The following is a 72,089-nucleotide window of genomic DNA, read 5'->3' as shown; positions in this document are numbered from 1 at the left end:
TGAAGCAGCTGAACAAAATACTGTCGAGATAGCTTTAAAACAACAAAAACTACACTCTTAAATATTGAAATAAAATGATGTAAAATAAAAGTATTGGTTCATAAATAATGTGATCTCAACTGAGTTTGCCCTGTACCTGATCCTTGGTAAGATTCTGCTAGCATCAATAAAAGTTACGATTTCAAAAAAACTTGACTCGCAATCTGAGATAAGCAGAGTCTGTAATGAGTCAATCCATAGGTCTCAGATTCGCAAAACTAATAAAATAATAATTTTCAGAAGAGATGTTAAACGGCCGGGCTCTTTGACAATGTTAAACACGGGCACGTCAAGCACCAAGCCCTAACTGTTTAAGTCCCTTATAACATGATTGAACTACTCTCACTCGTTTATGTCCCTTTATTTTTGTGTGATGTTTTCATTTAAGAAATTTTAGACTTTAATAGATAGAAATTATGTTTATGATAATCACTGTAAACATTTTTTTATTAATCGAAATGAAATTTAAGTATGATGTTGAGGCTACTTAAGCCTGTTAAGCTTAAGAAATTAGGGCCAAGCTAGTAACTGGAACCTTGTGTTATAAGCACAATTTTCCATATGACAAACAGGTCAAAGGCTCTACGACTACCTTTTTGGATTGTAAATATTGCATACTAATCGGAGTTTAAGATTTTAGGCGTGAAAACAAGACTAAAACTCCCACTGGGGCTGACGACAATGGCATCGTATTTTAGACATACACTCCCCACCCCCACTAGCTCAACACTGGCATTGTTAAACATTTGATTTCATATAATGTAAAAGGTACCTGGCAACTTTAAAATGTAGTTGTAAAGGTGGTATCACATTTCACTGAAAATTGTGTCTTATATATTTTTAAAAGTATTTAATTAATAGCCTTTTTTAATTGTTAACTATAATGCAGCTCATAATAAAACTAGGTTGCGGTGACGATAAATTTGAAAGATGCCAAATAATACAAAAGTAGATTATATACAGCGTATAAAATATGTATTAGATTATTGCCAATGATTAAAATTATCAACCATATTCGTTTTGTTAAATGTAATCTTTATGACAAGAACCCATAAGATACCTTGTGAGTTTGCGCTTTCTCATGTACTTAAATCAGTCACAGTTAATTAACAATAAAAAGCCCTGACATGTACATATAGTATGATTTATTGGTACTTTATTTCATTTGGGAAAGTCAGTGATTTGAAATAATTCTCTGAAAAATCCGTTCCAATGCATTAGCCAAACGAGGATTTAAATAAGCAGAACGACGAAGTAATGTAAATACACTGTTACGCGTGGGGAAATGAGGTCATTTGTTACTTCGCATGACATATGTGCACTATTCTTCTTAAATTTATTAAATTATTAATTTCATGTTCAACTGAAATGAAACCTTTTTATGAATAACTTTAAGATTGTGTAAATACGTGAGATATCAAAAACAGAAATAAAGATTCAAAGATCCAGTAAACCGAACAAAGAAATATGCCAGAGTCAGATATACTCATAAAATTCTGTTGATAACATTACATAAATGTCCTGAATATGTACGCCTGTATATTCAAATTTGAATCTAATTGATTTGAAGAGGATCTAAAGAAGCAATTCATAAGCATATAAATCTCGTAAATCTATAAAAAAAAATGACAACTTTCTGGTGATTATATTTGACTGTATTCACAATTGTGTGTTCTTGTATGTTTTGCTTTACCTACAGGCCTCAATTCCTCGAATATGTTTAAGCTAAACAAACCTAAATAGTGAATTTCCTTAAGGCAAAATTATTTTTTATTCTATATAATACTAAATAAAAATCATTGTATTGTGATAATCATAAAAACAACAATATCAATCCCAAAACTCTGATATTATTTTACACAAATTATACCGAAACAAAATGGTGATCCTGCTATAAGGGATGTAACCAGTCAACAAATGAGAATTAAGTATGCATTTTAGTTGCATTGAAATCAAATATTAAATAATCGTTAATCACAAGAAAATCACACTTACATTTGCTAATTTCCGTCATATCCTGTCCTTATAGGCAAAACTGTAACATAAAACGTGATAAATACGTTCCTTGTTTTCAGTTCATCAGACGACCTACGTTGGTGTAATTTATCACTAGTCAGATTAATTTCCTTTCAATCAAGCGATACTTGGAACATTTTCTATCACCCGTCGTGTCTGACTGCTAGTTGAGAAAACGACTTTTCATTTCGTTGAACTCAGGTTGACATGTTTGTATAAAATAAAATTAATACAAATCAGGAACGTGATCTAGCAATTTCAACTGGTTTAAGGTTATTATTCGGATTCAGAGGTAAGCGTACTTCCCTGAGTTGCTAGGTTGGAGTTCTTGTACAATATGCTAGCTACGTAATTAAAGCACAATAAACTAATTTAGGTCTGATCAGAAGAGATTCTCTGTAATAACTAAGAACATGCAAAGGTAATACAGGGTTCTTCATTGGGTACATATACCTGATTTGGGTTTTCAAGTCATAGTAACAATTGTTGTAATATTTCAACCTTTTAGCCATGTATGTTGAAGCTGTTTTGAAAAATTTACTTCAAAAAAGCAAGTAAATGGGTGTATTATAAGTAAGTAATAATAAGTAATACTTCTTGAATATTTATTTATCATGGATATGTAGATATACGTCAGAAAAAATCTTTTTGATGACCGATTTATTTCGCTGTTAGCTATTTCGTCGCTTTTAAGTGACTTTATTTGTTATTTATCTCCTTAGTGACCTTATCCGATGTGATAGTTATCGCCATATTTGTAAATTAATATACGTTTTTAGATGTTCTGACCAACCTTGAACATTTGATTTTTAAACATTATACCGATAGTGCAGAACGGGGAAACGTCAGGAAGGTGATAAACTTAAAACTTCTTTAATTCACCATGCAGTTTTTCGTCATAATACAACAATAAAGTGCAATTTCAGTGTCATTCAAATTCTCAATCCACACCAAGTTCAAAATCATGATAAAATTAACAACAAGAGGTTATCACGCTTCAAGACATAATTATTCTTGTAAAGGATGCAAATAGGAATATTATTCCATTATTCCTGTGCCTTTTCTTTACTTAATTGCAATTGTGGTTTTGCCATGTCCTTGGTGAGTGCATCGACGGTTCTGGTGCATCAATGTCGTATATAGCATTTATCTTTGTCATACGCCGAAAACCCTTGAGAATATTCCCATGAATCTGTCACTGACAATTTTACCCTCAAGTGACATTACAATTTGCAGCTCGAATTTGTAAAGAAAAAACAAATATTTGTTTAGCAGCTATGGTATTTTTTTATACAAATTATCCCCTATTTATTTCGTACACTGATTAGCATTTGACCGGGGATTTAACATTTTTAGGAACGGTGTGCAATACGTTTTTCGACCAAGAAAAGTCTTAATCTCATTTAATATGTTTATCTTAACAGTTATTCAAAAGAAAGCACCATAGAAATTCAAAGATTCTATGACTTGATGAAGCTTTAATTTATACATATGTCGCGTAATGATAAACACGGTAGAATGGTTTTCAACACTGTTCATGTATATCGGTGATAGAACCTTTGGAGTACAAATATAAGTAAATACATTGATTCATCTTAATGCATGGTTAAGCATGTTTCATCTGCATACGATTGTTCTTTTATAAGAGCTAAACAATGTAAATTTCATGTGTTTTGGCTAATTCAAGTAAGTTAAGCTTTTACCCACGGTATATACAGCCCTTGGTAAAATGCAGCATATCAACTCAAAACATAAAGGGTGTTTCAGACAATTTTCATTCGAACAAGATCGATTCTTACCATCATCTCTTCCAAAAGCTGTGCAGTGTGACTGAAGTAAGTGTTCAACATTGAGATTTGGTTTATTAAAACTGAAATAATCCCGTGATTTAAGCTTTGTGTGACAATATTTGACAGTCTAGTGCATTGAGACATATGTTAAGTTAGTCTACACTAAATTATTGCAATCCAATATGACGGCAGCTGAGAGAGGTTATAGATTTACGCTTGAGTTCGTTTCCTGCATTGAAACTATAACTGGTGTTCATTATGTGAGACAAGGAGAAGGTACCACTGGTAAGGATCGAAAACACAACGTTTAAGTTGAGAAGCTGACACCTTCACCCACTCTATAAACTATAAACTGACTACTACCTTATTAGTATAGTGTTATTGAAAATAGAATTGATTCTACAAAAAAAACGTAATTTCTAAAGATACGTTCGCATAATATATACCCTTGAAAGCCATGGACAGAACATCTCACATATGTTTATAATTAAGCCTCTAGGCAAATTGAACACAATTCATTGAAATACAATTAACGGATAGGGATTTTATAAAGTACACTGCAAAGGAAAAAGGCAATTTGATTTGATCAGCAGCTTTTTTTCAATGAAATGTTTATGAATTTGGTGACAAAAAATGAATTAAGTTAAGCATTAAGACGAGAAATGCATCCACGATATGATTCATGAAATCAACCTTAATATTGCCATAAATGGAAATAAGCTGGGACAGTTTTATGGTTTTGGGAACTTAAAAATCAACAACGTTTGTCTTGTGAATTTTGTTGTGTTAACATCTGAAATATCTAACATGTGATTCCGGTCCGGATGGAAATGAATCTCATGCGACGTAAGCTTCAGCTGGTAACAAAGCTTGCCCGAGGATCAGATATTTCGATCCGGATTGGAAATGCATGATAACATTTGTTTTATTGCATGCCTTGATTTATACTAAACAGTAAAATATGTCCTAGAAAACGTGATATGTACAGTTCTTTCAAATACTGCGTGCAACGTTGTTTACTGACGTCATTATGCGTTGTGATTTGAATCCAATTCGATGACCAAACGTTGCTCTATAAAACATGTAAATAATATTCATTTTGAAATATCACTTCGTGTATAATTATGTATCAATCGCACAATATTGCAATGGCCTTAGTTTCTTTTCATACTCTTTACCGTAAATGAAGTAAGAAGTGGTGTGTATTTGTTGTGTGAGTCGTATGCAAAGTAACCTGCACATGTTCAATTGATAGTTTGATATTTATATTTGTTGTCTGGAAGCGAAATGTGTCTTGGTTTATGTTTTTTGATATTGATCATTGGGTTTTTAACAAACATGATTTTGATCACTCTTGCAGGTATGTAGCTGTTGTTTCCTTTGTAAAACTGCATGACAGAAACCATGAGTACTGACGTTTTTGCCATACAACAGTCAATATAATTTTCGTTGACTAATTGTTCTGTTTCGGTTTGTTTTTTTCATGCAAAATATTTAAATACCTAAATAAATATGAATGCATTACCTTTTGATATTTAAGAAAACATTCTAATATTTGACAATCGATTAACTTTGTTGAGATGAGAAACACAACTGTCATTGTCATGTGAACTCTACAATTATCACAGTTTTCCAATGTAATTTGTTTGTTCATAAGTAATGTTTTGGTAGGTTGTTGTAATGAATTAAAACAAGAGTGTTACTCTTCTCCACTTCACTCTATTATAATCAGCCACTAAGGTCAATGACTAAATTTTTAGAACTAATTTTAGCTGAAACCGGTTCTCCTATGTTTACTGTGTTTAAAGACGTATACTACATTTGATCACAATTAAATTAGCTTGTGGGGCTTTAAATGCGTAGATTATATTTTTTACGAGAATAACAGCCTGACAATTCCGGGAAGCACGCTAGCGTCTGATTACAAACAATTACATTAAATCAGTCGAAAAAGATCACGCTCCTTAACTGATTTTATACAAAAACGTCAATCTCATTTCACATTCAACAGCATCCGGAAAAAGTTTGCAAATCCGGTTTATTTGCAAACTTATTTTTTATAATCTTAGATCATCGACTTCAAAAACAACACATTGTAGAGTAATTGGAAAAAAAACACAACAGTTTTCCACGGTATAACAGCTGCTGGGGAGAAATGAAATTGGGATATATACATGTCCTCATATTATTTTTAATAAATTGTATAATGCAGATTATTCAAGTAAATTTATAGCAATGGGATAGGTTACCTAATTTATCGTATACCATCGGTATTTTAAATCTAAAGCAGTATTATTATAAACAACTGCGTCAGATGTGTAGTTTTATTATTTCTGTTCAGAAAACTGTTTTAACCAAATGTAAATTTCACTCTTTAAAGCTAAACAATCAAACTGTTTGCTTAATTTTGCAATTTTTTTATCATCACTTCCCGGTGTGCTTGGTTATAATGCTGAATTAGAATCGAGTGAGGTTAGAGAACACTGAATGTATTTCTTTAGAGCACTCGGTCAAGGATAACCCGTGAATATGCAAGCACTTACTTCAAACAGCTAGAGACCTTTGTTTTGCAAACCACCTATGCACGGGTACAACTTTCCTTGGTTAAATCAATACTGAGTACATCACTTTTCCAAGCACTATATACTTTGGCTTTAACTTAAATAAAAAACACTCTCGAGTCCGTTTGCAGGCCAGAAACCGCTACTGTGTCATTTTTGAGAGGCCGTCCATGATATAGTACCCATGAAGGGGATCGAACCCACATCGTCTTGGTTTAGAAGCGGATACCTGCATCACTAAACCACTCTTACATTTAAAGTAGCGAGCGCCAGGCAGGGGATCGAGCTACATGTGCCACCTGTTTCGGTATTTCGGTGTGACGCGGTCATGGATTGAACCCACGACTACAAATTTCGTAGGCGAACGCGTTTACCAATAGGTTATAGAGACGGTAGTAATGCATGTAATCAATAGCAGATTCAGGGGGGTGGGTAGCACCCAGCGCGCTCGCCGTCCCCCACCCCTTTGAATCGTCTGTTACGTTCTCAGTCAATATCGGAATACAATAAAATAATATAAAAATGCACTATCACTATTTCGAACTATAAATTGGGGGAGTACTCCCCCCCCCCCCCACACACACACCACCACCACCACCCCGGGCCGACAATTTAAGCCATAACATTTCTGTTCTGATGCCGAGGGGCGGAGGTTGAAAGATTGAGCCCCTAAGTTCCACGTACCCCTTCTAAAGTACATTCCTGGATATGCCACTAGTATCTGTAATACGGCTGTTGTTTCATGTTATAGTTACTTTAAAAGAGATTAAACGTTTTATGACATCGAAATTAACAGATGCGTGTGGTGTTTAAACATACGTTATATACAACGTTCTTGTACTCCAGAGCGATGATGCTATATTAGATTAAAAATCGGACCTCTGATGAATAAGAATGACAACGTTTAAAAGCTATTATTTATATAATTTTGATCAACTGACTGACTGAGTATCTGTAAAACTTTTCCGTTTAAAGAGACTCTCACGTTTTGGCACAAAAAATAATTTTCCTCATAATGCATCTAAAAGCACTTATATTATGTTAATTTAACTCTTTGGTACTGAAATTGAAGAAAAAAAAGTAAAAATGATTTTCTTGTATATTTTCATTGCATTTTTAAAAAACAATTAAAGTTTTAAAAATTAATCTGATTACAGTTGGGAGCAAGCCCATGCCGGTTGAGTCAACACATAGAATAATAATAAAAAAAACAACAACAACAACAACCAACAAACAAACAGAACGCTAATCCACTCGCCCACAGCGAGTCAAACTAAGGTGATGTATATTTTAACCTTAATAGTAGTTATTGGCTAATCACGTGATAATGTCAATCAACTGATTGTGCAACGGTCTTTTGTTGAATCTTGTTAGTAACGCATTTTAAAGCATTTGACTTCAAAGACTATCTCTTTAGCACAAATCAACATTTATTGAAGGGTTTGAGCCATCAATAGCTTAACATTAACACTTCTTTTGTTTCGCTATACTTTATTTCGTTATAACAATCTTCAAAAAAAAAACAAGTAAACGTTACAAAACCCTTAACGTTTTACTTATATATTCAGTCAAAAACTCAGTTTAAAAAGTATGTTTAAGTTATTCAGGTTGAGAAGTTATTTCAACCATTGTACATGTATGAATGATCATCATACAAAAATATCTTATAATTATCTTAGAAATTTGGTTAAACGGTATTCATGCATTGGGCTTACCAAAACGTATAGATAAATTGTATTTTTCCGAACATTAATCATTGTCCAATAGAGATTTAGTTCAAGATTGAATTCGTATGGGCTTAAGAGAAATTAAACATTTTTTATAAAGATTACAAGGAAAAAGTCGCTCTTCGCTTGCTTCGTGTTTTATGTGTTTTATAAAAACATCCAAAAGTGCTTGTTTTTCACTAACTTGCTCCAAATTATGTTGGCAAAAATCCAAAGCACAAAATATGAATTTGCTGTGGCCTAAAGGGCCAATGATAAATTATAAGTTAAATTCAGGTAGTGATGGACAACATCAGAAGTGACCACACGGAAATGATTTAAACTTATAACTTAGATTGTGCTTTTGTTTTGCTCGTTTATTTTTGTTTTTATGAAAATGTTTTACAAATAAATCCGATTTAAATTGGTCATAGACGCACAGAATCGATCCGCTACGATGAATGAAACTACCACAGTCAACTAAGTATTTAAACGTCCACTTAAAAAACGATATCATTATTCTGATTTTGTGAAAATATTGCAGTAAAGTGATAAATACACTGTCAGTTTCATCGCTTGCATTTATTTTATGCACTTGCTTATGCCTCAATGATTACAAGATTCAATTATAGAGTTCTTGTACTGGAGACCAGTTTTGTAACGTATTATATAGATCGGTATGGGCAGATTCGTCATCACATTAGATCACACGGTACACAACTATAATACGCGACATTTCGTCCCAAATTGCATACCGCATAGCACACAATAAAATTATTTATCGCTGTGTAAGCGATATATAGTTTTGATGACGTTCGCATATATCTTGTCGCATTTTACAAATTAGCTGCCTGTCTTGTCAATAATTAATATTATTTAACAATGAGACACCTTTGTTTCTATCATTTAATTATTCATTATTGATCATTTCATAAACAAGTTCAATTGCAAATAACATTCCAAAAATATAGGTAAAATATTATATTGTCAAAAACATTTTGGCACAAACGCATATTCATACTGTTAAAAGACATAATATAGTTTTAATGTTAAATCGTCCACAACATTTTGACAAAAACGCATATTCATCTTATTCAAAGCCATAATATAGTTATAATAATAAATTGACTTGAACATGTTGACACAAATGCATATTTATATCGTTAAGACATATTATGGTAATAATAATACATTGTCAGATCTTCAGGAACTTTTGATACATGCAGTTTTACATTGTTAAAAGACATAATATAGTTATACAAATACATATTTAGAGTAGTTTGACACAAATGCAGTTGTATATTATTAAAAGAAAAACAAAACAAATCGTCTACAACATTTTGACACAAATGTAGATTTATACTGTTAAAATACACAATATAGTTATAAAAATACATTGTCTAGAATATTTTGACACAAATGCAGTTTTACATTGTCAAAAGAAGACATTACAAATCGTTCAGAGTATTTTGACACAAATGCAGCTTTATACGGTTAAGACATAATATAGTTATAATAATACATTGTCTAGAATAATTTGACACAAATGCAGTTTTATATTGTTAAAAAACAACAACAAACAAATGTCTACAACATTGACACAAATGCATATTCATGTTGCTGAAAGACATGTCCGTAATATACAAACATAATTTCTTCAAATCTGATACATTTCTCTTCCTTACAATTTCAAATATATTACATTGGAATTTGATAGAGAAGCACTTAGAAAAACTGATAAGAATAAACAGATTTGCAACATGAGCTTACAGACGTGGTCGACTGGCCGAGGAAAAACTGAGATAAAACCCTCTTTTTGGGAAAACTCAGAAACCTCCACCCGTTTGTCATCCAGAATTACAGGATTTGTCTCGTACCACTAGATGTCGGGCCTCATCACCCGTAAGCTCCTTAACGACTATGTTTTGAATATAGTTTAATTTACATGATTAGTGTATACGCGAGATATCGAGTTGTCCATGTGTATATTCTATCATTATGTTCTTCGTAGAAAAGTTAAAACGTTTGGATGGCATCCTTTTTCTTTCCTGAAAAAACAACAAAAAATAAGTATGACACAAGTTTCATCATCATCATCATCATCATCATCATCATCATCATCATCATCATCATCATCATCATCATCATCATCATCATCATCAACATCATCATCATCATCGTCATCACTACCAGCATCATAAACACCACCACCACAACCACTCCAAACAGCAGCAGCAGCATCAACAGCAAGAACAACAACCACAGCAACAACGCAACCACCACCAACAACTACAACACAACCAGCCCCTACGTCATTAAAATCTTTATTTCTCATACAATGGCGTTATCAGAGCAAGACACTCCCAACACTCACCTAACTAATCCAGTCCTGCCATAGAGCCATGAAGACATGATAGAGACCGCCAGAAACGCTCGGGGGCCGGGAGGGAGGACGGGGGTCGGAGACGCGGCTGTTTGTCATTTTCTGCAAAAAAATGTAATACGACTATTACTCATATTAAGTAATAAATGTCATATTTTTACCTATATTATTAGATTCGAAATTACAAAAACAGAATCATAACCAACCGCTCAAGTTTTTATCTTCAGCAATCGTCAATTCAAATTTTAATTGCTTTTATTTTTTTGTTGGGTCACCGTTATTCAAACGAGATAAGCAGTTTAATGCATACCATGGCCGTTAACTGCTAGAGCATCACTTCATGTGGCAAGGGGCACTTCTTCCAGAAACGCTCGGGAACAAGGAGGGGTCGTGGTTTGGAGACGCACTTGGGCAGTTTCTACAAAAACAAACATAATAAGGTTATGACTCATGTTTAATATAATATTTCTGCTACCATGAGTAAACTGAAAATACAACAACCAGCTAGTCTCCTTCAAAATAACAAAAAAAGAATCATAACCAATAACACCAGCTTATATCTTCATTACAATTTTAATCGTCACTTCAAATTTTCATTTTCAAATTTTTGGTCGGTCAACGTTACTCAAACAAAAGAAGCAGTTAAATTCCTACCATGGCCGTTCACTGCTAGAGCATCACTTCATGTGACAAGGGGCTCTTCTTCCAGAAACGCTCGGGAACAAGGAGGGGTCGTGGTATGGAGACGCAATTGGGCATTATCTGAAAAAAATTATAAGACTATCACTCAGGTTTAATATCATATTTCTGCTACCATAAGTAAACTGAAAATACAACGACCAGCTAGTCTCCTTCAAAATAACAAAAACATAATTATAACCAACCCAACCAGCTTATGTCATTAAAATTTAAATCATCAACTCAAATCGTAATTATTTTCTATTTCTTGTTGTGTCATTGCTATTCAAATCAAAATAAGCAGTTATATTCATACCATGGCCGCTCACTGATTGAGCATATGTGGCAAGGGGCATTTCTTCCGGTTTGGTGGAGTGACATTTCCGGTAGCGTTGGCACTGAAATATCGAGCCCAAAAATGAACTGTTATTTCACTACAGCACATAATGTATATATCATAGTTAAACAAATGTGAAAAATATGGGCCCACATTGATATTAAAATTACCCGTTCTGTCCATACGAATGTTTTGAGAACCTCGTAATAAATATTTTGTATTTAATATAAGACGTTTGCCCGTGGAACACACTCAATGGCACCCATTGTGTTACACTATACATTAAGATCAGCAACACCCTGGGTGCGTCAATAGGTCAAGACAAGAGAAGCTTTTGTCAAAAGGGGCATCACTTCCGGTTGCTGAGATGAGCACTTTCGGTATAGTGGATACTGAAACATCAAACTGTTTTATAAACGTTTAATTTAAGAAGAGCTTATATCATATATCAGAGTTAACAATTTTTAACTGATACATAAATAAAGGAAGAGAAGAATATCAACTCGAGCATTATTAAACATATGTTCATTAAACCATTATCTGTAAATTCTTGAAAAAAATATTTATATTGACTTCACATTTGATAAACCGTCCTAATGTTAAGTATAATTGACCCCAATTTAAATAAAAAGATAATCTCACACAAACCCCGTACCTTTATGTGCAATAAATTTGGACATACACGAAAATGAAAAAGGGTTTCTGCTACACGTGTTTGGTTAAAGACATCTTGGGAAAGATGCTGGTACCTTTTAGCATTTTCACTGTAAAATATCTAAAACCAACAGAAATGCTTTGTTCGATTTTCGTGTATTTCGAAATAAACTATCTAGGTTATACTGCCTGAAGAAAAATAAAACGAATTGAAACACAAGTAATAACACTTCAATTTTTCTAGACTTGTGATATTGTTTCAGTTTTTTTAATAAATTACTTCTACTCTGAGCTAATTGAAGTGTGCGTGTTTTCCTTGATTTTTGAACTGAAAAACAGAAATGAATGTTACGAAAATTATACACAGACTTACTTATAAAATGTAAACAATTGTTTTGAGCCTTCTGTTTGTTACACTTTTTTCTTTAAATGATCATTGTAATTGCTTAACTTTTTTTGTTTTGCTTTCGCCAAATCTTAAATGCGAAGCAGACTTTATGGCTTCAAACAACTTATTAAAACATGAGTGAGCACAATGAAACTTATCTTTTGCTAATGTTCCGAGACGATGTTCTGTCGATGACGCATCACTCCAGGTGGAAAGGGACATCACTTCCGGTTGCACGAGGATTCTCTTCTGGTACAGTGAACGCTAAACTATCGAAGCAGTTCATGTAATTCTGTTTCAATATAAAGCTGATAATATATAATAAAGAAACCAACTAAATACCACGTTATTTCGGGATTGGTTATATGAGTAAAATCTTACTTGAAACATGAGGTTGACCCCTTAAGAAGATGAGAGTAACCAACCGTGAGTCGGTCCATAGCTAAGAAGATCATTCAAACATTATTAAAAAATCATCAATTAACATTTATTTTTAAATTCTTGAAATCATTTCTTTTAATGGCTTTTCACTCAAATTTGATACATTGTCCTACATTTTAGTATAAAATAAACCCCATTTCAGATAACAACATTATCTCACACAAATGAAACCCACTAACGTTATGTGCAATACTTTAATATTAATATAAACATACACGAAAACGAGTAAGTGTTTCTGCTACCCATGTTCGGTTAAAGAAATCTTGGGAAAGATGCTGGCACCTTTTAGCATTTTCACTGTAAGATTTCTAAAACCAACAGAAATGTTCTTTTTTTCGATGTTCGTGTATTTCGAAAACGTTTAATTGGGTTATACTTTTAGATGAGTTAGAAGACCCCCCACCCTCTCCCCCCCCCCCAAAGAATTGAAACAAACAATAACACTTCAATTTTATGATACTTGTGAAACATTTTTTTTTTAAATAAATTACTCTTATCGTAAGAATTTTTAGTGTGCGTTTTTCACTTGATATTTGAACTTATTATCAGAGTTGACTGTTAAGAAAACTTTATACAGACTTACTTATCAAATGAAAACAATCGTTTTGGATCTACTGTTTGTGATTACTTTAATCTTTTAATGGTCCTTGCATTTGCTTAACTTTTAATGTTTTACTTTCGCCAAATATCAAATGCAAAGCAGACTTTATTGCTTTAAACAACTTCTTAAAACATTAGTGAACACAATGAAACTTATCTTTTGCTAATGTTCCGATATGAGGTTCTGTCGATGAAGCATCACCTAGGTGGCGAGGGACATCACTTCCGGTTGCACGAGGATTCTCTTCTGGTACAGTGAACGCTAAACTATCGAAGCAGTTCATGTAATTCTGTTTCAATATAAAGCTGATAATATATAATAAAGAAACCAACTAAATACCACGTTATTTCGGGATTGGTTATATTAGTAATATCTTACTTGAAACATAAGGTTGACCCCTTAAGAAGATGAGAGTAACCAACCGTGAGTCGGTCCATAGCTAAGAAGATCATTTAAACATTATAAAAAATCATCAGTTAACATTTATGTTTAAACTCTTGAAATAATTTCTTTTAATGGCTTTTCACTCAAATTTGATACATTGTCCTACATTTTAGTATAAAATAAACCCCATTTCTGATTAAAACATTATCTCACACAAATGAAACCCCCTACTGTTATGTGCAATACGCTAGTATAAATATAAACATACACGAAAACGAGTAAAGTGTTTCTGCTACCCATGTTCGGTTAAAGAAATCTTGGGAAAGATGCTGGCACCTTTTAGCATTTTCACTGTAAGATTTCTAAAACCAACAGAAATGTCCTTTTTTCGATTTTCGTGTATTTCGGAAAAATATAAATTGGCTTATACTTTTAGATGACCCCCCCCCCCCCACACAGTCCGGAGAATTGAAACATTAACAACTACTAGTTATTTTTATGATATTTGTGATATATATTTTTTTTAAATGAATTACTCTTATCGTAAGAAAGTTTGAGTGTGCGTGTTTTCCTTGATATTTGAACTTATAACTAGAGATGATTGTTAAAAAAGCTTTTTACAGACTTACTTATAAAATGAAAACAATAGTTTTGGATCTACTGTTTGTGATTACTTTGATCTTTTAATAGTCTTTGCATTTGCTTAACTTTTAATGTTTTACTTTCGCCAAATCTTAAATGCGAAGCAGACTTTATGGCTTTAAACAACTTATTAAAACATGAGTGAGCACAATGAAACTTATCTTTTCCTAATGTTCCGAGACGATGTTCTGTCGATGAAGCATCACTCTAGGTGGCGAGGGACATCACTTCCGGTTGCACGAGGATTCTCTTCCGGTACAGTGAACGCTAAACTATCGAAACAGTTCATGTAATTCTGTTTCAATATAAAGCTTATAATATATAATAAAGAAACCAACTAAATACCACGTTATTTCGGGATTGGTCATATGAATGAATTGTACTTAAAAAATATGAGGTTGGTCCCTTAAGAAGATAAGAGTAACCAACCGTGAGTCGGTCCATAGCTAAGAAGATCATTCAAACATTATTAAAAAATCATCAATAAACATTTACTTTTAAATTCTTGAAATAATTTCTTTTATTGGCTTTTCACTTAAACTTGATACATTGTCCTACATTTAAGTATAAAATAAACCCCATTTCTGATTAAAACATTATCTTACACAAATAAAACACCCTACCGTTATGTGCAATACACTAGTATAAATATAAACATACACGAAAACGAATAAAGTGTTTCTGCTACCAATGTTCGGTTAAAGAAATCTTGGGAAAGATGCTGGCACCTTTAAGCATTTTCTCTGTAAGATTTCTAAAACCAACAGAAATGTTCTTTTTTTCGATGTTCGTGTCTTTCAAAAACGATTAATTGGCTTATACTTATTTATGACCCCCGAATAATTGAAATTACAATTACAGTTTGATTTAATAATACTTGTGATGTATTTTTTTTAAATAAATAACTCTTATCGTAAGACATTTTAAGAGTGCGTGTTTTCCTTGATATTTGAACTTGTAACCAGAGATGAGTGTGAAGAAAAATATAAACAGACTTACTAATGAAATGAAAACAATCGTTTCGAGCATATTGTTTGTGATAACTTTGATATTTTAATGATCCTTGCATTTGCTTAACTTTTTATTGTTTTACTTTCGCCAAATAAAAAATGCGAAGCAGACAATATGGCTTTAAACAACTTCTTAAAACATGAGTGAGCACAATGAAACTTATCTTTTCCTAAAGTTGCTTTCAACGTAAGCGAGGCGAAGGCTGTCCGAGAAGAGGTCCTGTCGATGGATCATCCCTTCAGATGGCAAGGGGCATCACTTCCGGTTGCATGAGAGAACAGTAGAAACTAAAACATAAAACAATACCATGTAATTCTATTTCAATATAAACCTGTTAATATATAAAAGAAAGAAACCAACTAAATAACACGTCAATTCGGGACTGGTCTTATGATTAAATACGTATTTAACACATGAGGGTGGCCCCTAAAATAAAGATAAGAGTAACCATGAGTGGGTCCATAAATTAATATTGGAAACACCCGCTGGGTCCATCCCTAAGTTTTGGGGTCCTCACAATAAATATTTTGTATTTGATATCAAACGCTGGCCCTTGAAATAAATACATAAGATACCTCGTGAGTTGCACCTATATAGAAATATGGTCAATACCCCATAGGTCCTGCCATAGGTACACATGAAGATATGTACTGCATCCATAACTGAAAACGTGAAATAGTTTTGAAGGCTTAAATTTTTTGAATAACATCGAAGAGGGAAAAAAGAAACTCATCTTTTACTGCTTTTGTTATCCAAGTCAGCTTACGCTAAGACTCTCCGAGAAGAGGTTTTTTCAATGAAACATCACTTCAGGTGGCAAGGGACATCACTTCCGGTTGCATAAGAGAACAGTAGAAACTAAAACATGAAACCAAAACCATGTAATTCTATTTCAATATAGAGCTGTTAATATATAAAAAGAAAAAAACAACAACTAAATAATACGTCAATTGGGGACTGGTCTTATAACTAAATACGTATTTACCACATGAGGGTGGCCCCTGAAATAAAGATAAGAGTTACCATGAGTGGGTCCATAAATTAATACTGAAAACACCCGCTGGGTCCATCACTAAGTTTTGGGGTCCTCACAATAAATATTTTGTATTTGATATCAAACGCTAGCCCGTGAAAAAGATACATAAGATACCTCATGAGTTGCACCTATATAGAAATATTGACAATACCCCATAGGTCCTGTCATAAGTACACACGAAGATACGTACTGCATCCATAACTGAAAACGTGAAATAGTTTTGAAGGCTTTTAACAATTTCAATTACATCGATGTGGGAAAAAAGAAACTCAGCTTTTACTGCTTTTGTTATTATGTTATCCAAGTCAGCAGGTAGGCGCGACGATTGAGAGGGTGTAGGTGTGTGTCGATGGGTCGGGCGGAGGTATCGTTGTTGACACATCACTTCAGGTGGCAAGGGGCATCACTTCCGGTTGAATGAGGGGTCCTTTTGGTGGTTTAGGTGTGTTTCGATTGTTCGGGCTCCATGATGTGGACGGGGAACTCACCATAAACGCATTGCAGGTGCAGGATGGTCGCGTAGACGGAAACTCAACTGAAAAACCTGGTTAACTGTGTTGTGATCTGGGAACCAGTCACGTTATTTATTTATGATAACCAGTCTAGTAGAAGCTGATGTGGGGAACCAGCTAGCAGGAAACAGACAGACTTTGACTGACCACGACTGAGACCTGACGGACTTATTACTTCTTGACGATCACCTTATATCCATCATCATCCGATACATAGATTCGACGCTAGTGCTCATCTTTATCAGGTATGTTTGTATGGATATTCGTTATTATGTCGGGATCACAATAATGGCGCTGCGACTTAAACTGGTACATTTTACCTGCGTTTAAATTGTTGCCAAAAAGTCTCAATTTTGTGGTTGGCAGCCATCTTGAAAATTTGTGTTTCAAGATTTTCAAATCATTATATTGCAATTATTTCTCAATGACACGTTGAGAATACATTGGATGTATGTTATATTTATGAATTGCAATTGATTTGGACCAACTGTTGATATTTTGGTCCGTTATTTCAGGATTTAATATTCTGATACTTGTCACTTTGAAATTTATCGGGACAGGCTTCCGTTGTATTTTCAAATTGTAATAATTGCTCAGTGTATTGTTGAAAATACATTGGATTAATGAATTGTGTATAACATGCAATTGAAATAGACCAATTATTGGCCTTTTTATATCATAATTTATAATTTGATATTTGGAAATTTGCCGGGAGATTTTCCGTTGAATATTTCTATTTCATCTAAATTGTTTGCACTAAAAATTGTTTACTGACATATTTTTGATGCATGTCTTGTAGAATTAGAGCGTATTTCATGCATATTACATTCCGACGTTAACCGGAAGTGACGTTTCGTTGACCGGAAGTGGCTTGTTCATCGCCATAAGTTGGGGAATATTCAGCTCTCCTATACCTGAGGGCGCCAGTTGCTGACTTTTGACGGTGAAGTAAGTTAAAGTTTAAACTAAACATCACATCCAAATTGTTGGATATTGAATGTCTGACAAGTTACAAACCATTGTCAGTGAATACTACTCGGTTTCAAATAATATAACTGTCACTGAATACTACTCGGTGTCAAATAAAATAACTGTCACTAAATACTACTTGGTGTCAAAAAGGATTCAAGTTGGGACATAATCATTGTCAATAACTACTTATCTGTGTAAACAAACCAACAGGTGTCCAATACAATTATTGTTTAAAGTAAATTTCCAGTGTTGGAATAGATATTCTAAATTATTGATAATTCTATATAATTAAAATTTTAAAAAATAGTGAATTACCAATTACTTGGTCATTGCATTGTGTAAACTGGGGAGAAAGACATTTGCATTGTGCTTGTTATATCTACCGATTATTTGGTAATTATGACCGTTTGAGACAAAACATAACAGTCCAGCAGTACAAGAATATTTTTCAAGGAGAAGTGGACTGTTCCTAAGTTCTTAGGAAACGCGTAGGTATTTTGAAATTGTGACATAACTATAATATATATTTTGAGATCACCTGAATTACATTGTAATTATTAAGAATTAAAACTATAAAAAAGTGTTCAGTTGTACAATCCATTAATTATTTCCAAAATATTGGAACTAGATTAATAAAAAGTCACTGAGGTATTGATCTTCTTCTGGGAATAAAAACTTATTCCAAGAACTTGGATTTGATCCTTATAATCAGCATCTGATTTAAGTTTGTAAAACCGGTACAAGTTTATAGTTAAAATAAATTCCAATACAATTTGGAGGTGAAAATAAGTAAAATGGCAGAAAGCATAGAAAAAGTTGACTTAAATAATGCGGATTCGGATGAATTGCGTATGTTGCCAGGCATTGGCCCAAAAATAGCATTAAAGATATTAGCAATAAGAGGGGAATGCGGATTGGTAACAAAAGATGACATTAAGGCAATATCTGGTTTGAGAGTAACCCAAGAATTTTGGGATAAAGTGTATTTTGGAGAGACAGGAAAGGGCTTGTGTAAGCAAGCGATAGAGAGTGATGAGGAGGAAGAGGTAGAGGAAAAGTCAGGGGAGGGTGCTTTGCAAGCGCAACGCGTAGCGATTGAGAGAATTACCAATGCTATTGGTACCGCAAATTTACAGGGCCCTCCAGAGCAAAGTAGGGTCATTGAAAAAGACATTACAGATACCTTCCCAAAAGTTCAATTAAATGAACATTCAGGAAATATGGGGGCCACATTACCTCAGACATTTGAACATTATTCCATGGCAAACCAGAACTTGTTACCACCAATGCAACTACCAAACCAATCCCATATGTCAATGCAGCCACCTACTACATACCAATCTCAGCCACCAATGCAAATACCGAACCAATCCCATATGTCAATGCAACCACCTAATACATACCAATCTCAGCCACCAATGCAAACATCGAATCCCTATCAATCTTATCCACCAATGCAATCAACTCTTCCATATCAAATGGGTGCATTCCCAAACATGCAACCACCTTGGATGTATCAATATCCTATGCACCCATACATGATGCACCCCCAATTGCAACAGGGTGGGGGAATGAACGGCATGTTTCCAGGCTATATGGGGTATCAACCAGGGTATCAAGGTATACCACATACCAGTTTTGATAGGGAGGGTTTGAAAACCGAGCAAATTACTCCTACTCATACTCCAAGTAACTTTCAGGGAAGGGGGTTACCATTTGGAGAAATGGCAAATAATTATCCAAACCCGATTCCGGGTAGGTTCAAAGAGGATAATGGGGGAAGTGTTCCAAAATTTACTCTTGGACGGGAGTTGTCCCAATTTGATGAATTTGGGGGGCTAGGGGCGAAACAAAAAGGGCCCGGTGCCACAAAGACTATTTTCAGGGAGGAGGAGGTAGAGAAAAAATCTCTAGGGCGGGAGTCCCAGTTTGATGATTTGGGTGGGTATGGATTTAGACAAAGGGGACCTAGACCCACAAAAAGAAAGGAAGAAAGTGATAAGGGGTTCCAACATTTGCCCAAGAACATATCCTTTGATGGAAATAGCAGTTGGCAAGCATTTTATACAAAATTTACAAAGTATATGATAAGGGGAAAATGGACAGATGAAGAGAAGTTGGACTATCTCTGTCTGAGTCTCACGGGCAAAGCAAGCGAGTTCTACACTATTCATACCAAGAATGGTGAGTTACCATTTCAGATGATGGTAGAGAAATTATCAAGTAGGTTCGGTTATAAAGAATTAACTGACACAGCTATGGTAACTTTCTCTAGTGCAGAACAGATGGAAGAAGAACCATTAGATGATTGGGCAGATAGAGTCCTGACACTGGCGGGTATGGCATTTCGGGAACTTCCCGAACAATACATGACAAAACAGTCCATACTGCGTTTTTGTTTAGGCGCCCAAGATCAAATATCTGGGGAAAGCGTAATAAGGGATAGGCCAGTGACTATTGCACAAGCATTAGACAAAATGAAGTGGGCAATGCACACTCGTAGCCTAATGTATCGAAAACCTAAAACAGTTAAAAAGGTATCAGAAGAGAAAAAAATAGCGGAAATTTCTCGTACATCCCGAAGCGAAATGCTTGAGAATCGGGTGTCCAGATTGGAAGAAAAAATGGACAAGCTCATAGGTAAGATTGATCAAATTTTAGACACAAAACAATCTACCAGGCGATCGGAATCAATGTCACCAAACAGAAGTCCAGTGCGATGTTATCATTGCAATCAAAAGGGACATATACGGCCTGATTGTCCGCAGAAAAGGAGGGAAAGATCTCCCTCACCATCATTCCGCTCGACGTCTACTGGTAAGAGATGTTTTGAATGCGGAAAATCAGGACATTTTCAATCTGATTGTCCTGAAAAGCAACAGGTTAAGGTAAAAACAAAAAATGAAAAGAAAGTAAACTTTGTCGAGAGTGATTTAAACGACAGCGGGTCGGAGTAGAAGGCCAAACTACGACCCATGAGATTCATAGTGGCCAAAAGCCTGTACCAACTATTTTTATTGGACAAGTTCGTTCTGATTCCATGTTCAGAATTCCAATTTCAGTTCAGGGAGTAAACATTGAGGCAGTAATAGATACTGCTGCTGAGGTCACTTTGCTTTCTGATCATATGTTTAAAAAATTAACTGGTAATATTCCGATTTTGCGGAAGGTCACTATGAACACGGCGGGTAGAGATCTGAAAATGCAGGGAGCAGTTATAGGTCCAGTTAAGATAGGGTTAGGTGATAATGAATTTGATGAACAAATTTATGTCGCACCAATAGAAGATGATATGTTGCTGGGGTTAGATTTCATGAAAAAACATCAAGTCTTGATAAATATTCCATTGTCCTACATTTTAGTAAGTGGTCAAAAGATCCAAATGAAGGAGCATTTTGAAAAAGAGGTTGCTATAGTTAAAGTAACAGTTAAAAAGAATACTGTCATACCACCACAAACAATCGTCAATGTTAAGTGTGATGTAAAGGGATCTTTAAATACATTTAATATCGAACCAATAAATCATGAAAGATTACTTATTCCTGAGACCATTTATTCAAATGTCAAACAGGTAAAATTGGCGGTGGTAAATCTAACAGACAGTCATGTGAAATTGAAGAAAAATTTTCATATAGGTAATGCTGAGGAAGTTCAGGTGCTGCCAAAAATACCTGAAGAAATTTCGGGTCAGCATATATTCCAAGTTAATTTGGATTCAAGTAAAGATCTAAGTAAAAAACACTTGCCTGAACATTTGCAGGATTTATTCAATAGATCAAAAGTAGAGTTAAAAGAGGGGGAGCAACAACAATTACTCAAATTACTTATTGAGTTTCAAGATGTGTTTGCGGAATCAGAGTATGATCTTGGTAATTTTACAGAAATTGAACATTCTATTAATACAGGAAATGCACCCGCGGTAAGACAAAAAATGAGGCGAACACCGGTCTCATTTGCTAATGAGGAGGAAGAACATTTAAGGAAAATGGAAAACATAGGGGTTATACAACCCTCAATTTCCGAGTGGTGTTCAGCACCAGTTCTGATTCGGAAAAGAGATGGTAATGTCAGATGGTGCATTGATTATAGGGGCCTGAATGCTGTCACAGTTAAGGATGTCTATCCATTACCGCTATTGGAAGACTGTATAGACATGCTTGCTGGACAGAAATTCTTTAGTAAACTGGATGCAAATTCGGCTTATTGGCAAATAAGGGTTAAGGAAGAAGATAGGAAAAAGACAGCTTTCATTACCAAATTTGGTACCTATGAATTCTTACGAATGCCATTTGGGTTATGTAATGCGCCATCAACATTTTCTAGGGCGCTGAATCTGGTTCTGCGGGGCCTGAACTGGAAAACACTTTTGTCATTTTTGGATGACATCATGCCAATGGGGGAAACCTTTTCCAAACATTTGGAGGTCTTGCGCGAAGTATTTGTAAGGTTCCGTACTTACCAATTAAAACTGAAACCTAACAAATGTGTACTTTGTCAACCAAAGGTAGAATTTCTGGGTAGGTGGGTTGGACCTGAAGGATTACAGGTAACGGAAGAAAATATCAGGGCTTTACTTGAATGGCCTGATTTAAAGAACACGAAAGATGTGGAAAGATTTCTAGGGTTAGTAAATTATCATCGAATGTTCATAAAGGAATTTGCACACAAGGCAAAACCATTATATGAGCTTACAGGAAAAAACGTATTTTGTTGGGAGAAAAAACATCAAGATGCGTTTGATAATTTGAAAACCGCTTTGACGGTTGCTCCAGTTTTGGGTTTACCCAATCAATCTGACTCATTTGTGTTAGATACTGATGCTAGTTGCCAAGCCATTGGTGGGGTCCTTAACCAAATACAACAGGGGGAAGAACGTGTAATTGCGTATGCCTCTTTTGCTATGACTAAGGAACAGCAGCGTTATTGTACAACTAGACAAGAACTGTTGGCTGTTATACGAATGACAAGACATTTCAGACACTATCTGTTAGGGCGTAGATTCACTCTAAGAACAGATCATAATAGTCTTACTTGGCTTTTGCGATTCAAAGAAACTCAAGGGCAAATTGCCCGTTGGTTAGAGGAATTGAGTTACTATGATATGGAAATTGTTCATAGACCAGGCAACAAACACGGAAATGCGGACGCATTGTCAAGAATGCCAAGGGAGGAAATGTGTGACCATTACAGGTTGGGAGCCAAGCTTGGGGAACTACCCTGTAATGGTTGTCCCTATTGTCAAAGACTAGAAAAGACCTGGGGAACTTTTGTTGAAGAGGTTGATGAAGCTGTACCGTTATCTAAAGTACAAAAGATCAAATTGACCCCAACCAAATTGTGGGATCTGAAAGCTGAAGTTGTTAAACAAGAACAAATAAAAGATAACGATTTAAAAGTTCTGAGATTATGGTTGGTGGAAAAATCAGCACCAACAGAGGGTGCTATCTTCTTAATGAACTGCCAATCCAAGTACTTTTGGGTAAATCGGGACACATTTATTTTATCTGACGAAATCATATGGCGCGTTAACCCCAAAACTGGGGATAAACAGTTGGTTATCCCAGATACTTTAAAAACTGAAGTAATGCAGCTCAATCATGACATACCATTGGCAGGCCATCAAGGTGAAACTCGAACCCTAGAGAAAATTAAATTGAAATATTTCTGGTTTCACTTAAAAATAGATGTACTAGAGTATGTGAAAACTTGTCCAGAATGTAGTCAATGCAAAAAAACCCAACACAAAAGCGAAGTGTGAATTAACAAGCTTTCACTCAGGAAGCCCAATGGAACGAGTACATGTTGATTTTTTGGGACCTCTTACAAAAACCAAAGAGGGAAACCAACATGTCTTAATGGTTGTAGACCAATTCACAAAATGGGTAGAATGCGTACCTGTCAAATCACAATCAGCAGAAGACACAGCCAATGCGTTGGTAAATATTTTCAGTAGGTTGGGATTACCTTTGGAGATTTTCACTGATCGGGGAACAAACTTTGAAAGTCAATTGTTCATTGAGTTATGTAAATTACTCAAAATACACAAAACAAGAACAACTGCCTATAGGCCCTCGGGTAATGGACAGGTGGAACGTTATAACAGAACCTTGATGGATGCTGTGAGATGTTTTGTTTCCAATCAACAAAATGACTGGGATCAGTTCTTACCTCAGATTGCGGGAGCACTAAGGGCTTCCATCTGTAGAAGTACAGGATACACTCCCAATAAGATGATGTTTGGAAGAGAAGTGTTTATGCCAGCAGATCTGATATATCCATGCCCAGGTGAGGTATACAAATCTGCAGATGGATATGTTTCATCTTTGGCACTCAATTTACAGAATGCTCATAGCATAGCTAGGAAGGTACTGCAATCTTCCCAAATGACAATGAAAAAAGATTATGATCTCAGGTTAAGCAGCCAAGAATATCAGATTGGGGATGCAATTTATATTCTGAAAAAATCAATGAAAAAAGGCAGGTCGAAGAAACTTGAAAAACAATGGGAAGGCCCGGGTCTGGTCATAAAAAGAATTTCACCTTATCTATATAAGGTGAAGCTGCGGAAAATAGAAACGGTGGTAAATCATGATAGAATGAAATCCTGTAAAGTAACAGAATTGCCAGCTTGGATTCAGGAAGAAAGGGAAATTCTGAAGGACAATTTCCACCGGGGTACAAGGGAAAAAGAGAAGGATGAGAGGCAAGAACTGTATTGTATATGTAGAAAAACAGATGATGGTAGTTTCATGATACAATGCAATGAATGCAAGGAATGGTTTCATGGTAGATGTGTGAATGTGACAGAAATAGATGCCGCTAGCATCAAAGTGTATGAATGTCCGGCTTGTAAAAGGGGGGATTAAGGGCATCATAGGTGGTATAACTGTATTTATTTTTTCAGGATGACAGATTCCGAGTCTTTGGAAGGGAGTCCAAAGAGATCATGGAAGGGACCAGAAAAGATAATTCCAGTTAATTCCGATGATATTTTACGGGAAATGGAAACTCTTTGTTCACGGAAAGTCCAAATGCCATCTGCCAAATTATTGATCTTTCAATTAGGTTTGGTCAAAGACCAAGAAAAGATTAATAGGATTGTTACAGAACAATGCCAAATTGCACAGGGGCGTAGGAATTTTAAGTTCATCCGTGAGGCCAAAAGTTATGCAGATAATATTCTAACGACCGAATGTTTAAAATCATTGGAATCAATTTGGGGAAAGAGTAACCAACCTATTAAAAAGGGAAACTCCTGTTTATCAACAGACACTGGTAATGACGTTTTTTCTAGTAGGGATATTCGCTTTTTGGGAAATACTGTTAAAAGTGAACCGGTGGACTCTTTCAGTGTTGACTCTAATGTTACCCCAGATGAAGTTATCCCAAATCTTTTGGGTGATGAAGATGATATGGCAAATGACTCACTATTGAATTTAGAACCCAAAGACTTGGGTGGAAATCATACAACTGAATCAATTTCAAATGACTCGCGTTTGGATTTAGAACCCAAAGACCTGGGTGGAATGCATACAACTGAATCAAGTTTAGATTTGGAACCCAATCTGTTGGGCGGTGATGAAAGAGTGGAAACTGAAATTAATACATCTGTTCCCATTTTGGATCTGGAACCCCAATTTTTGGGTGAAGAGGAGATGGTGGAAACTGAAATTAAAGACTCTATTGACATCTCGTCTAGTCAAATTAATGAGACAATACTACCTGTGAAATTAGAATCCAATATATTGGATGAAGCTATGGAGGTTGACATGAATAACAATATAAACTCAAACTCAAATGTAATAGTAATCTCAGATGATGAAACCAGTCAAGATCCACAACTTCTAAGAGATAGGACATTAAGACAGAGAGGACCCAATACTTCAGTTCCAAACAAAGGGTCAAAGGTGCGTATCAATGACCAATCGTGTCCACTGTCTTGTGGGGCTTTCAGAAATCTTCGTCAACACGTCGAGTATCATCATCTTCCAAAACAATTTCATCAAAAGAACATGAACAATTCCCAAATGCATAATTTTAGGCTTGAAAGTTTGTTTTGGCTCGCGGAGAAAATTGTTAGCAAGCGTAGTATTGTCAAACTCTATCATTATTGTCAAAAAACAATTTGGATTTCCAAGAATGTTCCTATTACAGATGAAGTGAAGGAGTGGTTGGAATTATGGAAAGAACTTGAAAATTGGGATTGTCCCAAACATTTCCAGTTTAACCCAATTAATTCTTGGGCACTGGTTGGACATTGGAGGATCCTTTTAGAACTTATCCAAACTCTGTCAGTTGAAGATAGGCATCAATTTCGTAGAAACATGCCAGACACTCTGGAAGTTACTCTAACTGAAGGAAAAAGAACAGTGCATTCTACAAACACAGACGACGCTGCAGTCCAACTTTCTACTCGTTCGTCTACAGTACAACCAATTTCTATAAATACTTCAACGGCACCGGTTCAACAAGTCAGTTCAGTGCCAACAAATTCTGAAGCCAGGGACAACAATTTTTCTGTTCAACAAGAGATTCCAGTGCCAACCAAACCTAAAGCCATGGATAGTCATTTCCATTTAGACCGCTCACTGTTCAAACTAAATTTAAACAAGTTCAGCTCTACCCAAGATTTGATAAATGTGTCTGTGGGTTCAATTCCAAGAAATGAAGTGGAAGTGGTAGGTGGAATAGCCAATTTTTGCGATCCCAAACACTTTTTGGGAGATTATACACATCTTGGGCACGGTTTTTCAGCCTCGGTAGGAATACATCCACGGAACGTTTCATCCATTGACAGTTTACCGTCAATTCTTTGTAAGTTAGATCAACAATTAAAACTTGCCAATGTTGTGGCTTTGGGTGAAGTAGGATTGGATCATACGGAACCAGAGGAGAAGTGGGAGAACCAAGAGAAGGTGTTGGTAGAAGTTTTAAGTTTGGTCTCAATCCGGACTCCCGTGATTCTACATATAAGAGATCAAAGGGACAAAGAACCTGGAGAATTATACCGAAGATGTTTAAATCTCATCAAAACTAGTGGGAACACTGCCAGAAATCAACCTTTTCATTTACATTGCTTTACTGGCACAACTGAGACCATGAGAAGTTGGCTGTCGGAATTTCCCAATACTTATTTTGGGTTTACTGGAATGGTCTGGTTCTTTGACAATTATCAGCAAGCAGCACTGCAGAAAGTACCACAGAATCGGTTATTAATTGAAACGGATTCTCCATATCTGAAAATGTCAAAAGCTGCTAGTATGAACAATCCCAAATTCATTGGGGATGTAGCTGCTGAAATAGCCAAATGTCGGAACTCGACTGTAAAAGACATATGTAGCATGACGATGGAAAATACCAGACGTTTATACAAATTATAAACGACAAGGAGATTGGAAGACAGATAATAAGCCATAACTCAGATTCGTTAAATAACATTCAATTTCTTTGTACTATAACCCAATGGTTGGGTCAAACTTTTACATTTTATTGCATACAGCTCCATAAGTGTGTGGACAGTTATGCATGGTAATTAGTAACCAATTTTATGTGATAACCCAATGGCTGGGTACTTTTCAAGTGAGTAATACTCAGTTGACATTCATTTATATATATATGTAGATATTTGTAAATATCAAACATTTCAGTTAATGGGGTATCATCCAATGGTTGGGTGTTTTAAGTGATCTTTTTAATGAAAATTTGGGAAGTTTTCACAAATAATAATTTCCCAATTGGTTGGGTATATTTTAGCTTTGTCAAATTGACATAAGGCTTATTTACTATTTTCATATATCTAGACAGATAATGAAACATCTGAAAAAATAGAAGGGGGAGGTGTGTTGTGATCTGGGAACCAGTCACGTTATTTATTTATGATAACCAGTCTAGTAGAAGCTGATGTGGGGAACCAGCTAGCAGGAAACAGACAGACTTTGACTGACCACGACTGAGACCTGACGGACTTATTACTTCTTGACGATCACCTTATATCCATCATCATCCGATACATAGATTCGACGCTAGTGCTCATCTTTATCAGGTATGTTTGTATGGATATTCGTTATTATGTCGGGATCACAATAACTAGGATTCCGGACGGATTATCACATAACAGAATAATTTGCAATCAAATAAACATGAATTGGATATTCTAACCTTTAATGAACTGAAGAATTATGTTGTTTCAAAAATATACACACATATATCCCGATAAAGCGGCCACACTGCCTTTGAACTGTTTAGAAGGTTATTTTAGAATGATCAAATTACCTGAACGCTTTGTTTTACCGACAATAATCGCAAAAAATCATAAAATGAATAGAAACATTTATGCATTATCCGGACATTTCAAGAAAGTATCAGCTATTAAAATGAATAACCAAACCAGCGAGCAAAATATGCAACATACCTGCAACCTGAAAATGTTTCTCGGTAGCCGCCAGCATGAAAACTGATCAAAGTGTTGGTAAGGTTGACCAAATCTCTATCAGTTCACTCAAACTTATGTCAACATGTCCACGGGCTAAATAGCTTTGTGCAAATTCAAAAGAATCTTTATACTTGTTATTCTTGCCGTGATGCTTGAAAGAAAAGTTTGTGCTGTCCTTGCGGGGCGAAGTTGTTGTGTATATGTATATTATATAAACCCCAATACCATTTTTATTTTGTTATTTACCGAACTCCACCTCAGCTGTCCTGTGATCATTTCGATTGAATCGTTCTTACCAACACATTTCACACTAACAATTCGCGCACGACTGGTTTTCATGGGTGAAGTGCAAATTTATTCGCATTTGCTACGTACATGTACATATTGTTATTAATAATATTCTTAATAATTATGTATGGTATTTATGAATGCATGACATTGTATTTTGTAGCATCGTCTCAAAATCGTCTAAATTAGATTTAGTCTTACTTGCAATTAAGATGGATTGTTCTAAGGTAATTATTTGATATTCGAGTTTATCATATCAAATGTTAAATTGTAATATATAACCTGAAAACCTATTTTTAGTATCATACATATCAATAATCATTGCACTTGTCATATGTATCTAGATGACCAGTAGAACTTATCTATGTCTTTGATGTTTGTGACTGCAGTTATATCTCGGTTACACACAATATAAAGTATCACACTAGCTTAAATTGATATGCCGACTAGGGTGCACCTATATTTACACATAGTGACTGTGTTAATGGTATGTTGGGGATTGGACGCCTCCTCCCCCCCCCCCCCCAGTGAACATTTAAATACGTATATTCACCTTCCCTTTTAAGTGAAATTCGATGGAGTCATTTTCACATATCAAATTCTTAGTTTTTATTGTGATTTCAATCCAAGATTTGATTTTCTATAACCCCACCCGCATGACTGAACAAATCCATTTGGATGGGGTTGTTAAAGCTGCACTCTCACAGATTTACCATTTTTACAACTTTTTTTATTTTTGTCTTGGAAAGGGAAATTTTTGCGTACATATCTGCAAACCAATGATTTAAGATTGCATATAAAAAATCAGATCCTAGATTGGCATATTTCCGTTGGAAAAATAATGTTTTATGGCATAAACCGTTCCTAAAAAAAGCATAAATTAAACATAAATTTTTGAACTTATATATAAAAAAAATGTGATTTATTTTTTTGTCAGCAGTCTTTATAACTGGTTTCCGTGGATCTTGGCACGTTCCAAGACAAAAAATAAATAAAGTTGTCAAAACGTTTAATCTGCGAGAGTGCAATTTTAATGCCCTGTCACACGCATCCTCGGCATATATGATACCCTGGGTAAATTGGCTAGGGAAACTTCGTAAATTTTGAATATTCATAGGCATTTTCCGAACAATGAAATACAAAAAAGAAAGAATCTCCTTCGTGAAGAGCTATCGGTATATTTAACAATATCCTGCCTAAAATTATTTGTAAGTCATGATCCTATTTCATTATTTCGAACAGAGATTACAACCATTACTTTTCGGCCATAACCTCACCGCTGGAATTCACCTTATTAGTTATTCATGAGTACGACAATTTTACAGCCGATTTGCCCAGGGGTATCATAAAGGTTATGATACGCTTGGTTGTCGAGGATGGTCAAATCTAGCCGCCTTGCCACTGCGATTGCACGGCGTTAAAGCGGCGTATAAGCACGATGGGGACACCGTGTCATCGCAAAGAACGCCGAATGATCGCCGGGCAAGCGCCACCGATAACCATTGCGTTCGCTCTGAGACCTCTGCGCTGCAACGGCAATCTCACGGCGATCACAATAAGCTTTTATCAGAACGCCATGCGATGGCGTTTTTTGTGGCGGGGGTATGCTCATTTGCGCACCGCCGCTTGGCGTTCGTTGCGATCCCTACGCGTTCATTGGCGATGTCACTGCGTTGCCACGGCGATGCTTGCGATGCCACTTCGCGCCGATCTTCGTTCTTGATTTTTTCTGGAATACCGTGGTGAAGCGGTCCTCGTGTAACAGGGGTTTTACCAATGGAATGTTGGATGGAGGCAATATGTTTTTTTCTCATATTCAAATTCATTAATAAAAAGGGTACGAAGAACCTCGCATGTGCTAACATTTTACATGTTTACGAATACACACAAATAGACACATACATTTTAAACAAAGTCATTTTTCATTACGGTACCGATACCTACACATGTGCTGAGGAGGTGTGTGAGCGGTCCGGTAGCTCAGTCGGTAGAGCACTCGCCCTGATAGGGAGGGGTCCCGGGTTCGAGTCCCGTTCTGGCTGCACACTTTTCTCACCCTGTGACATTTGGCGCCCAACAAGGGACCGTGGCACCACTGTTTGGCAGCATAATGCGCTCTCAGTGTTAATTATATGCATTCCTTAGCACTGGTGTTCCTCAAATTCGAGGACGAATTTCCAGTTTGCGGAGAAGTATGTCATAGTACCGATCATTCATGAAATCAACGTTTTATCATTTTACAATTTTTTTTTTTTAAGGATGATGTAATATTATTACAACATTTTACATTATTAAACAAAATTCACATGGTTTCGGAAAATTGAAATTAAAATGAACTTCGAACGTCTAGAAAATATCTCCTAGGACAACATTATCTATGTTTTTGTTTTTCCGTGTGGTAACGTCGTCTTAACCTTAAGCCCCGTCTTTCACGTTTTGGGGCTGTAATTTTGTCACGCATGGAGGGATTTCGACATTATTTAGCACGCGTGTTCAATACAGAAATATGACGTGCCGCGAGAAAGACTCCGTCGACGTCACATTTACAGGTTACTCGTGATGAAATGATGCATATACAGACTGTATTACAGTTCAGTCGTGCGTGTCCGGGTCTTAACTTTGTCATGCATGGAGTGATTTTAAAACTATTTATTACATGTGTTCGGTACATTGGTACATTAAAGCTGCAATCTCACAGATATACCATTTTTACAACTATTATAATTTTTCTGTCTTGGAAAGAGCAAAGTTTTGCGTAAATATCTGCAAACCAGAGATATAAGATTGCTGATTGCAGATTTTTCATATTTCCGTAGGAAAAATAACCAAACGGTTTAAGATAAATGCATAAAATATCGGACAATTATGCCATATAAACGAGGTGGTGGAAGGCAGTGTGTTGTGGTTATTTGTAGCAATAACCAGAAGAAACTTTACGACTGGGAAAATTCGCCCTGCCAGTTTCATAATGATGTAAATGGCAAAGACTGTCCATGTCTTGTAGCGTTCAAATTCCACTGCATACCGGCATCGGGAGAAAATCGCCTACAGTGGTTGAAATCCATCAACAGGAAAGGCTTTGACCCTCCTACCAAGTCAGTGGTGAGTTATGCTAAATTTTGGAAAAAAATGGAGTTACTGTGGCATATTTTTATATTATGTATTATGTATACCATAACCTATATGGTGAACAGCCACCCTTAAAAATGGAAAAGCACCACACTTATTGTCGGCAACATTAAATCAAGAAATGATGTTAAAACATTTGTTTTCATTAATTGTTTAGGTGTAAATAAATCTATATTTTCGGGTTTGTTCGAAGCACTTTATAGATGGGCGCCCTACAAAGCAAAACCCAATCCCCGTGATGGAAATGGGATATCGACCAGTGACGCCAAAGACACCTGGACGTAAACCTTTGAAGAGACGATCGGGCATTGCCAGCTGGACAAGTACAATGGCCAGTCTCAACAGTATTTTCACTAGAAACCGCAATCCATGAGTTGTAGTCCTTGCGTCCGACGCCTGGCTGACTCGGCGAATTTTTGGCCTTTATGTAAGTCATACCCTCACATTCAATGGACCACATATCACACATCCAACCATTTTGTACATAGTTATATCCGTACAACGACCTGAAGGATTTCATGGCCTTTCCATCATATGCTTTTGCATGTATCAAATAGTCAACAAGATCCTCGTACATCAGTTTAGGCCAGGCATTGCTTTTGTTCTTTTCCCACTTCAAGTCCTCGGGTGGCAGCCCTGTAATAAGTAATGCATACATAAATCCTCTTTTTGAAATAACATTTATTTGCAAAAGAGTTGGAAGTATTTATAATTACAACCGAGTGTATAAGTTAAAAGCCCAAGGCTATTTACAAAAAATTCTCACACCTGTCAAATCTCTTGGCAGTCAACAGGTCAACATTGCATGTACTCTGGCAAGTTTAACGGCTATTGTCATTGTTTATTTCAGTCAAGAAAACATTTTATATTACATTTTTATAAATGTTTATTTAAAAACCCAAAAATATTCTTACTTTAATTACACGAACAATCCTCTAAAAAGATAAACATAAAGTCCGCCATTTTGTTTTTTAGGGCAATATGGCAGTATTTAATTGTCTTTTTACCGGCTAGTTACAACTATACGGTCTACTATATATATAATTACATTCAGAAAAAGTGTTCCAATAAAACAACTTACGTAGCTGCTTTTCGGAGGACATGTTTGGTCTCAATTTTAAAATTTAAATGGCGTGTGAGCGTTCTTGTAGACTCTCAGGAACTTTCACTTCTGTAATGGCGGACGGTCACGTGACAACAAAATGGCAGCGGTCTAATTTAAGACATATGAATCGTCTATAGCGATCGGAAAAAGAGATTCCTGTCATATGACTGTCTTATTTTTGTGCAAAGCTAAACAATCAACGACGACAGTTAAAATTCTTTTAACTTATTACACATTTCTGGAGAACTTGTTATAATTTGTAAATGAATAATAAAAAAGTCAATCTTGCCATAGTCGCTTACAGTTGGAGATCTGTATTAGGTGACGCAAAACGTCGAATAGAAGCAAACCTGACATCAATAGAAGTTCTATTGTGTATCTGAAGCAAACCGATATTTTGATTTAACTTATAGACAACGGTCGTTATGTGTGTTATTAAGGTATCATTCAATGAATGTTTATCTTCAAAAATTGTACATTTCATCCGAAGTGTGTTACAATTTTGAACTCCATTCCTAGAAACAAACTACTAAATACCGCGAGTTAAACCATACATAGTGTTCAGAAGGTATACAGTTTAGTTCTAACTCGATTGATGGAACTTGTTCCGTTATATTTAGTGGTGTATAACCTTATGCTCCGGTGTGACAATCGAATATATCGTTATAGTTAAAGCACATGTTGTAATAGAGAAAAACAATAAAAAGTGAAACAGAACGTTATTGTGTATAGTATACAACCGGCAAATAACATCAATAGATATCGACACAACACATAGGATAACAAGAAAACTCTCTAACGCAGATGCTGAATACCTTTCCAGGAATATTGTTTAAAGGAATACTTATCTTGATACAAACTTGAATAACTCTATTCACTTTTGGTGAAAAAAAGAATCCTTCAAGCATGACAAATTATATCGACGAAATTAGAAAGGTCGGAAAATAATTTCAAAAATACATGATTTTACGCAGATATTCGGATTGATTTCGACTTTATTCTTTATCTTTCTCAAAATAAATGCTTTGGCTTAAAACAAATAGAAGGTTGCAATGAGGGAAATGTCGTATATTAGAAATTTTCTAAATTTATGTCTCTTGAGGCGTACATTGGGTGTAATGGCGTATATAGGAAAGCTTTAAATATAATATCACTCGAGGCTTAAGGATTATATTCTCTCATGTTTATATTCTTACATTATATGATACCTGAATTTAAATCAATTGCTTGGTGTATTGCTAAGTTTACTGTTTGAATTCAAGCATATAAATTCTTAATCACGTTTTATTCAGTCAAGGATTTGTATATTATCTTCTGCATTAGAATTTAGCACTTTGTCATTGCTAATTAGGATGTTATTTCTTTCGTCTTCTTAAAATATTGTCATTCGCATTACAAGAACTTATATGGCGGATTCAAAAGTAATTATTTGGAAAATGACAGGTTCTCTGTAAATAGCCGTAAATCCCGAAAAGTAGTTAAGATTATGGATGTAGAGCAGGCATGGAATTTGAATTAGAGAAACATCCAATTACTTGTGTGAGAATTAAGTGTTAAGGCAGATCAGATCAGATAAAAACACGTTATGTATTCCTTTTTGGAAAACACTATTCATTTATTGAACATTACTATAAAACAACTTATTAAGTCTCTGCGAAGATTGCCATTAAATTTCATAGGAACGCAATGTTAAGGGGAAACATTTAACGCATCATGTCATCAGTTAACAACGTCGCACGCGGTCTTTGTGCGAAATGTTAAGAAATGCTTTATCGTCAATTTGTTCCCAAATGGATACTTTAAGGTATTTGTAAAAAATACATCTTTTTCAATGATGTTTCCAAAGCATTTAGGTTAAAATATTAGCTCTAAGCGATCTTCTAACTCCTTAATTATCCTTCATGCAGTTTATGTATTTGATAAATTTACTTTATACAATAAACATTGTTTACACCAATGATGTTTCCAGTCCGGTTAAAATCCTAACCATCTGTCACGCTGCTGGGTAAATGACTCAGCAAGCCTCGTTACCGAATTTCGCTTGTGCTTTCGGGCCGGATGTTTTTACCCCAATCAGTAAGATATCATATATGCATTGTTTGCCTGTACAATTAATGCATTTTAAATAAAGGATCGCCCTTGAAACGGTTATAAATGCGTTTATAGTGTTGCATTTATCATTAGTATTAATTAGTAACAGTGTCAAACTGATACTTAGGTTTTATGAAAAGGGATAATTTCCGATAATAAGATTCCAAGTTAAACTGTCATGTTTAGTAACTCATGGTAACATAAACATTATTGCATATCAAATCGATAGACTGTTGTTCACCAAGTTGCTTCTATTTTCATCAGATAAAATCGTGAAATTCGAATTATTATAATAAAGGGGATATCGTCGACAGCCGATTTTCGTAGGTTTGGTTCTTCCTGATAAAAAAATAGTTTCATTATTTATATAAAATCTACAGAAATAAGCACAGTAGCAAAGTTTAAACATAAACCCCGTTAATGGCACAGGGTAAATGCCATCGCCATATGACACAAACAAAACAATGACAAACACAAACAAGAAACAGAGAACAACAACACCAAACTCAACAAACAACACATATCATATATGCTAAATAAAAATTAGGTGTGTTTATCAAGGATTGTTAGGTACCGCCTTTGAATGACCAATAACATGTAAATTTACTGTAGGTTTAAACCAGTTGGTGTGCACAGCCTCACTCTTATCCCAACAATCCTGTATAAAGGAAACAGAAAAAAAGCAAAATCTTATCAAAGTATGCATTACCTTGAAGAAACTTAATATAAATAGAAATAACAATAAACTTATAGGTGAACGCCAAGTACTTTATTGATTAGGGATCCCAACTCTATCTGCAGACAAATGAATACAATTCAGAATGGTACATCATTTACACGTACAATTTATGAAAATCACTAGACGAAATTTTATCATTACTAGTACCAATCAAATCTTAGTCTCATGTTAAGCTTTTCAATATAGCATTTTGTATATGGCGTTATAAACAGATGGATAAGTCATACGTCAAATACAGCTTAAAGTTTTAATGTATCTTTTATAAAGCATGTTACAAATACTTTGAAATGTTATTAGTAAGCTTCCTTTGTTTAAATAGGCAGGTTTACTGTTTAACATAGTTCGGGAATGTTCATAGTTACAACTTTATCACATCTATTTTGAGAAATCTTTTTGGATATTAAGTATAACAAATAAGGTGTGAATATTTCAGCTTGGAGTAGAAAAAGCGTCCATTAATTGGTTTTGCTATAGGTGTTATGATGCAAAACCTTTTCAGTTTTCGTCGCACAAAAGTTGCTTATCCCAATCGGGTTTATTCAACTCCGTTGATCCTACTCTCAGGCAAAATTATTTTGACACGAACTAGTAAGGACATTTCTTGAGCGGGTTAAGTACCTTATTGTGACAATTTGAGCTAAAGCAAAGTCTTAACCACTGGGGATATTTGTAAATATCGGACTAGACTAATCATAGTAACACATATCATTTAACAAATAAACTTTAGTCCGGGTTTTTTTAATAATCTGTGTAAAGCAATTGGTGGAGCATGATCAGAGACCATTACAATATTTAGAATATTCAGCAGATAGCTGTTAAACTCTTTAGTAATGGTATCATTTCTTCCATTTAAATAAATCAATCTCTTTAAGGAAATGTAATACAAGCGCTACAAGTTTCCTGTTTCCTGGAATTATAATACAATTACGGCTATTAATTAGTAAACCAGGAAATACAATTAGAAAAAGGTAGAACAGAGACAACAAATTACATTTTTACAGATAATATTAGTTCAAATGACCAAAAAGATAATGCTTTGTTTGAGATAATGTTTAACATGAAATAAAGCAGATTCAATTTAGATCGAAATGAGGTCCATTTAGCCCTAACAATAATACATAATACGTGTAGCAAATACGGTAACAGTAAAAAGTGATCGTAGATATTTATCCAAATTATCAAAAAGACGATTTGGAATGTTCAAAACATAATGTTCATGTTTATGCGTATTTTAAATTGATATATATATATATATAGTTTCGCACTAAATTCACAGCGTTTTAATCAGAAGTGGGAGTTATTATTGTCAAATCTATGGTGAAACAGCATCCGGATTAAGTTTGCAAATCCGGAATTTTTGCAAACTTATTTTTTTTATTTTTCACCCAATGTTTTTTATTTTTGTATTTTTAAAATGTGTTAGGTAATACTCATAAGAGATATTTTTTGTTTCCTGAAATTAAATTTAGAAATATGTTTTTTTGGCATTTAAAGTCAACTTTTCCAATGGAAATCCCATTGGAAAATGGCCTTCCCATTGGAAAATGGTTTTTTCCAATTGGAAAATCAGCCCAACTTTTTTTGTTGGAAAATTCTCCCACATTTTCAAAAAAGGAATTAGTGATAAATAACAATCATTATCATTAATGGTTAAAATGTTATCTAGAAAAAGTGCGTTTATAGTACTTTTTATCATTTTTTGTAAAAAAAAATCCCGTCGACCAATTTTTCCAATTGGATATTTCCCACAATTCAATATGGGAAAAGTCAGGAAATTGGTAAACTCCAATTGGAACATTGTCCCATTGGAATCTTCCAATTGGTAACATTGGCAATGGGCTTAATCCAATTGGAGGTTCTGGCAATAAATTTTAATGGGAAACTATTTCAACTTTCCTAAATCTCTTAAAAGAATACCTATTTATTTATTTAGGAATATATTTGAAGTTTAGTTTTATTGTTTACCTGTGTCCTGACATTGTATCCATCCAATTCCAAGCTAATACTTCTGTGCCGATATCTTAGCGATAAGATTTAAGCATCTTTTAATGAATTTGAATGCAATAAATCATATCAAAAATTACCTGAAGTATTCTTACTCAACCAGTGACACAAATTCCAATTTTTAAATATCTTTACACTAGTTTCATCTCCTCAGACGCCATTTTTAATCGATTAAGTTGTGGTTACAAACGACTAAGAACTTATTCATTTTGGGACCAAAGCTATACTCAGTTTTACGCTTGAAAATGTTATTTCGGTTGTCAGTACCTTTACACAAAAAATGTACCATTTTCTTGATTTTCAATGAAGATGTAATTAATTGATGGAAATCCATATGAAATGTTTTACCTAAGATAATAGTTTATTTCATACACACTGTTCTGCAGGGGAGCAGGACCTTTCAACCCCAAGAGGCTTTTCAACCCTCCTAAAAAAGAACCCTTTTCAGTTTTCAACCCATAGACTTTTAAACCCCTATTTCAAAGACTTTTCAACCCCTACCTGTTTGGACTTTTAAACTCCTATATCAAAGACTTTTCAACCCCTAGTTGAATTATTTTAATAACCATATTAAAGACTTTTTAACTCCTAAACCAAAGACTTTCCAACCCCTATTATTTGGTTTTGAGCTGGTCCAAGCTAAACACCATTAAAAATGCTGGAAGGCATTTTAGAATGTTAACATGCATCATGTGTCCATGAAATGCCTTCCTCAAACAGTAATACTAATATATGTTTTAGAAAAAAATATCGAACTGTACAAAAATATAAGGCTGGTGAATTTTGCATTACAGAATAAACGCTATTGGCAATTAATGCCATGGTGTCACTTTACTACATACCCGGTAGTAGTATATAAGCCAGTCATCCTACAAGATAGCAGTGAAGCAAAAATACACATATGATGATTACTTGTAAATAATCTTGTATATGTGGAAAAAATTGAATTTGTTATCTAGCTGATTGTAAAAACACTTTGTCATTCTTAAAGGGACTCGTACCTCATTGGCACCAAATAATCATTTTCCAGGTAATGTGTCTGAAATAATTAGTTAACTCTTTGATACTAAATTGCAGAACAAAATACAATGAAAGTATGAAAATAAAGTCTTGTTTTAATCAGGGGTGAACCTACGCTTGTTACGTCAAGGACAAATAAATAGCATAACCACTCAGCAAAAGGGACTCATACATAATTTATGAATATTTTGATCATGCATACCTTGGAAGCAACACCTTTTATTTCGTATTTAAAACAAATCTGCTAAAGAACCACATTTTACAAACTATGAGCTATAACTTATACAATAAACTCATACCTGGTTGAGCATTTTTGAGGTAGAAATGAGGCACCCAAAATGCCAACAAGTACATATGCATGCATAAATATTGAAGCAATGGTTAACATCGTCGCTTAAGTATACCCCCCCCCCCCCAACCACAACGTACCGATGTCGTCCAAGTTAACTTTTCGTTTCGAGGTAGGTGATACAGGGTAATCCAGAAAAACTGGAAAAAACAGACCAACCTTTTAGGTTGTGAAATTGCGTAAATTTGTTTAATTATTTTTTGTTCAGTGACACTGTTATTCAAAATCAATACATACACATATATAACAAACATCAATTGTGACTGATAAACCTTTAACTACATACTAAATAATGCATTTATTGAAAATATTTATTACTGATAACAATATTGTAACCGTGTTTTTAATAGCAGAAAGCGCAAAAAGTATTAAATGATTGGCAAATGCTAAAAGATTTATTGTGGTCTACTATAGTCTCATAAGGTAGAAATACCGTGTGTAATGCTCATTTCTTTCAAATTTAACTCGATATCCTTTATAAGAACCATTGTTTTCGACATTTATTCATCCTTTTAGGAATATTGAAACAATATTATTAATTGTGGTAAACCTTATCTGGGAGTACTTAAGAGTGCATCTTTATTACTCGAGTGAATGTACGTTCAAACCGGTTTAACACAAACATGTCACAGTAATCAATACCATCTGCGTTAAGATTGAATGATTTTGTTTTATGGAGGTTTGAAGAGCGATGAATGGCACTAAAGTGGTGCCAAATTGATATCTCAAACACCCATTGGTAAGTCATTTATTTTTTCCATTTAATTTTTTGTCTTGATTTTTTAATATATAGACAGTCAAGAAGTAGGACATCTCGTAAAGAACGTTCACTTGAAACAGGCCTCTTCTTATCCACACTTCGACAGGGAGTGGGGATACTCTGCCTAAATAGCCGTCAACGAGTATTTTAAGAAATATCAAAATAATAAAAAATGGTGTCCCAGTGGTTGCACCAGTCAATTGTAGCCATGCCCCCCCCCCCCCCATAGTCCACCTAAATGACCGTCAATGAGTCTTTTGACGATTTTTAGACTATGACAGTTACAGTGATACACATGAAATGTCAAAATAATAAAAAAGTATCCCTAATCGCTCATTATTGTAGCTTCCCCCCCCCCCAGCCTAAAATTATAGACGTGTAATACATTCTTCCAATCCTTACTGGTTGACGGTAAATTTCCGAACAGGGCACAAATCCCGAACACCGGCTAAAACACGCGTTTGTTTACCGTGATCGATTATTCGATGATCTAGATCAATACAGAGGCTTGCCTTGGTCACACTTGCGAAGTTTCATCTTGTTTTGTTAAGTATTTTTCTAAAAAATGCCATTCAATGTTTATACGCTTAAAGATCAAAATGTAGCACATGGGGGAATGACATCAGAGGGCGCACGCACATCTTTAGGTTTTGCAGTTAAGATATTTATAAATAGAAATCACGGTTTACATTTGAAGCAAATGTTTTGAAAAAACCTCGGAAACAATAAATCACTTTGCAGCTAAGTGTTTATTTAATATAGCATACTTTTTAATTATAATTGTATGACCATGTATTTTCGCTTTTCAAGTGTTCGGTATTTGTGCCCTCCATAGCGTAATTTGAAGGGTGATTTACTGTCCATAAAATGAACGATTTTCGACATAATATTGACAAGATCGTGAATCTGTACTTTGACAGCTGTTTTCTCATGAACCAAAGATGTTTCATACCAAAGTTTAACTTACTACAACATAAACTCTCCAAGATAATTGTAAAAAACATCAGAAAGTGTTCGGATTTGTGACCTTAGCCAGTAACGTCTTAACAGGTTTGTGCAAAAACCGGGGGTGTTTTGAAAAATATTGAAATTGTATTAAGTGAAGTATTTTATGGTGTAAATTGATCATAAGGCCAGAGTTTTTATATCTTTAGATTTACGGGAGCGCCGTACCTAAATATTGCAAAACCCAAATAAAAATAAAATTCATTTTCGTAGTTTTATTTTTATTTTTTCCGACGAACGTTGCTCCAATGTTAAGAAAAAAATAAAATTAGTGTTCTATAACCCATATCTCAGAACCAACTGGTGTACCAATTGTCATTCATTATCGGTCTCTTACCGCACAAACCACGTACACCAGTCGGAAATACGCGGGGGAAACAGAACAGGTACCCGTTACCATAACAACGTCCTGTCAAAAGTGAAAGTACTTTTTGTCATACCCCTTATTTCTCACAATTTCTGCAGCTATATAGAAATGTTTTACTACAAAAACGTTCCGATGTTTATGTTTCATTATTTAAATCAAACCGTGGTGAACTTAGAGCGTGTTTATTGTGATTTTTTGTAGATTCAGTATGTTGTTCGCGTTTCGTGGAATGATTGCGAAACTTCCGGTCAAAATAAGGAGACAGAAATTCGTGGGTTGTATTGTCTATTAAAAGTCTTTGGCGCACGTCGTATATTAACAAGGATGAATTGGATTACAGCGCAAAAATGTATAGCTTCTGACAAACACAAACTGCAAAATGATATCGTGTTCATCATAGTCAAAATGGATATTTTTTTCTGAATTTGACTCTGGGGAGCATTGAACACACTGCTTCACGATCACATATTTGAAGAGAAAAACACAAGGTATCGTGATATTCGTAGTTGTTAATTAGTTTAATAATGATTAAGAATTTAAATCGTTATAGAATACTGAAAATGATGTAATAATAACATAGTGTGTGTTTCCGATAAAACAGAAAAAATCTGAACATAAGATATCTGGCAGTCAGTGCAAGAAGTCAAACTTATCCGTTGCTTATTGCCAACGGGCATAGCTGGAATTAGAAGGATATTTTTCAGGACTGATTCTTAAATCAGTTCTTAGACCTGGTTTTTTGAAACATATAACACTTGTAGAATTTATCTTAATGCTCCCGAATTTTCTTTGGTGAAGTACATAAATGTAGATTTTGACTGTCTGTGAATCCGTAAGCCCTGTCAAACTTTGAAGTGAAGAGGAATTTCCATCAGGGCTTCTACTTTTTTTGGTTATATTTTCTATATAAAAACCACATCACGGTAAATTGTCACGGTGCTATTTCGTTAAAGACAGAAAAACACATTTGACCTCCTTATTATACCGTGTCTGAAACTGTGTTCAATGTTTGATTACTTCACAATGGAAAGGATATGCTTATATTGTGGGCAAAAGGTTAGAATTGGCCATTTAAACTTCTTTATTACACTGACATGTTTCATAAAATCCATGGGTTGATAATATATGCACCTCATATGCATAGATGCATTCGAACAAATATATACAATTAATTTCAATGAGCACTTGAACTCACAGTGTTGAGGTCAAAATTTTCAGTCATTAAAAGGATCTTTTAATTATGCTTTTGAAACTTTATGGTGATCTATCACCCTTTTTTCAGCCTATGAAATAGCTGACACATGCAAGGTGTGTTTTATCTTCATGATATAAGAAGATTTAAAAAATCAAAAAAATCGGAGAAAATCCGTTTTATTTTTATTTATTTCTCCTTTGGGACATTTTATGCATTTTATTTTTATTTTTATTTCCTCCTCCTTACCCAACTTTTTGAAAAATCTCCCGTAAATCTAAAGATAAAAAAACTCTGGCCTAAAGGTTTTTATTCATATTTTACCATGTAAGTGAAAAGTTATTTTGCATTAAAACACATTATTTACCTTTCCAATAAAACGAAAGTTGACTGACAGAGACAACAATTATGCCAAGCGGAACAACTCGACCCAATCGTAATAACTCGGCCGCCACTGACAAGCTTCTAGATAGACCTCGTAAATACAATCGTAACAACTCAGCCATGGCCGAAATGTTCTGATTGTTTAAAAATTGTGCCCTGAAGCCTTGCAGGTGCCCTTCATGTATATATTGCTATGTTTTGACAGCAAGAAATGAAAAAAACACGTCAAACTCATAATTATTCGTAGAATATGACATTTTTATGTATGGAACTGATATAAAATAACATAATCTGGTAATATTTCTTGTTTTATGATATTTTTGAGATGTTAAATGCTTTAACCCGGAATCCCGATCGGAATAACTACCCACTTTTGATACTAAACAATTTGTACGTGAAGGATTTGCCATATCAAAAAACGTAAAAAAATCCGTAAACATACAATTCTTTGGTCTACTAAGATTTAGCTGGGTTGGCTGGACCGAAAGTAAAAGTCCCGGCTATTCCCCGAACCTTGAGGGGGGGCATGGTTACAATTGACTGGTGCATTATTGTAGCAAGGGGGGATAGAGATGGCGCATTTCCCACTAAAATTGTGTAAGAATTTACTTATTTAATATAGTTGACTAAAGAGTATTAAACTAGTTCAAAATGAGCTATTTCAGACAAAGTCTCTGCTTTCCCCCGCACCTAAAACAAGGAAAGCTGTTTTATTTTTTGTTAGGCATATATAATAACAGCATTGAGGAACAACGTTTAAGTAATATCTTTACGAATCTTTTAAGGTTTTTTTAAACTGCATGTATATTTAAAGGTAGAATACCCCTTATGGGCATCATTTCAAACTATGATCAGCTTGATAATTTCTTATTATTATGTGTATCATTTCCTGGTTTTAAAATTTAGAAGAATTTTACTGTCAAATCAACAAATATAATCAAACTGTACTTAAATAGTAATTAAAATTTTAACACAATGTTTTGACATCATAAAAAATGGGTCCTTGTGAATGTCATTTTACAGCGATATCAACAAGTTCAAAAAATACTCATGACCTGTTCCTTATCAATATGAAATATCTTTAACCTTTTTGGAACATTATGCAAAAAAAAACCAGTATGTTTTACCTTCGGTATAAGAAAATAACTATTTTTTAATAAAACTACTGTTGAAAAATGTAAGCTAATGAAATGGAAAATAAAAAGATGCTTCTGGGTTGCTTTGAAGTTGAACTGCTCACATGAACCCACAAAAGATGTGTAGGTATGTGCTTAACATTAAAGGATAAGGCATTAAAATGAAGCATTTCAAGTGGAGGTTTTCATTAGGGTAGTGCTACCTTAAACACACACTTTACAATTATTTTTTCTCTTTTTTTTTTAACCAATGGACTATACAAACAGTAGGGTCAGTCCCAGTATACAGGACAATTATTCAATAAAATGTTTATCCTTTTGATATCATAATTGTTAAAAAAAATATCAAAATGTAAAGAAAAAATAACAGAGACCGGGTTCAAACTGTGGTCGCCAAAATTGCAGTCCAGTGTTGTATCCACTGCTACGAAAGTTTACACTTGTCTATTTAATTTAATATATACCTAGCTTGGTAACATTAAGTGATAACATCGATAATTTAATGGAAACAAAAATGTGAAAAATTAATTAATTGTAAACTATGTGGTACTTCAATTAGTTAGTTTCAATGCATTGTACACATTGATACCAAGTTCATGTCAGTTTTCGACAATTTTCTCTTCTTTCGCTATTTCATCATACGGTGTATAGCCCCTGAATAAAGTTTCACTCTGTTTCATTGAGTAATTATTTCTTAAAAATCCTTTCTTTGTTCTAATCTGCTAAAAGGTCAAAATGTCACAGTCATGTGAGCATCTTTGAGGCCTCTCAGTTATTATAACCAATGCACCAGTCAATTGTAACCACGCCCCCCCCCCCCCCAGGTCCGGGGGTATACCGGGAATAGTCGGGGAAATGGGCCGTGTTTTTACTTTCTATGTGGCCACGCAGGGCCGGGTGACCGCGGTGGTTTTGTCTTTGAGCCAAATTTAGCCGAGATTGGGCCTTATATAGAGTCTCTGGTGTGCGGGGGCATTTGGCGGGGGTTTTACCATCAGTTCGTCCCCGCAGGGGAGGGGGATTAGACCCAGGATTGGCTGGACCAAAAGTCAAAGTCCCCGCTATTCCCCGGACCTGGGGGCGCCGTGGTTACAATTGACTGGTGCACAACATATAAGATAGTTATAAAATAAATAAAAGTACAGTTAATCAATATATTTTAATTTTAATGTGGTAAATTAACAAAGAATTAGATAGATGCTTTATGCAAAATCTCACAAAGATGTAAAAAAAATACTAAAGAGTTCGGTTTTGCTAGTTTGTAAAAATATTTCATGGAATCATGGTAAATTGTTATATTATGTCCAATGACAGCCCATATATTTTTAACTACTTGAACCTTTCTTGTTATAATTCTTATTATTTATTTTTTTAGTTGATGTGTGATGCTGATAATACAGAGACAGCTAGAGTGACAGAGTTTGATGAATAAACTTAAATTAAAAAACAGTGAGTACAATAATCCATTTTAACATGTCTTGTGTGTAAAGTGTGATTCCGAAGCAGTAAATATATATATATATATATATATATATATATATATATGTATCTTTAAGTTTTGAATCACAAATTTAGATCAAAGATCTATTATCACACAAAACTATATATGAAATATATATGAAAAGTCATGTGAATGGTGCAAGTCATATAATACAAAATTTATATTGATCAAGTCAAGCCATGCCATGTAAAAAAAAAACTGACATCATATCAAAGATTGTATGAATCATTCTCAGAGCTTATAATTGAAAATATTTAATTGGTTGTAAGCGGACCATGCACGGTAATTTTGAGTAACCCCACCAGCCAATACAATATGGCTATTAAGAAAGGCTTTGATAATATGTTTTATCTAATGTTTATCTTTCCTAAAATATTTATATTTATAAATCTATTTACCGGTATAAATCTGTATTTATTTATTTATTAATGCATTTATTTGCTCACTAATATATACAATACACTTATCGTTGTATATTGTCTAGCTAATACATGTATACAAATATGCATAATATGCATAATTATGGGAGGGGGGGGGGGTCATAATTACCTATGGTGTACTGTCTTGTTCTTACAAATATGATTTTGACTAAAATCCTTACTGAAAAAGCAGTGCAGACTGGCCTGTTTAAATAATTAATTAAATCTTAATGGGTTTAAATGTATTCTATTTTATTTTTAAAGATATTTTAGAGTTTAAAAGGAAGAGAGTCTGTTTTAAAGACTAAATAATTATATAGTCAGGATAAAAAATAATCAAGTTCAAATAATTTTCCTTTATTTGGCAAATGGAAAAAAGCTTTATATATTAAGAATGTTTTACTCGATAGAAAGTAGGCCCAGTATCTTTTGCATTGCAACACTAAGAAAGTAAATATTTATTTTTTGTCTACCAATTCCATCAAAGTCTGTGAGTGGCTTATGATGCTAGGCCTGCCAATTTAATGGTTTTTCGAAATCATAAATTGAGACAACTTATAACTTTTGTATAAAATCTTCAAAGCTTTCAATAACTTAACATGTCATCCACCTTATTGTCTCAATTTAAAAATAGTTTTCACTCAACAACTTACTTATAAATCAGGATAATAGTTTGATAATGACTATCACTATCATTCTGTAAGATAATGTACTGGTACATAAATTTAATCCCCAATATATCAGATGAGTGTGATAGTATATGTATATGCTCTTAAAAGTTGTAGCCCGGAATTATACTTAGGAAACAATAGAGTCATTGGACTGTTACACGAATTTCAATGGCTCGAAATTCACCTTTTATTTGTACCGGCATGGGAAAACCCTGTTATGTTAATACATATAGCATGGAATTAACATAACTGGGTTTTCCCATGCCGGTAACAAATAAAAGGTGAATTTCGAGCTATTGAAATTCATGTAACAGTCCAATGACTCTATTGTTTCTGAAGTAACGTGTATATATTACAACGGTTTAATTGTTTTTTTTACCGTAGGATTAGGTTGGGAAAACCAGAATAGCTATAATTCCGGGCTACAACTATTCCGGGCTATATGTATTAATATATATATATATATATAAATGTACGAAATCAATGTGGGATTTTCATTAAGTTTTGATTAAACCATCTTTGTAACAAATTACAGTTACTTCCAAATTACATCTTATTCTACATAATACAAACTGGAGGACAGTTCTTTTTATTTGGTAATGTTAAGAGACTTGAAGACAAAAAAAATGTTTAAATTCAGAAAACCTTACACAAAGTAGAAACCTTCTATTAATGTCATTATCTTGAAAAAAATGAACAATTGCCTTTGAGCAATTGTATCAATCTGTGAAAATCTACATTTTGCCTTCGACATGTTATACAATTTAAGGATATTTACATGGAAATTAAGCTCAATTCTTAATTGACAGTCATGTATTTCTTCCAAAATTTTCATAGTATAAGGAACATGAATTTTTTATGAATTTAAGTGCATAACTGCAGATAATGATCATTATCTTAAATCAATTACAAGCCAATTCATAGTCATGCATATAGCCCCCTTTTCAAAATATGATTGTGATTGTCTCAAATGACCAGTCTTTCTCTGTGGGGGGTGGGGGCTGTCAGTCACAAGGAAACCTTTAAAAGGCATATTCATTCAGCCAATCAGATGTCCGGTTCAGTGAAAGGGGCGATGTCAGGTCAAGTAAAAGGGGTGGAGCTAAAACAAATACTGACATTCAATGTAGGTGGATCCCCCTTTGGCCTCACAAATATGTTTCAGTCACACTAGGGGGTGTGACAGGGTCAAGCCATAATGGAGCCATAGGCAAGCAGACTTTTATTAACCCAACAACAACAACAGGTGTAATTCTTACCAACTGAGGAAAAAACTTTAAAGGTTTTATTATTTCTCATTTTCTTATACAAATTAAATATCTAACAATGACAAATATAAAATATGATAATTCAAGCATAATATTGACACCAAACATGACACATCTTGCAAATGGTCTTGAATAAAATTCCTACACTTCTTATAATGATAATACATGGGACCAATATCAAAACCATTATCCTGTTAAATAGGACAATGGATTTGATATTGGTAATTCGCAGACAATACAATGTAATTAAGTAAAAAATACACAGTATGCACACCTGGCTTCACACAAAAAATTGTTGCTTAGGCCAAAAAAAAGTATTCATAGTTTCCATTTAAATATCAAAAAAAGGTAGGCATACGGTAACTGTTTTTGGTGGGGGGTTTTGAGGACCATGTTTCTTTAGCAAACTGACCTATATCAGGGTATTATTAAGGTCTTTACTAAAAAAGCACATATTGATCAAAACACCAAAAACAAAAAAGGATCAGAAGGATTAAAATAGGGTCAGTTGGGCGGAAACAAAGATTTTTTAATCCTTATTTTGTCAATGATGTCATGTCAGTGATCAAAATGATAACACAATTTAAGCCCTGCATTCTGGAATGTGGGGCTAAATTCTTGATTGTGTTATAGTAGGGCCAAAAATAAAATGATTGTGTTAGGGTTACATCCTTTTTAAAAACAGAAAGAGTAAAAAGTATAAAGGATTACATTTTTAAAATACATAATCTCATTATTTTTAAGAATCCACCAGTCATTTAATATGTGCGTTTTCACTTTAAAATACGATTCTAGGACATTTGCCCCCCCGGATGTTTGCCCCCCCGGATGTTTGCCCCCCCGGATGTTTGCCCCCCTTTTGGACCATGGCGGACATTTGCCCCCCCGCCGTTTTCGAGGGGGCGGACATTTGCCCCCCCGCCGTTTTCGAGGGGGCGGACATTTGCCCCCCCCTCTACTACTCGTAATGAATTCCATGTTGCTTCGTGGAAGTGAATTGTGAGTTGTAATTTGTGATAGGAAATACGTCCATTATATGAGTCCCGTGTTCTTAGTTTGTATTTTGAGCAAAAGTACGTCACATTTTTCTCGTTAATTATCTCTTCTTTGATATCATGCAAACAGAGGTAAATAGCGCGATCGAGATTGCTTTAATTGTTTCTCATTAATTAACTCTTCTTTGATATCATGCAAACAGAGGTAAATAGCGCGATCGAGATTGCTTTAATTGTTTCTCATTAATTAACACTTCTTTGATATCATGCACACATAGGTAATTAGCGCGATCGGGATTGCTTTAATTGTAGTGTTGGATCGCACTTTAATACAAACACATGTTTGGTGTTGATAGTTTGTAAGATTATTAAAGTTATCGCATTATCGAGTAGTCTCCCTTCTCTTATGTCGTGGCTTTTATTTGATTGAAGACATGCAAAATACACAAATTGGAGTTATGTTGGTTAATAAGCAATTTTGGTATAGGTTTGTCTAGAATATTACTTATATAACCGGGAGGGCAAATGTCCGCCCCATCGAAAATGGAGGGGGGGCAAATGTCCGCCCCCTCGAACATTGAGGGGGGGCAAATGTCCGCCATGGTCCAAAAGGGGGGCAAACATCCGGGGGGGCAAATGTCCGGGGGGGCAAATGTCCGTATACCTAAAATACATGCAATGTTACAGTCTTGTTTTCAGTAAGTAACTTTTCCTTAAATGTATTCTTTGGAAAGTAATTTAAGGTTTATTATTCAAAATATATGTTAGTCAACTTGTGTATGTATTGATTTCCAACTTTTTTATTTTTTGTTTAAACTTTATGTATTCGAATTTCTTTGCGTAAATACCTGCTTATGTGATAAAAGACTGCTGACAAAAGATTAGATTTCAGATTTTGATATTTCCATTCCAAATTTAATGTTTTATAGCTTAAACTGCTACTAACAGTTTAAGAAAAATGCATAAAACATTAATTTTGGACGGAAGTATGAAAAGCTACAATCTGATATTTTGTCAGCAGTCTTTTATCACTGGTTTGCAGATATTTGCGCAAAAATTCGCTTGTTCGAAGACAAAAATTAAAAAAAAATTGTCAAAACGTTCAATCTGTGAGGTTGCAGCTTTAATATAAGACTAACGTAAATATTAAAAACACATGAGGCCCCTTTAATATTAACATGTCAATATCAAAAAGAAGATGAAAACTGAAAACTATGAGAAGGTGTTTTTATAATTAAAAATAAATTGCTTAAAGCAAATATCTAAAATTAATAATTGTCATGCAAAGCAGCCTGTAATGAATATGAATATTAGATTTTGGCCTTGAACACCTTTTTAAGAAGAGTGTTTTGAAGTAAGGATTATCATAATGCTGAACTTAATATTATACTGTAGCTTTGTAGCAAATCCTTATGATTAAAGTCACTGTGTCTTCCTTGTGCTGTGATAAAGATCTCCATAGTAACATTTCTAAACCTAATAAATTAAGTGAAAAAGGGTGTTTATTGGGGGTAATAAAACACATCTTGATAATGACCAATTAGTTTTAATCTTTCAAGTGTTGGTAGGATGGGAGGGGGGTCTTAACTTTTAGAACTGCCAATATTTTCCTGGTTATTTTGTCCACCATGTCAAAATGATCTGGGTTGTTTTGTCAACCCTGTCTTAATGGGTTGGACATGTTTTGTCCCCTTAGTCAAAAATGACATGGGATGTTTTGTCCTACATTTTTATAAAGGAGTTCAGAATAAATAACACATTAGTTTGCATGCTTATATTAAATAAATGCAAATGACTTTCATTATAAGTTTAAAAAATACTCTTAAAGCTGCATTCTCACAGATTTACCATTTTTACAACTTTTTTATTTTTGTCTTGGAAAGAGCAAAGATTGTTGATAAAAAAACAGATCTTAGATTTTCATATTTTCGAAAATTAATGTTTTAGAGCTTAAACCCTTACTAACGGTTTAAGAAAAATGCATAAAACATCAATTTATGAACTTAAATATAAAAATCAGCGATCTAATTTTTTGTCAGCAGTCTTATATATCTGGTCTCCATGGATTGTAGCAAAAATTGGCTTGTTCCAAGACAAAAATTAAAAAGTTGTCAAAATGTTTAATCTGTGAGAGTGCAGCTTTAACTATGGAAGCTTTTCAGTCATTTGCCTATATGTCTATTTGATTCAGTAAATTGTATGATGATTCATATAAAGCTAGGCTTATAAGGATATGCTTATTTTCATTGGATTCTATTTTTAGCACATAACAGCTTCATTACAAGAATATATTAATTATTATTAAAGCTGCACTCTCACAAATTTACCGTTTTTACAACTTTTTTATTTTTTTGTCTTGGAAAGAGCAAATTTTTGGGTAAGTATCTGCAAACCAATGATAAAAGACTGCTGATATAGATCATATCGCAGATTTGCATATTTTCGTTTGAAAGCCAATGTTTTGTGGGTTAAACTATTACAAACGGTTAAAGAAAAATGCATGATCTAATTTTTTGTCAGCAATTTTATATCACTGGTTTTCATGGATTCTTGAAAAAAAAAAAAAAAATTACTTCCTCTGTTGGCCAATTGAGAACAAAATCAAGAGGTTTTGGGTTTTGCTGTTTATACGTTCTGGGATTTTTCCAAAGCATTTATTTATAGGACTTATGAATTTTATGTACAGCATTCTGTATATTGTCAAGTGTCCTTTTTTTTAAATTATATACAACATGTATAAATTTAATGTTTCAGGAAATAACCATCATCTCTCTCAGAGGTCATCTTTCTCATTATTGTGGGGAAACCTCAAAGGGCATCAGGAAAACCTTCATCAACCTCTTTGTGCCCAGTGGCTTGTGCAACAGTGTTTCAGAAGTATAAATACCTTTTTAATTTGTGTATATCAATTGTATAATGACTTGTTTGTATATATTAAATATATATATATGATTTATTATATATATATATATAGACTGGTTAATCTTATGACTTCCTGATAGTATTTAAGTTGTGAAATATTAAATAATCTAATCATAAAAAATGCTTGGAAATAACAATAAAAAAAAGATATTTGTCGAATAGGAAGTTTCACCTGTCCTGTTTATATTACAAATCATTTTAAATCAGACAGAAAATTCAATATACTTGTTGTATCTCACTGTTTATTTGTCTTCACATTTTGTATTGTCACATCAAGCCTGTTTGAACATCCTAGAGAAGATAAGTGTATAGAAGCGGATATGATATAATAAATATGCATATAAATGTGCTTGGGATTATTTTCAGATTATCATTAAAATGGGGATAATGGATGACTGGCCACACATATGGGGCTATGGACAAGCTTCAGAGCAGGCTGCCAGGTGGTGATGTTAGTAGTTTATACTCCGGGTCCTGGCGTGAGCACATTGAAGGGTCCCTGAGAGTGACAGTTCAACCACCGCATACCTATCCTGGGCAGAACCAGTACTAGGTGCCTTCACCTCTGCAAGGAACTGACAACTTCTGTACATGCCAGGTGCAGTGGTACAGTGCGAATGGTCGTAGAAAGGATTTCATAACCAATCACAACAGAGGTGACCTGGTCCGCCCGGGAATCGAACCCGGGTTGTCCAATTCAGAGTCCAACGCTCTACCGATTGAGCTGACCGGGCGGACATATTAGCTACATTAGATGACAAGCCGTCTATGCTGGACATTCTTCACAATAAAATGTGATGTCACAGGAGCTGTCTATCTCAACAGCTCACACTGTCCGTATTTGACTAAAGGAATGAATGAAGTCACTGCAGAAGTTAGATTGAGGAATGTCCATGTCACTACCCATCATTTGGAAGGAGTTGGATAAAAAAAGTGTGGCCTATGTATTGAAACAGGTCCGATTTCCAGTTACGGACAGTCTTGATTTGTCTGATTACATTTTTGACCAACATGATGGTCTAAAAGAACACTTACTGGTAACTGGTAAAATCATGGCCCAGTTGTTCCAAGAGGCAGGCGAGTGGGAAGTTACTAGACTCCATTTCTTTATGGGTTGATCTGAGGTTCCAGTTCAGTTAAAGTAATGATGGAACACCAAGTGTTTGCCATAATACAGCAACATTTGATTTGTAACTATGTATTTGTTTGAATTGTTGAAACAGTACTGTTTACTAAATAATGTGTATGTATATGAAGAATAATATTATAAATAATTTGTAAGAACCTTTTGATATTAAGTAAAATGTCGATAAGTCTAAATATGTATCTGCGAATCATTTTTGTATATCTGTAAAGATTACATTGCCTATATTCCTCAATTTATATTTTTCTTTTAGCCAGTCAATAACTTTTCTTAAGTTCTATCTTCAAAATTGTCGAAACAGGGATTATAGCCCTTAATTAACCCAAATATGTAACATTCAATGCAAAATTTCTAATTGGCTGCATTTAGGCAGTTCAGATGCAGGAACAAACATCACTTGGGTCCTTAATAATAGCTTTCCATCTGACATTGAAGATCCAATAAAAGGAATTTGTCATGTGACTGTTAATTAACTCTCAATTTATTGAAAGTGAAATTACTTACATGATTTGTAAGAACTAAATTATAATGATATCAAATGATTGTTTAAATTAAATAAAATAGATGATTACATACATGAACTATTTTTATTTCTTGTTTGTCAATATGAAGAGTAATGCAATGGCTTTTGAATTTCATCAAAAAGGATGGAAAAATGTATGTTTATTGTTTAAGCAATTAATTAAGTAATAAAAGTATTTTTTTTTTTCAAATTGTGCTATCTTATAATACAGATCGTTATTTGTTTAATTTTGGTACAAATGAAGTATATAAGGTATGTCTAATGTTACAAATAGCAAAAATTCAAATGCAAATCATGGTGACTTGACTAAATGTGAATGCTAATTGAATCAAAATAGTTAATAAATAATAATGTTCATTTGAAACAATTGAGAGTATAAGTTTGGTTTGTGTATGCCATATATTCCCGGGGGGGGGGGGGGGAGGGGGGGGGAATGAAAAAATGAAAAGTATATTACTATGCGCAGTGCTATAATAATTAATAAGTAAATGTTTTTTTAAATGTCTTTTGTGATCACAATTTGTCCGGCATCCGTCTGTCGTCCGTCCATAAACTTTTACTTTAAACGACATCTCCTCATAAACCGCTTAGCCAATTTCTTCCAAACTTTACAGGAATGTTCCTTGGGTGGTCCCCTTTGAAAATTGTTCAAAGAATTGAATTCCATGCAGAACTCTGGTTGCCATGGCAACGGAAAGGAAAAACTTTAAAAATCTTATTTTTCAAAACCACAAGGCCTAGAGCCTTAATATTTGGTATATAGCATCATCTAGTGGTCCTCTACCAAAATTGTTAAAACTATCCCCCTGGGGTCAAAAATGGCCCTGCCCCGGGGGTCACTTGTTTTACATAGACTTATATAGGGAAAACTTTAAAAATCTTCTTCTCAAAAACCACAAGGCCTAGAACCTTGAAAATTGGTATGTGTCATCATGTAGTGGTCCTCTACAAAATTTGTTCAAATTATTCTCCTGGGGTCAAAAATGTCCCCGCCCCAGGGGTCACTAGTTTCATTTCATAGTGTTATATAGTAAATCTTTAAAAATCTTCTCCGAAACTGTAAGGCCCAGGGCTTAGATATTTGGTATACAGCATCATCTAGTGGACCTCTACCAGATTTGTTCAAATTATTGCCACAGGGTCAAAATTGACCCCGCCTAGGGGGTCCTTGTTTTTACGTAGTGTTATATAGTAAATCTTTAAAAATATTCTTCTCCAGAACCGTAAGGCCAGGAGATTAGATATTTGGTATACAACATCATCTTGTGGACCTCTATCAAAGTTGTTCAAATTATTGCCACAGGGTCAAAATTGGCCCCGCCCTGAAAGTTATTTATTTTTATATAGTCTTATATAATTGGACCTACACCAAAGGTATTCGAATTATTGTCCCGGGGTCAAATTGGCCTTGCTCAGGGGTCATTTGTTTTTACATTGTCTTGTCACTGAACATCTTTTCCTCTGAAAGTAAAGGTCAGAATGACTCCATACTTGATATGTAGCATCCTTACATGGTCCTTTCCCAACTTTTTTCAAATGGTTTTGTTTGGCCCCTTTTAGGGGTCACCAGAGCAAAAAATAGAAAAACCTTTAAACAACTTGATCTTATTAACTGCTTGATGGATCTTCAAGTCTGAAGCATCCTAGCATGGGCCTCTGTCAGGTCTTTTCAAATAATTTTGTTTGGCCCCTTTTAAGGGCCACCAGAGCTAAAATTAGTAAAAAAACTTAACATTTTCTTCGCATGAACCCCTTGATAGATCATCAGCAAATTTGGTTTGAAGTGTCCTTGCATGGACCTCTCTTAAATTTGTTCACATAATTTTGTTTGGCCCGGTTGCCATGGCAACCTAAAGGAAAATGTCAACAATTGGTTATAATCATCTTCTTCTCCTAAACCGCTTTGACAATTTTGATGAAACTTCATAGGAATGATCCTTGGTTGGTGCTTTTTCAAAATTGTTCAAAGAAATTAATTCCATTTAGAACTCTGGTTGACATGGCAACCTAAAGGAAAAGTGTCAACAATTGGTTACAATCATCTTCTCCTAAACTGCTTGGACAATTTTGATGAAACTTCATAGGAATGATCCTTGGTTGGTGCTTTTTCAAAATTGTTAAAAAAAAAAAATTCCTTGCAGAACTCTGGTTGCCATGGCAACCTGAAGGAAATTATAGGCTGTCGTGTCCGCGCTGTGACTTTCTCTTATATGGACAGATTTTAAAATGAAAATGCCATATGTTTTCAACATACCAAGACAACGTGTCGTGTGCAAGACCCATGTCCCTACCTCTAAGGTGAAAGATACACAAAGTGTTTATTCACAATGGAATGCTGAATATGAGGACATAAAGAGTGTTGGCTGTCATTTATTATGATTGTTTTTTTTTTGCTCAGAGGCAATTTAATATAACTTGCAATTTGTATTTGACACATAAAGGCAAGATAAACTTTTTATACGCCCGAAGGGTCGTATTATGTTATGGCCTCCATCGTCTGTCTGTCCGTCTGTCCGTCTGTCCGTCCGTTAGCAATTCCGTGTCCGGGCCATAACTTGGTAACTAATAAAGCGATTTTCAAATAACTTTATACAAATCATCACTACATTAACAGGATGTGTCGCGCGCAATTTCCAGGTCCAAACCTTAAAGACTAGAATCACCATGGGGGTGCGTTAGCAATTCCGTGTCCGGGCCACAACTTTGTCACTAATAAAGTCATTTTCAAATAACTTTATACAAAGCATCATTACATTAAAAGGATGTGTCCCGCGCAATTTCCAGGTCCATACCTCAAAGACTAGAATCACCATGGGGGGGGCGTTACAACTTTGTCACTAATAAAGTCATTTTCAAATAACTTTATACAAAGCATCATTACATTAAAAGGATGTGTCGCGCGCAATTTCCAGGTCCATACCTCAAAGACTAGAATCACCATGGGGGGCATTAGCAATTCTGTTTCCGGGCCATAACTTGGTAACTAATAAAGCGATTTTCAAATAACTTTATACAAATCATCACTACATTAAAAGGATGTATCGCGCGCAATTTCCAGGTCCATACCTCAAAGACTAGAATCACCATGGGGGTGCGTTAGCAAATCCGTTGCCGGGCCACAACTTGGTCACTAATAAAGTCATTTTCAAATAACTTTATACAAAGCATCATTACATTAAAAGGATGTGTCGCGCGCAATTTCCATGTCCATACCTCAAACACTAGAATCACCATGGGGGGCGTTAGCAATTCTGTGTCTGGGCCACATCTTTGTTACTAATAAAGTGATTTTCAAATAACTTTATACAAATCATCACTACATTAAAAGGATGTGTCACATGCAATTTCCAGGTCCATACCTCAAAGTCTAGAATCACCATGGGGGGGACATTAGCAATTCCATGTCCAGGCCATAACTCAAAGACTAGAATCACCAATGGGGGGGCGTTGGCAATTCTGTGTCCTGGCCACATCTTTGTTACTCGTCCATTAGCAATGGGGGGGACGTTAGCAATTCCATGTCCAGGCCATAAATCAAAGACTAGAATCACCAATGGGGGGCGTTAGCAATTCTGTGTCCTGGCCACATCTTTGTTACTCGTCTGTTAGCAATTCCGTGTCCAAAAGGATGTGTCACGCGCAATTTCCAGGTCCATACCTCAAAGATTAGAATCACCATGGGGGGCGTTAGCAATTCTGTTTCCGGGCCACATCTTTGTTACTCGTCTGTTAGCAATTCCGTGTCCGGGCCATAACTTGGTAACTAATAAAGCGATTTTCAAATAACTTTATACAAATCATCACTACATTAAAAGGATGTGTCGAGCGCAATTTCCAGGTCCATACCTCAAAGACTAGAATCTCCATGGGGGGGCGTTAGCAATTCTGTGTCTGGGCCACATCTTTATTACTAATAAAGTGATTTTCAAATAACTTTATACAAATCATCACTACATTAAAAGGATGTGTCACATGCAATTTCCAGGTCCATACCTCAAAGTCTAGAATCACCATGGCGGGGACGTTAGCAATTCCATGTCCAGGCCATAACTCAAAGACTAGAATCACCATGGGGGGTGTTAGCAATTCTGTGTCCGGGCCACATCTTTGTAACTTGTCCGTTAGCAATTCCGTGTCCGGGCCATAACTTGGTAACTAATAAAGCGATTTTCAAATAACTTTATACAAATCATCACTACATTAAAAGGATGTGTTGCGCGCAATTTCCAGTTCCATACCTCAAAGACTAGAATCACCATGGGGGGCATTAGCAATTCTGTGTCCGGGCCACATCTTTGTTACTCGCCCGTTAGCAATTCCGTGTCCGGGCCATAACTTGGTAACTAATAAAGCGATTTTCAAATAACTTTATACAAATCATCACTACATTAAAAGGACCTCAAGCCGAATCTTCTTCGGGCGTATAATGCTCCGTTTCGCGGTGCTCTTGTTATGTACTTGTTCATAGATCAATGTCACATTGGGGGGCATTTGTCACATACTTTGACAGCTCTTGTTCAATATTCTTTGAGAAACAAGCTATATTAATAACAAAGGTTAAACTCTTTTACTCAGGTGAGCGATTTAGGGCCATCATGGCCCTCTTGTTTTATGTATTATTTATTTATCATATGCATTGACAATTGATTATAATTTCATAATATATTATTTATTCTTTTATTGTATGTATTCTAGATCATTAAATAAATATAAGTAAATATGCATTCAAATTTCTGTATTTAGTCTTATTAAAATAATAAATGTTGATATTGTTAAGACCAAAATCCGCTGGACTTTAGACCAATATTCCCTGGAATTCAGACTAAAATCCACTGCAAAGCCTCTCAAAAGTATGGCATGCATGTATTTGTGTCTGTCTTTTACCTTAAAGGTTGTACCCACCAGGAATACTTTTTGTATCCTCTCAAAATTCAGACTAGGAAACTGACTTGAGGTTGAATATATAAGATTATGTTTTTCATCATCTTCAGACAAATAGAAAATAGCTATCAGCTAAAATCTTATTCAACAATAAATGTTTGAGAATGCTAAATATTAGCAGTACACAGGGTATAAATCTCGTGAAACACATAGCAATAACGTGCTAAATAATGCACGTGAATCTAGGTAACTTGTAGTAGTAGAAGTCAAGTATCATCTTGGTTTATTACAGCAGAAGCAGTGATTACGAACTTCGTAATCACAGCCCCAGAAACAGAAGCGTTTTAATTAAATCTCCCAGGTTGCAGAAACATGGCACATCGCAGGTGCGGATCCAGGAATTGATGTTAGAGGGGTATTAACTTAGGGGCGCAACTTTTGACATGTGCTCCTCCCTCAGAACCGAAAGTATATGGCATAAACTGTTTTACGGGAATTTGGGGTTACTCCCTCATGTATGTAGTCGGAAATGGTGCATTATGAGCTTATTTGATTACCTTTGTTTCTCCGATATTGATGAAAACAGTAAACTTCGATTATTTTAGAGGTGGCGCACGCCGGGCGCTTAAACCGCTAGCGCTTCGACCAAATTCCTTGAGCTACACAGTCGGTCCAAGGCCAATTCCCCGCTATTTTGGCGCGAACACAAAACCACCGACTGTCCCCCCGGACCTGGGGTGGGGGGATGCTTACCATTGACTGGTGCATTACTTTAGCGACAGCGATAGGTTTTCATATTACTTTTTCACGGTTTGAATGTAATATCTTAATTGTCTGTTAATATGTTCACTGATAAAACTTTTGCGGCCTGGCACATTGCATCTCATTAGTCATGGCAGTATTCTTCAAGTTCAGGCTTTTTTTTTCAAAATTCAAAATGTTTATTTTCTAAACCATTCATTGATTTATCAACACCATATTCGCACATTCTCATTTACAAGAGGTTTGATAGTGATAAATCAAATGTGTAACGCATGGCACCATCACTCTGGTGAACGAGAACAATTTCATATAGCACAATGTACATGAAATAATGACAGTATGGCGAGTCGTTCCTTCACTATTTTTACCCATAAATATCATAAATTAAGCCTTTTCATACAATAGATCCCCATCACCTCTCCGACTCCTTTATAATTTGTGTAAATATATGAACATAATCATGTGGTCTTTAACAAAGATAGAAGTGTAAAAAAGTTTATATCTTCGACTTCAAAGAACTTCATTAATGCTAATTCTTGACCAAATTTTAGTTGCCTTTAACCTTGAAAATAATCGGTTAAATGGCAAGATGTTTGTAATCAAGCTTAACGACAGCGTTTTTGTGACATTGATGAAAGATGGATTTGTTTTGTTTGTCTTTTTTTTCAATCGGATAAAAAATTGTACTAGTATCTGATACAGGGTTAATGAAGCAATACGATGGTTAGTCGTCATGCTAACCATTGTATAGTATAACAGCGATGAGGAATATGGATAAGTCGACAGTTGACAGGTAAGGACATTGTAAGAAGTGTCATTTTGCTAATTTTTGCTTTAAATATGGCAATATTTTTCCCATTTCCTACATGTTCCCATTACAAAATCCTACCTGTCCTTCCATTTGGAAATTTCCCATTTTAAAACTGAACTTTATTCTCCAATTGGAATTTTCCCATTAACCAAATATTCCAATTGGAATTTTCCAATGTTCATACTTTCCCACTTTGAATGTGGGAATCCTCCAATTGGAAAGATTCACTCATGGGAAGGATTCGCAAACAAATGCCTTAAATGAATCTATCGGTTCTTCATTTTTAATGAATATATTATTTTTCATGTAGTGAGTGTAAAATATTCTTAATTAAACAGTCAATTTCAATTTTAAAAATTATGTTCCAAATTCTCCCACAATTTTAATAGAGCCAGTTTTCCAATTGGAAAAGCTTGAAAAAGCCATTTTCCAATGGGAAGGCCATTTTCCAATGGGACTCCCATTGGAAAAGTTGACTTTAAATGCCAAAAAAACATATTTCTAAATTAAATTTCAGGAAACAAAAAATATCTCTTATTAGTATTACCTAACACATTTTAAAAATACAAAAATTAAAAACATTGGGTGAAAAATAAAAAAAAATAAGTTTGCAAAAATTCCGGATTTGCAAACTTAATCCGGATGCTGTTGTGAATGAAAATGTATTTAGACGACAAAAGATACGTATGTCGACGTGGACTATTGTTATCAACGACAAAACAGTAGTGGATAAGTATGAGAATGTAAACAAAACAAATGGTATTCTCTCTGTCAATTAAATGTATTTATTTAATAAAGGCCATAAACTTACATAAGTCAAGATTATTAAAATTTGAACGTAATAAGGTCAATAAATACATGACAATAACAACATTATCAGACAAATCAACACACTAAATTTGATTGCAAATATGTGTGTGTATGCATTAAACCATTTGAACATAATGTATATAATATTCTTAAATATTTAGTCACACAAACGAACGAAATAATGTGTTGATGTTTGCTGCCATGCAATGAAAACGGAAACTCCAGAGACAAGCCCTCCAGTGTAACAAAGAACATGCGTGTTTAATGACACATAGATCAATGACAAACAAACATACAATAAGACATACAATACATTACAAGACAACATATATTATTCAGCAAAACTTTTAGAACTAACAGCAACAATGAGCTTCAACGTCATAAAACAAATGAGACATATCATGTATCATCCAACACATGTTGGAACAGAATGCATAAAGGCTAAACATAATATTTATGTCTTGTAATATATTATTGTGTGCTTCTTTTTTATTTATTTTTTATAAAAGTCCAGTCAACATTTGATAATAATGTCGTTTTTAGTAAAACATATAATACAGATATTATGTTCTTTCTTTCTTTAGGTGTACCATTATAATGTTTCGATGTAACTGTAACTGAACGAACAAAGAATAGTACATTTAAACAAGGTGTTTATTGTGTGTTTATAAATTATGCATAGTTCTAGAAAAAATGTATTTAAATGTAAAAGGAGATGTTTTTTCTATGTATTTGGTTTAATCAGATATTCATATAGCTTGAATGATAAAGGTCACATAACTTTTATCATAAAGCGTCAATCATTCAGCTGTTATTGCTTTTATAAAAGTTTTAATCCTATATATTCAATCATAGAGCTCTCCGTATTGTGTTTTGTTTTAAACGTACTTGCAAAACAAATCTTAAACGTATGATATTTCTCAAAGAGAAAATTAATACACTCAACTTAACTCCAAACAAGACAAGAACACTAGACACCTATCAGAAAAAAACACTATCAATAAATTCTGAACCCACACATTCGTCTGACTTATTGTAAAGGTAACGTACCTCGTTTCGCCTTTCTGAAAAGCTTTTTTGTTTTATACTTAAACCTATTTTATTCTCATCTAATATCAAAAAATGATGAATTGTGTTGAGATGAACGAACATCATTTAAGCTTCCTTTAACACTAACATAAAAAACGAATAAGGAAAATAATGAAAGTGTATGACAAGGAATAGGGCGAGAAGTATCTGAAATCAAATATTCGAAGTAATTATCAACCCCACCAATTCATTTATAATAGACTATGAATGAAACATAAAAAAAAATATTCTGAAAATAAAAGAATGCAAAAGGGTATTGAATATTATTAAAGGATGGAACAACTCATATTTCAATATATATCTCTTCAATCTTGACCATCGTACAAATGCAATAAATGATCCCAATCTATGTTTTCAGCGAGGGATTAAAGACTTTGTTTTCCTGACTAGATTTTGCATTAAGAGGAATACTGTATGAAAGCTATTTGGCCGAATTCCTGTTCCATTTCGGATACTTTATCAAATATAGAGTTAATATAGTCTTATTACTTACATGTATTTCAAGTTTTAAAATCCAGCATAAACGTTTTTCGGAAAACAAAACGATTAATGAAGCAATTCGTGGCACGAAATAGCTGTTAGTGCAAAAGACATTAGTCAAGAAGACAACTGCGTATTTTCCATTTTAAATAATTGAATGTGAAACAACCATCTGAAGGAGTCAGATCGATTACAAATTTGAATGCATTTTGGCAGATTTGTCATGATATAATTAATGAATATGTATGCTCAAAGAAGTGTGAAATAACCAAACTGTTGATATATGTGTAGACTGTCTTTGCCTAAAAAGCTAGACTTTGCGAAACGCTTTTTCTAATAAAGGTGTATACATCAGTTTCTAATCTTCTAAAAACACACTTTAAATTAACGCAATTTCCTTTAATCATGAACAAAATATTTCGTTATTATGTAGACTTAACAAAATATACAAATTTGAAACAAAAATAAATATCAAACCTGGTCTGGCCGAACGTCTTCTAAAATACATTCGTATGTTTGTAGTATAAAGAATTGTGAAGTGAAGTAGGACAGAAAATAATAAAGTGCGTACATGTAGACGTTTATGTAATACAGTGCGCCTATGGTAACAGCATAGGAAAACAATGTATTAACAATGATTCAATTATTTGTCCTTTCCACGTTCATTTGACAGAATATATCAGTTATTAAGGAGTTTAACTTAATTCTAAGCTCATTTTCTCATACAGATCAGACGTGTGTCTTTTCAGTCACAGAACTGTCTCATAATTCGATATATGAAATCCCGATTCTATAATAGACATGTTACACAGCGACGATAAAATTGACATTATTGGACAAGGATGACTCTCCAAAAGCGTCTGTCACACACACACACACACACACACACACACACACACACACACACGCACACACACATATATATATCACGCCTCCGACACAAATGACGCAACGCCATTGGTCTAGGACTGGTCAAGTGGTGACCCCATATTGTTCCATATTGGGTCACCAAATTTATATCGTACCAAAATGGCGTCTATTTTCAGATTCCGATGAATAAACGAAACATCTAAACATGTTAACAGGTTGCCGACGTGATATATACTTAACGGGGTTAGTATGTGACAGCTTCGCTCTCATCCGATATGGTTTCCTTTGCCCCGTATATCCCATATCGGGTCACATACTAACCCCGTAACTTATAATATCTCAATCATCTGGCTTAAGTTGTTAAAGGCTACCAGAGACAATTGAACAAGAAAATAATATTTCGATTACGTACCAAATTTGAATAATAAACACTACATAGGCACATTAGAAGGACTCGTTCATATATTTTATGCTTGAACATTTGTTTTGAACATCTTTTTTAAACTGTTGAAATTTAGTTATTGTACTTACATTCATGAACACAAACCAAACATAACTGCCAGAAAGTTCATTTTAATAGCATTTAGTAAATCCAACTCTGAAATGATTCAACTTTCTATTACAAGCTTTATAAATGTTATTCGGCAAAAAAGAGCTTTCAATATTTATTAAAACAAGAGCAATTTTGAACTTTTGTTTATGTTCTATTCCTAGAAGCATTGTAATTACATTTTAAAAGAAATCAAAAATGAAATATATGTCTGACCGTTTAAAACGTAAACGTGTCCTTTAAATAGACAACAGCGACGTAAGTCAACTTTTTATAACGAATTAAAATGGTCCTAGGAATGTGTTGTTACCTAAAAGGTTCAATGAAAATGAAAATTTATTTTCATTATCCTCCATGTTGTTCAATATATAGTTATATGGCTTTGCACCATGTTAACAATACAATTTTAGGTAAACCTCCACATTTGCGAATATCTAACATAACAATGTGAAGCTATTACCAATACATATAGCTGTTTAAGAATATAGTCATATAGTCAGTTAAAATCTAGAAAAGACTGACATGCTGTGAACCGAACATTTTTTAAAACTTGACGACACTTGCTATTGACCTGGAGTCAAATGACTCCTACCACGTCCCATTGTTCGTCTGAGGCGGTTGATCGGAGATTAAGAGTATTTAACGAAGCAAAAGTAAAATTCTTTGAATAATTTCATAAGAAAGGTGTAATGGACTAGTTAAATAATCTTATCAGCAACCTCAATACTCGTTATTATAGAATTATATATGTTTGACTTTTGCTTTTGATAGATGAATTCCTAAGTAAATAAATAAATGCCAGATGTTTTAACCAACAACCTTTTGACTAGGGCACACAAAGGGTCAACTGTATATTATCATGCAATAGCTGCAAAAACTTGCGTTTGTGCTTCAATTATTCCATTCCTGAAAATTTAATACTCTTGTTTACAAAAATATGATAATATCGACGTTCATTTTATCATGTATGTACCGTAAGGGTTGATCTAGCTTCATTCGAATTTCGCTGATATGATTTAAAAAAATTAACAGAATAAGTAAAATTCAAACAATTTTTGTGTCACTACCTTGCAACTATTTGGTTACCATCAAAGACCTCTCGTTACTGTAACAAGCTGTATGCCATAACATACAAGTTCTTGCACTTTCTTTTTCCACAGTAATTTTGTTTCAAGATTACCATTGAAAAACATCGCTAGTATCCTTTTTTGTTTTTCTGTCAGACATTTTGTGTGATGTGTGAATAAATTCAGAGTAGCGCGGGCTCGTTTTCGTCGGGTAACAATTCCATCATTTCCCGATCGTGCAGAAACATTTTCATGGGTAGAAACAATTATCATTTATGGGGAAAAAGTTCCAATTGTAAAATTTTACCCTTTATATAAACATAGGTCATTTATATTTATAAAACCTTCAAATATTATCACAATTTAATTTCGTTCGTGTCGTCTATTTTGTGTTTATTCATTATTCTAGCTAAAAGCTTAATCACACATATAATAATCATGATCTCGAAAATGAAATTCTTAAAAAAACAACATTTCCAACTAAGATTGACTAGGGACGTTACTCAAACGGGCCCTCAAATAACTTACCGAACTGATGAAATATAATTAAAAATAAAGAACCATAAAGAGATATGGGGTTTAGAATCAAGTTTGTAAAGAACGGAATGCCAGGTAATTTCCCCCTTCATTTTTTTTTCATCTTTGTTAATTAGGATGCTACCTCCATTTTACGTGGTACAATAATTGTGTCGGGTATGCAACGAATTATTTGGTGGACTCAAAGATAACTCTTTGTAAATATCTTACTCAACAAACTTATCCTATCAGTTTGGTAAAAAAAAAATTAATATATAGTTAAGTGTGTTCAGAAAGCAAGCATTTTTAATATTAATAACAAAGTGACATGGTTTTAATTGGTCAAAAATAGCAATCGTTTTAAAAACAATCAACTATTATATATTTTCACATTTGTGTTTGCGATGGCTACGTCCTTATTGTATCCTGCAAAATTATTGACTTCAATATCAATATTATTCCATAGCCAACACGTATATGACGCCTCTTTCGTAGCGGCTACATATCACTGGAACTCACATACTGAAAAAAAAATGTACTACGTAATTAGCATTTAGCTTGCATTCAAACAATAAGAACCGATAGCAATTATATTTATATCCCTGACTACGCAAAATGCGGCACAAGGTTAGCAGACTCTAAATTATACATCTTAACAAATGCGTGTTACAGAATCTGCTGAAAATGCATGAGAATAAATTAAATTCATATTATTGTAACCAAATTGATAAGGCTTTTATTTTTAAATCATATTAATTTGTGTACATCATTTTAACAAAGATTGTTGACGGGTTCGAAATTAGATGAAGCAACATTCGCTATATAGGATTTTCTTTGAGTAACACTTTCACAGACACTATTGAAGCTATCGAATATTCTCAGAGGGCTGTAAGTAACACACAGCATAATTATTCGTTCTGATTGTTTATTACATCATTATTTAATGACATGCAATTAAATTTCTGGAAGAAAATGTGACAAATTTAGAAGTTTATCTTGTTCACATCAACCATATTTCTATTAATTTTATATCAGACTGTAAATAAATAGATCGATGTTTAAATCAATATTATTTATTTTTAAATTATTTGTGGTCGAAATGATATTTTGTGCAAAAGGATGTTTGTATTTTTAAATCAGCCGTACCTTTTCTTCAGTACATCAGCAATCAGCTGTTATTGACCTAAATCAGGTGGATGGTTTGAACAGAGGTTTGGTCGACCGACACAATAATGTATTCCACTTAGCTGGTTAAGTGCGTCCCATTTAACCATTTATTTTGGTAAATACGTACTTATCAGACACAATGGAATATATGAAAGTAGAATGCTCCTGATTACATGCGCCTACTCATCTAACATTGCGAATGTTCGGAAAAGAATTTACATAAACGATGTGCGTTTATACCAATGTTGAATCAAACAAATTTAAAACAAAACAGCCCCGGGTCGTGATTGCAGACTGTTGTACACACACAACTATTCCTATTAGGTCTAAGTAGTCTTTCATACTCATACAAAATAGTCCTTGTCTTACGTACACAAACAAAAGAGCCCAGTTGCCGTTCAAAATCTTGCTGACACGCCTGGCATAGCCCCTGTTGGTGTAAGCAGTCTTACATACGCACAAAATATAGCTGAAGTGGGTGTAAGTAATCTAACATGCACAAAAAATATGGCCCAGGTTTGTGCAAGCAGTCTAACATACACACATAATATAGCGACAGTGTGTATAAACAGTGTTATACACACGCGAAATATAGCCACTGTTGATGTGAATGAAAACAATTTGTTTTATTTTTTGAAAGTGAAATAATTACACAGTTCGTGTCAGTTTCTGGATAGTTTTGACATCGTTCGATTACAATGAAAAAAACAAACAATTATTTTCGTCTCCTGGAAGGTCTTCCAATTAAGGCAATAAATAAGGTTTAAAACAACCATCAAGGCCTGTTCAAGGTCAACTTGAACGTTATATATTCATAGTCTTCAATTTCAACGATGAGCAAAACAAAAATACATCAAGTTTCTCACTGCATACAAACGGGCCGATCAAAGGGTAAAATAATATATTCAATCTTTTTTTCATGAGGTTGGCCCTTTTCTCTTGCCCTCTGTTCTCTGACAAATCCGTTCCAGTGCATTAGTCTAACGAGAATTTTATTATGAAGGACGACTAAGTTAAGTAAAGGCACTGTTATGTGTGGGAAAATGGGGTAATTTGTTACTTCGCATGACATAAATTAAGTTCACTATTCCCCTTAAATTTATTAAATTATGTATTGCTTATTCAACTAAAATGAAACCTTTTTATGTAGAACTTTAAGATTGTTTATGTGTTATATATGATATAAGATATCAAAAACAGTTATAAAGATTCAAAGTTCCTGAAAACCGAACAATGAATATGTCTCAGTCAGACAATATACAAATAAATATTTTGATGATAACAATACATGAACGCTCTTTATTCTGCATATGTTCGCTTTTATATTCAAATTTAAAGCAAGTGTTGAACTGAAGAGGGCCCAATAGAAGCCAGTTATAAACATGAAACTCTCGTAAATCTATACTAAAAAATTATTATTTTTATTTAAAATGACCACTTTCTGGTATTTATATATCATGATTGTATTCACAATTGTGCGTTGTATGTTTTGCTTTACACACAGGCATCAATTCCTCGAATGTGTTGAAGATTAGTTTATTTCCTTAGATAAAACTTTTTATTTATTCTATATTATACTAAGTAAAAATCATTAAATTGTGATTATCATAAAAAAGTCCCAAAATCTGTGTTACACAAATTATACCAGAACAAGAATGGCGTTCCTGTTATAAGGGACTTAAGATGTTTCGAGTCAACAAATAGTACTGATATATGCACTCTTGTTTCATTTAAATTACCATTTAAATGATCGTTATTCACAACAAACTCACACTAACATTTCCTTTTCCCCGTCAAATCCTGTCCTTATAGGCAAATACACGTCAAAAACATAACTAAACAAAATCGTGATAAAAAAGTTTCTTGTTTTCAGTTCATCAGACGACCTGCGTTTGTGTTGTCTTTTACTAGTCAGATTAAATTTATTTCCATCCAGCGATACTTGTAACATTTTTGTCACCAGTCGTGTCTAATAGAGGAGAAAACGACCTTTTATTTCGTTAAACCGAGATTGACATTTTTGTATGAATACAAATCAGAAACGTGATCTAGCAATTTCAACTGATTTAAGGTTGTTACGTGAGTTTTTGTACGAGATGCTAGCTAGCTACGTAATTAAAGCACAATAAACTAGTTTAGTCGAGATCAGACGTATTGTTTTCTACGAAGACAATTAAAGGCTCATAAAGAGATTTTCTGTTATAATCAGTATAATAAGTCTTTATTGGTTGAAGTACATGCAAAGGTTATACATATAAAAGTGGAATTAAATCTATAAACTTTACTGTAGTCAGGTTTCTCGATTAGGTACATTTGGGTTTTCATATCATGATAAAAAAAATGTAAGATTTTAACCCTGTATGATGAAGCTGATTTGAAAATTACCTTTAAACAATGTAAGCAAACGTGTTAATTATAAGTTACTTGTAAGTACTTATACAACTGGATGTATATATATAATGGTAAAGTGCCGGTTCAAAAATCTAAATAATCAAATCAAAAAGTAACATCACATGGATATTCTTTTCTTTATTACGCCTACCGGTTTCTCTTAATAAATGTGTATAAATGTGTATAATACTAATACTCGTACTAATGCTCATACTAATACTAATACTAATACTACTACTACTAATAATAATTACAATAATAATAATAATAATAATAATATTAATAATAATAATAATAATAATAATAATAATAATAATAAAAATAATAATAATGTTTGGTAACCCAAAAAAGCAACCTCCTAATTATTGACTTCATTTTGGATTTATTTACATTAATTCATTAGATTGTTTATTAAAACATATTAATTGTTGAACTGTAACTAATAAAATTCGACATGGATCAAAACACTATGTTTTCCTTACTTCGATATCCATCCGTAGGAAGATGACTTGACTACACTAAATTCTGAGAAATAATATGCTGGAATATTTGTTTGCATTTTAAACTGGACATTTTCTATTTGCTTTAACGGGAACAAATATTGAACAACGCTTTATTTTAATATTTACAATAATTGTTTTGGCAACTTTTGTTGAAAACGGCAAACAGCTCATTATATCCTGCTATTTTTATCATATTCAGAAAACACTGGAAAGTCCAGGAACACGCCAAGTAAACAACTTCAACAAAGATCCTGATAAGATGCACATTATGTGTTGGATGCAGTTGGTGCTGCAAGTATGTGTTACTGCAGTTGGTGTTGAAAGTAGGCATTTAGTGCAGTTGGTGCTGCAATTATGTGCTGATGCAATTGTTGCAACACGAATGTATTGGATGCGGCTGGTGTTGCAAGTATATGTTGGATACAGCTATTAATGCTGAAATAATGTACTGATGCTATTGCTGTATGCGTTGGATGCAGTTGGTGGTATAAGTTAGTGCTGGATACAAGGGTTTCTGCATGCAAGTTTTCGAGGCGGTGGATGATGCCTATTGTGCTGGATCGGTTGTGTATTCCAAAGCTCCCAGGAAGCATTTACAAATATGTCGGATACTGTGGTCTATTGCAAAAACTCGTATGTGTTTAATGCGCTGGTTTTTACACATAGTACATAAATGGACGTAGTGATGCATTGCTATAAGTGCAGTTTAAGACTTTGTCAACGATGTATAAATGCAGCAATGCTGATATTCTATGTGTTTCTAGGCGATCGGGTCGTAGAAACGTTAACATATCAGATCGGGAATGATGTTCGAAGGACTTGTGAAAAGTATTGTTTTATTACATTTCTTAAGTATACGTTAATTATATGAGTCTATCTGAGATTTGTATAGTTTGTATAGTTATATTTCTCTCTTTGTTTACTAGATATTTGCTGCCAATAACAAGCAATGCTGCTGATACGTGTTGTTGTTTTTGTGATGAGAAGTAGTATAATTTGAATTTGTTATGACCACAAAGGGTATGATTCATCGAAATATGAAGTGTTAGAATATAAAAATATTAAGTCTAGCCTGTGCAGTCCGGTATGAGTGTTGAATTTCACCAATTAATTGTGAAGAAGTCTAGGTTATGTCGTCTGGAATATTTCAATATTTTGAAGGTAAAAAAATAGTCTATTCAAGATACAAGTGCGCAGACGACTTGTCGCCTGCTTGAGTTATGCTTGTTTGGGAAAGGATGTTCGGCGGGGATGCACGGGGTGTTCGTGCTGGGATATTTAAGGAAGTAGGCGTCGTAGTTTCGCTAGGCGTTTTTATTGGCTGCGTACAAACATAAGTGAAATGTGTATGGTCCTGCCAACCAACCCATTATATATTGTTTGATATTATGACTGATGTGTCTTAAGGTTTCAACAACGATGGTATTTTCAATATATAAGACTTTTTAATCCCGGGATAACAGAAGAACGTATCATATTTGTCATATTATTATTTAGTATCGTTTCAGAATACTAAGGTGAACTTGTTTGTTTGTGGTGCTGTTTTTATAACTCCATCTGTCGTTTGACATCGTTTTGGGGCGACCTATTTTATAACAGTTTCACATTGGTCGAACGACAACATTTTGTGTGACTTTCATCTGCCATAGTTTTACTATAATACATCCCTTTTTGACTGATTTGTATATTAGCTTCCAATAACAAAATATGTTCTTATACGTGTTGTTGTGTTTTGAAATGAGAAGTACGAGTAATATAATCAGTTATGCTTGGTTCAGGTGTTTCCATCCTCGAATATGAAGTTAAGCTATCGGTGTCGGATAAATGCTCTCAGATTTAGTTATACAAAGACTAACCTTTGGTGTCCGGTATAATTGTTCAAATTCACTTTTCATTGTGAAGAAGCCCAGCTAATGGTTTCTGTGATATTTGGGTATTTTAAAATTAATTGAAGAGAAAATTGTTTTGTTAATAATACTGGTGAGTGAACACATGTATTGAAAAGTAAGATAGATGGCTTTACAGAGAATCCGGAAGATAGAGAGACATATCGATAGACAGACGCAATGAATGCCACTTTTTACATATGCTTGGTTCTCAGATATTTTGAATACTGTCGGACGAGGGTCTGCCAAAATGACGGTCATATATTGAAAAATATAGTTACTGGCGGACGCATAAATATGAGGGACGGGCGGACTACCACACATTGCTATCCCGTAGACTTACATATGTTGTCGTCGGAGAATAAAGTCTTCCAATTATCCAAATGATAACATAAATATCGCACAGAGAAACATGAAATGAATATATGTAAGCATTTCACACCGGACAGGTGTTAATCACCAAAACTGAACACAGCTTTCTTATGATAGTGGTAACGCTATTTTATTGTGTGTAATAGATACGACACTTTAGGCACGATGAAATCAAGTTAGAATCACTTTACTTGTCACTTGTGGATTCTTTGGTTGAATGGTAATTCAATGTAAATGTGAATGGTTGGATACAATACTGGCTGAAATCATCTGTTTAAACGGAATGGAAATGAGAGGGCATCGTAATGATTCCTTAACATAGTCGTACTTTCTCTTTAT

At 34.4% G+C, this 72,089-nt stretch overlaps 1 protein-coding gene and 1 long non-coding RNA gene across 3 annotated transcripts; both read left to right on the top strand.

The window, feature by feature from the left end:
• The first annotated feature begins 17,229 nt into the window (after positions 1 to 17,229).
• Positions 17,230 to 28,230, top strand: LOC128204145 (uncharacterized). 2 transcript variants are annotated; one of them, XM_052905514.1, is made up of 3 exons: positions 17,230 to 17,424; positions 17,979 to 18,122; positions 25,056 to 28,230. In XM_052905514.1, exon 3 carries the CDS (start codon positions 25,057 to 25,059, stop codon positions 27,529 to 27,531), a length of 2,475 nt encoding a protein of 824 aa, XP_052761474.1. In that variant the 5' UTR covers positions 17,230 to 17,424; positions 17,979 to 18,122; position 25,056; the 3' UTR covers positions 27,532 to 28,230. The 2 variants fall into 2 exon arrangements, with proteins under 2 accessions (XP_052761474.1, XP_052761473.1); XM_052905513.1 differs by having other exon boundaries at positions 17,979 to 18,127.
• An 11,716-nt stretch (positions 28,231 to 39,946) lies between these two features.
• On the top strand, positions 39,947 to 53,998 carry LOC128206245 (uncharacterized). The gene is made up of 4 exons (XR_008256420.1): positions 39,947 to 40,047; positions 45,528 to 45,601; positions 51,761 to 51,883; positions 52,295 to 53,998. It is a non-coding gene; the product is annotated as an uncharacterized LOC128206245 (long non-coding RNA).
• The last annotated feature ends 18,091 nt before the right edge of the window (positions 53,999 to 72,089 follow it).

This window comes from Mya arenaria, chromosome 10, assembly GCF_026914265.1.
Source record: "Mya arenaria isolate MELC-2E11 chromosome 10, ASM2691426v1".
NCBI classification, from domain to species: domain Eukaryota; kingdom Metazoa; phylum Mollusca; class Bivalvia; order Myida; family Myidae; genus Mya; species Mya arenaria.
Note: the sequence above shows the minus strand (reverse complement) of the source record. Positions and strands in the feature narration are given on the sequence as shown.

Excerpts from the sequence above, each read along its gene's own strand:
- LOC128204145 (XM_052905514.1), top strand. The coding sequence starts at position 25,057 with ATGACAGATTCCGAGTCTTTGGAAGGGAGTCCAAAGAGATCATGGAAG.